General features: G+C 36.8%; 5 protein-coding genes and 1 long non-coding RNA gene across 8 annotated transcripts; 1 reads left to right on the forward strand and 5 right to left on the reverse strand.

Annotated features, from left to right (window-relative positions):
- Positions 1-7,025: 7,025 nt before the first annotated feature.
- Positions 7,026-21,714, reverse strand: LOC104095240 (vacuolar-sorting protein BRO1-like). The gene is made up of 9 exons (XM_070187645.1): positions 21,136-21,714; positions 19,703-20,010; positions 18,453-19,406; positions 13,118-13,207; positions 12,173-12,241; positions 11,202-11,342; positions 10,771-10,819; positions 9,664-9,767; positions 7,026-7,905 (listed from the first exon to the last, which is right to left on the reverse strand). Exons 1-9 carry the CDS (start codon positions 21,500-21,502, stop codon positions 7,318-7,320), a joined length of 2,670 nt encoding a protein of 889 aa, XP_070043746.1. The 5' UTR covers positions 21,503-21,714; the 3' UTR covers positions 7,026-7,317.
- A 1,967-nt stretch (positions 21,715-23,681) lies between these two features.
- On the forward strand, positions 23,682-26,936 carry LOC104106614 (uncharacterized). 2 transcript variants are annotated; one of them, XM_009615192.4, is made up of 3 exons: positions 23,682-23,816; positions 24,622-24,695; positions 25,685-26,936. In XM_009615192.4, the coding sequence occupies exon 3, from the start codon at positions 25,744-25,746 to the stop codon at positions 26,746-26,748; it is 1,005 nt and encodes a 334-aa protein (XP_009613487.1). In that variant the 5' UTR covers positions 23,682-23,816; positions 24,622-24,695; positions 25,685-25,743; the 3' UTR covers positions 26,749-26,936. The 2 variants fall into 2 exon arrangements, with proteins under 2 accessions (XP_009613487.1, XP_009613488.1); XM_009615193.4 differs by having other exon boundaries at positions 25,719-26,936.
- LOC138900554 (uncharacterized) lies at positions 25,352-25,554 on the reverse strand. The gene is made up of 2 exons (XR_011411648.1): positions 25,468-25,554; positions 25,352-25,421 (listed from the first exon to the last, which is right to left on the reverse strand). It is a non-coding gene; the product is annotated as an uncharacterized lncRNA (long non-coding RNA).
- Positions 26,937-27,269: 333 nt separating the features above from the next.
- LOC104106613 (fruit protein pKIWI502) lies at positions 27,270-33,664 on the reverse strand. Of its 2 annotated transcripts, none has more exons than XM_009615191.4 (5): positions 32,919-33,664; positions 31,988-32,087; positions 31,616-31,711; positions 31,432-31,512; positions 27,270-27,759 (listed from the first exon to the last, which is right to left on the reverse strand). In XM_009615191.4, exons 1-5 carry the CDS (start codon positions 33,497-33,499, stop codon positions 27,697-27,699), a joined length of 921 nt encoding a protein of 306 aa, XP_009613486.1. In that variant the 5' UTR covers positions 33,500-33,664; the 3' UTR covers positions 27,270-27,696. The 2 variants fall into 2 exon arrangements, with proteins under 2 accessions (XP_009613486.1, XP_070043691.1); XM_070187590.1 differs by lacking the exon at positions 27,270-27,759 and adding an exon at positions 28,495-28,647 and having other exon boundaries at positions 32,919-33,648.
- An 816-nt stretch (positions 33,665-34,480) lies between these two features.
- Positions 34,481-39,204, reverse strand: LOC104106612 (ATP synthase subunit beta, mitochondrial-like). The gene is made up of 9 exons (XM_009615190.4): positions 38,609-39,204; positions 36,779-36,854; positions 36,601-36,689; positions 36,401-36,518; positions 36,205-36,308; positions 35,947-36,105; positions 35,639-35,863; positions 35,230-35,541; positions 34,481-34,904 (listed from the first exon to the last, which is right to left on the reverse strand). Exons 1-9 carry the CDS (start codon positions 39,080-39,082, stop codon positions 34,791-34,793), a joined length of 1,671 nt encoding a protein of 556 aa, XP_009613485.1. The 5' UTR covers positions 39,083-39,204; the 3' UTR covers positions 34,481-34,790.
- A 4,488-nt stretch (positions 39,205-43,692) lies between these two features.
- Positions 43,693-44,673, reverse strand: LOC138900421 (uncharacterized). Its single transcript, XM_070187166.1, has 2 exons — positions 44,432-44,673; positions 43,693-43,990 (listed from the first exon to the last, which is right to left on the reverse strand). The coding sequence occupies exons 1-2, from the start codon at positions 44,671-44,673 to the stop codon at positions 43,693-43,695; spliced, it is 540 nt and encodes a 179-aa protein (XP_070043267.1).
- Between the last annotated feature and the right edge of the window lie 27,148 nt (positions 44,674-71,821).

The raw sequence follows: 71,821 nt of genomic DNA on the forward strand, positions 1-71,821 counted from the left end.
AAAAATCGTGTTAAATTCCTATTTTATGGTCCTAAAGCGCCAAAACATGAGGAACAGTCATGGAGATGCAATGATTATTATTCATTAGATCGTTTCTGATTGGCCTACAAAACTTTAGCTGATTCGGGGTCGGTCGCCTGAATTCATGAAGATGGCGTGAACCGCACACGAAAAATCAGAAATCGTGTTGAATTCCTATTTTATGGTCCTAAAACATCAAAAAGGAGGAATGGTCATGGAGAAGCAATGATTATTGTGCATTAGGTCATTTCTGATGGAACCATAAAATTTTAGGCGATTCGGGGCCGGTCGCCCTAATTCATGAAGATGGCATGGACTTTAGCACACGAAAAATCAAAAATCGTGCCAAATTCCTGTTATATGGCCCTAAAACGTCAAAAACGAGGAAAGTTCATCGAGAAGCAATGACTATGGTTCATTAGGTCATTTCTGATGAGCCCACAAAATTTTAGGAATTTAGTGGTGGTCGCCTGAATTCATGAAGATGACATGGACATTGCATACGAAAAATCGAAAAACGTGCTAAATTTCTGTTTTATGGTCCTAAAATGCAAAAAATGAGGAACTGTCATGGAGAAGTAATGAATATTGTTCGTTAAGTCATTTTTGATGGGCCTACAAAATTCTAGGCGATTTAGGGTCGGTCTCCTGAATTCATGAAGATGGCATGGACATTATCACACGAAAAATTAGAAATCGCGCTAAATTCCTGCTTTATGGCATTAAAACGCCAAAAAATGAAGAACAGTCATGGAGAAGCAATGAATATTGCTTATTAGGTAATTTTCGATGGACCCACAAAACTTTAGGCGATTTGGGGCCGATCACCCGAATTCATAAAGATAGCATGGACATTAGTATACGTAAAATCAAAAATCATGCTAAATTCCTATTTAATGGTTCGAAAAAGACAAAAAACGAGGAACAGTCACGGAGAAACAATGACTATTGCTCATTAGGTCGATTCTGATAGGCCCACAAAATTTTAGGCGATTCGGGACCGGTCGCTCAAATTCATGAAGATAGCATGGATATTAGCACAAAAAGAGGCCGGTCGCCTGAATTCATGAAGATGGCATGGACATTAGCACACAGAAAATCAGAAATCATGCTTAATTCCTGTTTTATGGTCCTAAAACGCCAAAAAATGAGGAACGGATATGGAGAAGCAATGGCTATTGTTCATTAGGTCATCTTCGATGGGCCTACAAAATTTTAGGCGATTCGGGATGAGTCGCCCGAATTCATTAAGATGGCATAAACATTATTAGCACACGGAAAACCGAAAATCGTGTTGTATTCCTATTTTATGACCCTAAAATGTTAAAAAATGAGGAACAGTCATAGAGAAGCAATAGCATTTATTCATTAGGTCTAGGGGTAGCAAGTGGGTCGGGTCGGTCCTAAACGGGCCTAACGGGCCGATCTCGTGGGCTGGTTCCGGTCCTTAAATAAATGGGCTAAACGGTCCCGGGATAAACGTGCTTTTTGTAGGAATCAGTTCGGGACCGGACCCATGAACTCATGGTCCCGGGCTAAACGGGCCAGGTCTGCGGTCCCAATGGGCTAAACGGGCCCAACGGCTAAGCAGTAATTTTTTTTTAAAATTAAATATAAATTAGAGACAAAAAGATGTTAAAAAAATATCGAAGGCAATGCCTTGTAATTTTATTATAGCAATAAAAAATATGATAATATCTTTCTTAGTCTTTCTCCCCCCAATGGAATGAGCACAACAAAGTGCCAATACCACCATTGAGAAGAAAAAGGAACTAATCAAGATGTGCCAAAATACAAGTTACATAATACATACTAATTTTTGTTCATACAAGTTACATGTTATCTCTTACAAACTTCATAAATCCTTCAAGGTTCGGAGGAAGTTCCGTTGGTGGTGGCGTAAAAGTAGCTTAGTCATCGCCGCTTCCGTTGTCGGGCAAAGCAGCATCCTCAACAAGTTCAGCTAGCATTTCTTTGTAAGCTTTGTCTACCTCTGATTGTGATTTATCAAGTCCAAAATTTCTTCTTTCCAAACGGATCCAATCTCTGAAAAGTACTGATTTTTCCAAGCTCTCCCTCATAGACGCTCTATAATCACCGATTTGAAGTTTTGCATGAATGAAAGTGCTCTCTGATGCCACAGTTGAAGCTTAAATAGTTAAAATGTCTCGGGTCATCCTTGAAAGAACCGGAAAGTATTTTTCTTTGTCTTTCCACCATTGCAAAATATTAAAGGTGTCGTCGGGATTCACTTCCTCAAGTTGTTGCGACAAATAAACTTTAAGCTCATTTAGTTGTGAAAAATCATTACTACTAGAATCAAAAGAACCCCTAAACCCCGCCCAAACACTAAGTCCTCTTACTCCCGAAGAAGAAGAAGAAGAAGAAGAAGAAGAAGTTGGAACATTTGATCTAGCATGATTCAATGCAACTTGATAAGCATTATAAATAGTTTCAGCATTTGTTTTAATTGAGGCTATTGCTTCCGGAAGTTTAGGCAACTCATCATGTTTAAGTGTTAAACCATTATAAACAGTTTCATACCAAAATTGAGGATCTCCTAATTTCATACAAGGATTTAACAAAGCAGCAACACCATAAATATGGGGAATAGGGAAAAAATATTTTTTAAACTTTTTTCTCATGGAATCAATAGCAAGTTGATAAATTTTCCTACCCTGTGAAAAATGAGCAAACAAATTTACAAATTCTGCAATATAAACTAAACAGTTAGAAATAGCAGGATAATATTTCCCAGAAAATTCTTTTGTAGAAATATGAAAGTTTTCTCAAATATCAACAAGCATTTTAACATTAGCCCAATCCCCATTCGTAAGGTAATCTTCATCATCACTTACATATGCATTAAACGTTGAGTTTCTGGGGTTTCTATATTCATATGCAACAACCAAACTTTCATACATGTAATTCCATCTAGTTGGACAAGGTTTAGGAACTTTTCTTTCTCTTAGGCCACAATCATCACATCTTTTAAAATATTTCTCTAAGTCTACTTCTACAGTTTGAATGAAAAAGCTAGATAAGAGCCATTTTAACCTTTTCAATTTGAATATTTAAAATTCTCATACCATCACCCATAATTAAATAGTAAATATGACAAATATATCTAACATGAAAAATGTTACTAAATGCAAGATTTAGCGTAGTGCTAAGCAAGTCTATAGCATTTGTGTTATTAGTAGCATTATCCATTGAAACCGACATTATTTTATCACTAATACAAAAATACCTGCAAATATCTGTAATTGTGCTAGCAATAAACTGCCCTGTGTGACGTGAAGCAATTATTCTATAAGCAATTATGCACTTTTGCATTATTCAATCTTCATCAATCCAATGACATATAACAGTAAGGTAATAACAGTCGTTGTTACATCTACCAATATCAGTTGTAATAGCAACACGACAATTTATATGAGTAAATAAATAGTGCAAATATTATTCATATTCATGCTTATATTTATAAATATCGCTCTTTACAGTTGTGCGAAGAAAATCTTTATAAGTAGGATTAAAAAAAAATTCTAATATAATGCACAAACGCAGGGTCAGAAGGAAAACTATAGAGTAAGTACATAACAATTACCATTTTTTCCAATTCTTCCCGATTTTTTTTTGGATCATAATATAAGTGTTAATTCCCGATTGAAATTGATTTGAACCGGTACTAGGGTCAGCCTGACTAGTACTAGGTACAATTTTCCCCTCGGCTAGAGCTTTCAGATGTTGATATCTGACGTTATCTTTAGGGTATTTTTTTATGTGTCTAGCCAATGATCTTGTCCCCGATCGCGATCCAGTATATTTAAAAGCTAACTCCATACTACAAGTTTTACACTTAGCCTTATTTTTTGGAACGAGTTGAGTAAATAATGGCCAAAATAGGAGATCTTTCATGCCGTTTGGTAGGTTCTCTAGAAAAGGTAAGGACAGTAACGGGAGTATTAAATGGATCATCATTTGGATTCGCAGGGTTATCACTAGTTGGGCCAACATCAAGAGCAGGACTAGTGGGTGTATCATCGTCCGGTTGAGTTTCATCAAGATCAATTTCCTCATCATCATTTTCATCAATAGTATTATAATTATTAGAATAAATAGCATTCATTAATTCATTGTCTAAATATTCACCGGGTGTAATATTATGGTAAAATTCAGTGTCGCTAAATTGTAATAAACCATTATCGGTATCAAGAATAGCAGGTGTAGGACGGGTATGGGGTTTGGTTCGGGGAGCCGGGGGCAGGGGAGGAGGAACAACAGTACCATTAGATTCGCCAGTCTTGGATTTTCCTTTATTCTTATTTTTACTAAATATATTTCTTCAGGAAGACATCTTAATTAATCAAGTAATAGCAAATAAATAAAATAAATAAAACTATATTATTAAGACTTAAGAGTTGGAAGGAGTTTACCGAATTGACGAAGTTGAAAATTGATTATCGTTGAAGACTTGAAGACTTCAATTCACCAACTTCACAATTTTTTCATAAATTGTAACAACCTCAATATTTTTTGACTATTTTTTGGAATAAAGTAAGTAATAGTAGCAACCTCATTTTTTCACAGTTTTTTTGACAAAGTAAACAATTGTAGCAAGTATAGAAGAAAATTAGAGAGAGATTTTGATAGATTTATGTTGATTTTGTAAGAAAATAAAAGAATGGGAGGGGGGTATTTATAGTAGAAAATAGAGAAAAAGTATAATAATAAAAAGTTTGGGGTTAAAACTAAGTTGGGCGGGTTAAATGGCTATTTTTTAAATAGCCAACGGTTATTTTTTAAACCCCTAACAGCTCTTTTTTTCAAAAGCCAAACGGCTCTTTTTTTTAAAAAAAAAAATCGTTGGGCCTGCTAAGGGACCAGTCCGGCCTCGGTCTCTTGGTGGACCAAACGGGCCCGGTCCTAACGGTTCCTAGCTAAGAACCGGCCCACGAGACCGGCACGAGCCTACCTCTAGCGGGCCTAACGGTCCAGCCCGTTTAGCCCACTTAGCCCGTGGGCCAGGCCCGACCTACTTGCCACCCTTAATTAGGTCATTTCTGATGAGCCCACAAGAATTTAGGCGATTCGAGGTGGTCGCCCAAATTAATGAAAATGACGTGGATATTAGCATGTGAAAAATCGGAAATCATGCTAAATTCCTATTTTGTGGTCCTAAAACACCAAAAACGAGGAACGGTCATGGACAAGCTATTACTATTATTCATTAGATCGTTTCTTATAGGCCCACAAAAATTTAGGCTATTTAGGGCTGATCGTCCAAATTCATGAAGATAGCGTGGACATTAGCACGCGATAAATTGGAAATCATGCTAAATTCCTATTTTATGGTCTTAAAAAGACCAAAAAAAAATGAGGAACGGTCGTGCAGAAGCAATGACTATTGCCCATTAGGTGATTCGGGGCCGGTCGCTCAAATTCATGAAGATGGCATGAACATTAGCATACGAAATCGAAAATCATGCTAAATTTCTATGTTATGACCCTAAAATGCCAAAAATGAGGAACGGTCATGGGAAGCAATGACTATAGCTCAATAGGTCGTTTCTGATAGGCTCATAATATTTTAGGCGATTCGGGACCGATCGCCCGAATTCATGAAAATGGCATGAACATTAGCACACGAAAATTGAAAATCGTGCTGAATTTCTATTTTATGACCCTAAAATGCCAAAAAAACGAGGAACAGTCATGAAGAAACAATGAATATTGCCCATTAGATCATTTCTGATGGGCCCACAAAATTTGATGCAATTTGGAGCTAATCGCCCGAATTCATAGAGATAGCGTAAACATTAGCACACAAAAAATCGAAAATCGTGTTGAATTCTTGTTTTATGGTCCTAAAAAGAGAAAAACGAGGATTGGTCATGGAAAACAATGACTATTGCTCATTAGGTCAATTCTGATGGACCCACAAAATTTTAGGTGACTCGAAGCCGGTCGCTCGAATTCATGAAGATGGCATGGACATTAGCACAAGAAAAATAAAAAATCGTGCTGAATTCCTATTTTATGGCCCTAAAATGACAAAAATGAGGAACGGTCATGGAGAAGCAATGGCTATTTTTTATTAGGTCATTTCTGATGGACCCATAAATGTTAAGCGATTTGGGTCGGTCGCCCGAATTCATGAAGATGACGTGGACATTAGTACACGAAAAATCGAAAATCATGCTAAATTCCTATTTTATGGCCTTAAAGCGCAAAAAAATGAGGAATTGTCATGGAGAAACAATGACTATTATTCATTAAGCCGTTTATGATGGACCCACAAAATTTTAGGCGATTCGGGGCCGGTCACACAAATTCATGAAGATGGCGTGAACATTAGCACGCGAAAAAATGAAAATCGTGCTGAATTCCTATTTTATGGCCCCTAAAACGCCAAAAAACGAGGGAACGATCATGAAGAAGCAATGACTATTGAGTCATTAGGTCGTTTCTGATGGGTCCGCAAAATTTTAGATGATTCAAGGCCGGTCACTCGAATTCATGAAGATAGGTATGGACATTAACACACGGAAAATCAAAACTCGTGCTGAATTCCTGTTTTATGATCCTAAAACGCCAAAAAAAGAGGAACGACTATGAAGAAGCAATGACTATTGTTCATCATGTTTCTTTGATAGGCCCACAAAATTTTAGGCGATTCACTGTGAGTTGCCCGAATTCATGAAGGGGTTTACGGGCCTAATTAAACTTGACTTGTCACATCTGAGTGTAACATCTCATTTTAAAAAACTATAGTAGAGAGCACCACTACACTGAAAACGAGCAAGGAATTAAAGACAGACATGCAGTACAGCATTCTGAAACTTATACAGTTAAACTATGGTGCCACAAAAATACTGAAATCAGAAAGAATTGTTGAAAATCCATATAGGTGGAGTAAATTTATAGTAGGTTTTCACCAGTATAGTGTTCTATCTAGTTAAGTTGTATATGCTCATGTCCTTAAACAATGGAAGGGAGGTCAATAAACACCTAAACATCACGCTTTATTGTTTACTAAGCACTAGAATTTTAAATTATTGATCCAAAATACATTTGAGTAGAGTCGCGCCGAATAAAGCATGATCATACAAAGAGACCAAACCTATACAAACAGGTAAATGTAGATGTATTAACTTGCATAAGTTGTAATGTGAGCCAATGGAGAGCTAGCATCAATGGAGAAGACTGCCTGATCGAATCCCCTTTAGAGAATGACTCAAAAACTTACTGAGACAAAATTGTCAAGGCTGCACATGAAGACAAATAGGAAAACTATCATTGCCGGTAATAGCCACTCTGATGGGGAGGAGGATGATATGGAGAAGGGACGGTATAAGGAGGTCGAGGCATAGAACCCAGTTGCTGAGGAGGTGCAGGTTGCTGTGGAGGTGCATTATAGTAGGGACCCCGCCACCCAGGATACGCAGGTTGGCCATACTCGTGGCTCGGTGGTGGTTGTTGTTGATGTTGAGGCGGTGGATATGGGGGACCGGAAGCTTGCAAATGATAAGGCGGTGTAGGCTGCTGAGGAGGACCATAAGGTAGCGGATTTTGAGTATAACCAGGCATCGTGGGCTGCTGCGGGTTACCAGCCATTGCGGGCTGCTGAGAGGGGTGGTAAGTAGGAGTCGGGGGTCGAACAGCGTTGGGCATATTCGCAGGGTCTGTTGGCGGTTGGGGATTGGATCTTGGCACCTGATGGGACTGAGGAACAGAAGGATAATTATAGCCATTTGAACCTTTATTGTCCTGGAAACTGAGACCTGAAATTTGTCTCTGAACCTCATCCATCATTTCTCGACACTGTATGTTTCTTGTCATCACAAAATCACTGCACTGTTGCTTTACATTTGTGATCGCATCCTGTTTAACCCATGAAAAATAGAATGTCAGTTCCTCATCCTCCGTTGAAGGAGCAAATAGATATCATATGTGAAATGAGATCAGCTCGGGGACAATAGAGAAATAAGATATTGAGCAAGACCTGCCTAAGCCGACAGTCACAGAGAGTATTCAAACCAACTAAAACGAAAATCAATTATGTAAAAGAAATTCTAAGCTAAACGCACATTCCCTTTCCATCCTGATTCCAGACCAACTTACTGCTTTCGTTCGGTTTTTGTGCTTTAGCTTTCTAATCCCAGTATAATCCTTATCCTTCTTCATTTGTTTCTAGCATATAATACTCCTATATATTTGGAAAGTAGTATTATATTCCTTACAAGTTCGATTGCTACCTATGTTCCTTACACACGTACTAGGGTAAGAATTAGTTTCTATAAATTGAGTGATGAAATTAGTTAGGAAGCACAAAAGACCAGGACTCTGTATAATAAAAATTCAATAACAAAAACTTGTACAATCAAATGACATTCATAAATAAATCAAGGCACATGTGTAAATTATTATTTAGTTGTTAAATTTGAGTTCTTGAAACTTTAAGAATCGGCTAAGCTGTTAACCGAAAGATAAGATAATGTAGAAAACAACTAGAGTATCATATCTTCTTTTTGGATCTTATTGTAGTAGTTTCTCTTTACCTTAGATGATTAAGCAGGTATATTTAGGAGTACAAAGAAAAGTTACAAGCAAATAAAACATGAACCAAAGTGAAAAAAAGTACATTAGGCTTGGTGGTTATAATTAGCTCTCATGATGTAACTATACTTTAAAGTGGAAATAATACTTACAAAAAGAAAAAACATAAATTCATTGAAAATAGTTTGAATAGGTGCTACCAATAATATTTAAAAGATAGAGAGGAACATTAAATATCGCGAAAAGAAGGCCCATTTGTTTAAAAGAAGAGAGTGTTACGAATTCCTCTCTAGCATTTTAAAAGTGAAGAATAATATCTTTGTTTTTTCTGATAGATTTAAAAAGTCAAGAATAACTTTACGGAGTGATTGTATTACCATGTGGAAAGCCACTTCAACATAAACTGAGATGAAAAGAAGTGACACAACTAAGAAGTGAAACAAAAAGTAAGATAGCTTAAATATAGTTGGTAGCACGCAAAAAATGAGGTCTCAATGAAATGAAACCACAGAGAATTCACTCAATAAGTTCCTTTTTCGATCTCTTACAACTTCCAAATAATTATCATATGCAGATATACACACTGAAGAATTATCAATTCTCATGTCATATTTGATAAATTAGATCAGAACTTTCTATTAAAAATTAACATGTAATAGAAAATGAAACTTTACACTAAAAAGAGAGAAAACAACTCAATGACAGGTTATTTCAGAAAATATGTTTTCTCAATAATAGAATACGATAAAATAAACACTTCTATTTTCATTTAGAAATAATATGCAAATGGTAGATTTTTTTTTGTTTTTTAATACAAGCAAGTAAACCAATAATTAGGTGTAACTGAACTTCATGCCCTATCCTACTTCAGATAACATTTAGAAGAGGTTACCCATTGAATGGTCTTTAGCAGTATTGGAATACCATCAAAGATAGAGCACATCCATTAGGCTCACAAGCTTAAGATTTAATTGGAAGAGGAATTTAACCATGAATAAAATCCATCGAAGTAGGCTAGCCAACCCCTCCTCCCCTCCCCCCTCCCCTTTCTCAAAGTTCTCTAACAGATGCGAAACCTCATACCTGAAGTGTAACATAGAACTTCAATCCCTCGTTGATATTCTCCTTTATTTCTCGGTATTTTGAAATGGCAGCTTCAATTTGCTTATAGATTCGCTCACGGGATGCTGTAACATTGAGACATATACATTAAGCTGATAAAAATTAACTAATACTGCGTGAATTAGAAATCAACATTGGGACACTAATAGCAAAAACATTTCAGAGTAAAACAAATCAGATATCTAAAATCATATTTCGGTTGAACATGGACATTGTTCCTTTGTTGGTGGTGGCTGCACATGGAAGCAGAAAGCTTCTACAATTCCTGACTCATTGACAATATTATACATGCCTTTTGGCTTAATTTCATAGCTCCTTAGGGTGTCCCTGGTTTCTAATATGTGTAGGGTGCACAAGGAATTCCACGCTCATTACTTTTGGTTCATTATGTTTCTAGGCATCTCATATTGGCTATTGCTAAATAAGAATACTAAATTGGTCTTTGCTAATTGACATTTTATTTGCGTTAGTGAAAAAGTCTCTCTTGTTAGTATCTTTCAATGTTGTATCACCACATGACATGTCAAGCAAAAACCTCAAAATTCCCAGCAGAAACCCTTAATAAATAAATAAATAACTATTTTTTCCTTTGTAATCCCTTTCCACAAACTTTTTCTATAAATTGAAGTCACCTCCTTTGAAAACCATCCACATTGATCAGTCATGCTCATGTTGAGTACCCTCTTTTTTTTCCTTCATCTTGTAATGACCAACATATTTCCTGAGCTGAATTTTTAAAGTGGTAAAGGTTCACTCATAACTGAAAAACAGAGACCCTGGTGCAACAACCGAGAGCCTTGCGCATCCCGTCCAGCAAATGCAGATCATAAAAGTGGAAACATATCTTAATATGGGTGAGCCAGCAGCTCACCATGTTCCTGAGGAAGAAACTTGCAAAAACAAGAGACAGCAACTACATCTGCAACCTACTAATTATCTTTTCCAGTTAGTAAAGTGAACAAGTACACATACAAAACTTGTTTCCCAGTGCCACAAGGAACAATAAAAGTCAAAGCTTCACCATGCTTCAGACAATAACCCTGAAAGATAGAGCAGATTAAAACGTACCTTTATAATCCTCAAGATTGAAAATGGAAGCAAAATCCTCATTTTGAGCCTGCAAATGAAAAATATTGTTAGAGAGGATTCAAAGAGATACATTGAAATAATAAAGTCATTGTAGGTTGTTCTTTTCAGAAAGTGGGATTTTTTTGTCATTCGGCTTTAGTTTTCCACAAAGATCCTCAAATGTTAAGCATTTTTATTGTTCCCATACTACTCCAAATATCAAGCCAGATAAATAAAACATTTAAACACGGAAAAGGAAGAAAATGCAAAAGGTGACATTGGACTAGAATGTGCAATACATGCATCATCAATTTACCAGATCAATATCCCTAGAATAGTTATGATATTTAAAGCTTAATGCAGATGCTTCAGCATCAGAAAGAAAAGAGTAGTAAAAGAAATTTCCCAGATATAGAAACTTTATATCGGACCTGAATTTGCAGCAACAGTTGTTCTTGCGCCTCAAGGTTCTGTGCAATTTCTTCACAAATATGATCATATTTTGCAATCTCCTTTCTGAAAAGATCCTCGTGGGAACCAGTGGATGTCATCAGCTTAGGAAGTATATCATCCTGTGCAATACCCCACAATATAAATGGTAAAGCTGGATCTCGCAGATCCTGGATCAGTGAGCAAGGAAGCAGAACAAATACCAAGAAACAAGCACCTTTCCGATGGAAACAGAAATGTTTGACTAAGACAAGTGCAATTCATTTTCAGTGACCTGTTGCCGATGGATGACGATTGAAGAGCAACCACTGAACCGAGTGATGAAGTAGTGTTAACCTTAGCTTCTTTAAGACTAATGCTATTTTAAATGTACTAAGGAGGAATCTGTTTTGACTTCCTAAGCTCCAAAAGGAAATGGAAGCTCTGAGAATCTGGTAGACTTAACAAGAAGTAGCTAATACATAACCAAAACTAGGGTCACTATACACTATAATGCCCCCAGAAGGACCAAGCACATAAAATTAGATGCACCAAGAGAATTCACTAACATACAATGAACAGGCCATCACTGCCAGGACAACCAAATGCAACGTTCCTTTTTATTTTTTGGGTTATTAAGCAAATGCAAGGATTTATTTACCAGTCCACAATACTTTAAGCAAACATATTATTTTGCTCACTTTGGTGCAAGCTTATGTGCTTGTACCATGATAAGTACTGTCAAGTAGCAGACAAAGTAAGACCTCTTACATGTGAACTAGCAAAAACCTTTGTTTCCCTTCTTTCGAGGAATTCAAAAGATCATACTTGTTCAGCAATCCTATGAGCAAAAACAGAACATACATAACAACTATATATATTAGCTAAAAATTTCGGACTTAAATATATGCCCACCTCTTTAAAATAAGAAGTCAAAAGTTACACTAAGGTACAAGTGGCTATGTTATCATACCTTCCTCTTCATCTCTTTCAGCATATCTTCGAGCCCTGCCCGCTGAGCACCAAGACCTTCTAATTGTCTCTGCAAATATAAGCACCAATAACTTGAATGAGTCTGTGGAGGTAGTTATTGACTTTATTTCTTTATTTTTTACTTTTTGAGAAATAATCTATGGAAACTATTATTGTAGCTGCAACTTAAAGATTGTTCATCCAATAAACAAAATATCCCACAAAATGGATCCAACAAAAGTCACGAACTTTTTATACAACAGTAATATCTAGGCCATCTTGTGTGCACCTCAACTATTCCACCGTATACTTGCTACCTCCCACCAGCACAAGTACCGGGTAACACTGTCTATCAGGGGCTTAGGCAGACAGGAAGAAATTCAACTATTTTGCATCTGTCATTAGTTTCCAAATTACTTTTGCAACATTCAAGGCTTACATGCTTCACAACACCCCAAACTTGCCCATTGATTTGTTCGACACGAGAGGACTTTAAACAAGATTATCAGGCTACAATTGCTCAAATTTATTGAACTTCATTAATCAGGCTTGTTGTTAAGCTTTCTTTTCTACTGTTGTTACGTACGATGAATTCATGTTTCCCATTTGTATTCACTAATAGAGTATTCTTTTAATACACCAAAACTTGCAGCAAAAATTTTCACATGTTGTCTCTGAAGAAAAAAAGTACTTCATTCTGTATTATAAGTAATTAGACAATTTTCAAACTGAAAGTAGCTATACCTTTATAAGAAAACAAACAGGTGCTGTATACTTTCTTTTAATAAATAGGTTACATTAACCCGTAACGTTCTTTAGTAAGCATCACTAGGTGTTTTCAAGAGAATATTCTATAGCGACTCTAGAAACACGGTTGCAACATAACCCCTAATAAAGGATACAGCAAGAACGGCAACACACATGTAGCCTGGTTAACTAGTCTTACCAAGCTCTGCTTCAGAGCTCCCGCAATGGCGTCTTCATTGGCATCCAACGACATGATTGGTCTTGCCAAGGTTGGAAGAGCTGATTCAATCTATCATAGAGAAAAATACACAGGTTAGCCTATGCTTCTGCTAGCTACTCCAGGAGATATATAAGTATGTAAGTAATGACTTTAACTATTACATGGAATATACATACAACAAACTAAAGAGCAAGCACTTCAAAGTTGTGTAGTCAAAATCAAATACCAACGAATCCAAATCTAGTCATTTTAACCGGTTAAAATAAGAATGGCAGCATATATTAAATACATATTAAGAAAATCACCAAGCTCTCCCAATGGCACAAGCTGTCGACAGATTTTATCTTTGAAAGCTCATGAACTCAATTTCCACAATTTGACAAATATCCTAAGAACACCCACTAATAATATGTCTATGTATAGAACCAACAGTGTACCGACCCGACTTGTCGTTTTAAGAATTTACGTTCCGTTCAGTGACTTAAGGTCCCGATCAATTTCGTAATATGTATTATGACCCGCGTGTGGGGTCAAGTTTGTTTTTCGGAAGATATCGGAATTTAATTGAAAGAACAATTCTCATTTATAAAGCTTGAATTTCTAAAGTTTGACAGGAGATTTGACTTTTGAGTAAATGACTCCGGAATGGAATTTTGATGATTCCAATAGCTTCGTATGGTGATTTCGAACTTAGGCGCATGTCCGGATTTGGATTTGGAAGTCCGTAGGACAATTCGACGCATTTTGGCAAAAGTTGAAAAATGGAAGATTTTTACAAGGTTTGACAGCGAGTTGACTTTATTGATATCGGGGTCGGAATTCAATTCTGGAAATTTGAACAGCTCCATTATGTCATTTGTGACTTACATGCAAAATTTGAAGTCATTCCGGATTGATTTGATACGTTTCGGCACAAGATATAGAATTTGAAAATTTTCATAAACTCACAAGTTCGATTCGAGATGCGATTCATTGTTTCGGTGTTGTTTGATGTGATTTGAGGCCTCGACTAAGTCCGTAATATGTTTTGTGACTTGTTGGTATGTTCGGACGGGGTCCCGAGGGGCTCGGGTGAGTTTCGGAGTGGTTTCGGACCATTTCTAGGCCATTTTTAACTGCTGGTTTTTGGCTACAGCAGTGTGCATCGCAGAAATTTCTGCTGCACAGAGCTGACTTTGGAAGCTTATATCTCGTAATCTGTAAGGAATTTGGAGATGATCCAAAAATGAAAGTTGTAGCCCTTTGAGTCTAGTTTCCAGAAATGTAAATCATTCATCATTTGGACATTTGTACAGAAAGTTATGATCGATTAACTGAAGCCTGGTACTGCAGTTGCTTTGCCTCGCAGTGAGCATCGCAGAAATTTCTGCTGCACAAGACTGACTTTGGAAGCTTATATCTCGTAATCTATAAGGTATTTGGCGATGATCCAAAAATAAAAGTTGTAGTCCTTTGTATATAGTTTTCAGAAATTTAAACCGTTTGGCAGTTGGAGTTGGGTACAAAACGTTATGGTTGATACACTACAGGTTGTTTGGGAAGAGTTTTGGAAGAGTTTGGTGTTTTGAGCATAAGCATGTAATGATCCAAAGGTCCATTTTTAGTTCTAGAGATTGAAATTCGATTTCGAGACTTCCGAGAGTTTGATAATGAATTATAGGAATGATCTGGAATGTTTGGTCCAATTTCATCAAGTCGCGATTGGGTTTTTAGCGCGAAACATGAGTTAATTGTTTAACGAGCGAAATTGGTATCGCATTGAGCAAATGAGCTCCGAATTGAATTTCGATTAAACGACTAGGTTCGTATTATTATTTGTGACTCATAGGAACAAGAATCGTCGAATTCCGATTTCGTATGATGGAGTTAAAGCCTTTTTAGTGAAATATTAAATTGTTAGTGCAAGCAGGTTCTGGTGCGGACCTTTAGTGACGGGAAATGGACTTCTAGTGACGGAAAATGGATTTTTAGTGACGGGAAATGAGTTTTTATTGAGCAGTTTTGTTTTTTTTAGCTCATTTCAATATTTTTGGAGCTAGGAAACTCGGATTTGGGCGATTTTTGAGAGGATTTTCACCAAATGGATTGGGGTAAGTGTTTCTTACTCGGTTTTCATTATATTTCATGATTCCATGATTATTTTCATCTTTTATTAGTGAATCAATTGGAAGAAAATGGGACTTTTGCAAAATCTTTCAAAAACGAAAATTTAAGATTTGGAGGTCGATTCGTTGTCGGAATTTGGTAAATTTGGTATGGTTGAACTCGTATCGGAATGGGTGTCCGGATTTCGTGAAAATTCTATCAGGTGCCGAGAGGCGAGCCCCGCGTTGACTTTTTAGAATAAAATTTTAAGTCGACGTTTTATTATCCAGAATTATTTCCGATGAATTTTAATGAAATTATACAATTAATTTGGATAGTTTTGAGCTGTCCGGAGGTCAATTCAAGTAAGAAGGCTATTTTGGAATATCGGTCGAACTTCAAAAAGGTAAGTATCTTGCCTAACCTTGAGTGGGGGAAATTACCCCTTAGGCATTGAGTCTTATGTGAAAATTGTGTAATTGAAAACCATGTACGCGAGGTGACGAGTACGTACTTGGTTTATATGTGCAAATTACGTTGGTTGAAATTCGTAGACGCCCTCATGTATTAAATTGAAAAATTGTTGGAACATAGTAAATCCTTGTTTGTTGAATTTGTTTTTATATGATAATTTGGTGTAATTACCACCTTGATTTTTATGTGAATCCCGTTTTTTTGTTGAGTTGATATTTTCTGGAGATAATTTCATTATGGATTATTCATTTGCAAATAATTTATTAAATAAATTTAAAAGGAGGCATTAATCTATTTGCCAAAAATTTGGATTCAAAAAGGCGTTGTTCCTTGATGCTTGGTTTATATGTGCAAATTACATTGGTTGAAATTCGTAGACGCCCTCATGTATTAAATTGAAAAATTGTTGGAACATAGTAAATCCTTGTTTGTTGAATTTGTTTTTATATGATAATTTGGTGTGATTACCACCTTGATTTTTATGTGAATCCCGTTTTTTTGTTGAGTTGATATTTTCTGGAGATAATTTCATTATGGATTATTCATTTGCAAATAATTTATTAAATAAATTTAAAAGGAGGCATTAATCTATTTGCCAAAAATTTGGATTAAAAAAGGTGTTGTTCCTTGATGAATTACTTTCCAGTTCATATTGTTGAAATTGGTATTGAGTTATAAAGGCCATAAATCATATTGAGGCAAGGTGTTAAATTGTGAAATATTATTTTGTTGAGTTGTTCACTCCCGGATATCTTGTTAAGATTTTGTGCACATTATGGTAGAGCCATGGGCTCCTTATTGTGAAAAATAATGTATTGTTTATTTTGTGTGGCAAGTTGTAATATTTGAGCACTTGAGGTGCAATTTGTGATATGTTTTGATATTTGAGCACTTGATGTGCAATTTGTGATATGTTGTAATATTTGAGCACTTGAGGTGCAATTTGTGATATGTGATATTTGAGCACTTGAGGTGCAATTAATAATATGTTATGATATTTGAGCACTTGAGGTGCAAGTTGTGTTATCCTGTGATAATCAGGCACTTGAGGTGCGAATTGTGACATTGATACATATGCGGTGCTATAAGGTCTGGGTGTTGAAACGCATGCGGTAAGATAAGGAGGGCTTGATACGCGTGGCTAGTAGGGGAACTACTAGAAGCCATGTGGTGTGATAAGGGTGGCTAAAACGCGGGATGCTATTTCGGAAAAAAAAATAATTTTTAAAAACTAAATGTGAAGGCTCCCGCGGTGATATAAGGAAAGACTGAAATTTATTTAAGATTTGGGACTACGAGGCGGTATCTCGGGAGTGCCCTTTGTTGATATTTCTCTATGGTTGTACTTGCCTTTGGTTATTTTGTTTTTCCGTGATGTGTAAATTCGTGTGTTCTTCCGTGATGTATTATGTGTTTTGTATTCTTTGTTGTATTGTGTTGGCTTTGGCTCTTCGTACGAGACTCTGAGAATTTGTGTTTCTGGTTTTTACTGGTTTTCGAGGTTTGAGTTGTTTTGAATAAAAGAAATTGCTATTATGTTTTAATTTAATAAATTTTACATCCAAATCAGTAGTTATCGGATGCTTCATTTTAATTGAAATGTCATTTTCTTCACCCAAACGAGTTCAAAAAAAATAAACTCATTTCTTTGTTGATTTCTTATTTGGTTTAAAAATTATAAACTTACTTTATTGAAAATAAATTGATCCTGCGGGTTTTATATACATTGATATTTTGGTACGTGAGTTGTCCGTGTGGTTGTAATAGAGATATGGGCACGAGGTGCCGTGAAAATATGAAACTGGGCTAAGACCCGTATTTTATGATTATGAAATGAGGTGTCACAGAGTCACTTTTATTTGAAAGAAATATTCGAAAGATTTTTATTTGTAACTTTTTTTTTTTTTGATAAGGTAAATTTTATTTGTAACTTATATGTGAAAGATTTATATTTGAAGGACTTACATTTGAAAAATGTATATTTTGAAGGACTTGATTAATTGGTTGTACTTGTGTTCATTATTCGCTTGAGCAATATTTATGGTATTCTTATTGCCTTGCTGTTTATATCACTAGTTGATTATTGTTGCTATCACTGTTATTTGTCTGTATATTATTTTTGTATGCTATATTACAAAGGTTATTTGACTAGTGAGTGTCTTGATTATACCTCGTCACTACTCCACCGAGGTTAGACTTGATACTTACTGGGTACCAACTGTGGTGTACTCATACTACACTTCTACACATTTTTGTGCAGAGCCAGGTATTGGGGATATCGGACTCGGGCAGAGTTAGTGTGTTGATCGCAAGGATTCAAGGTAGAGCTGCTTGGTCGTCGCAGTCCCTTGGAGTCTTTCCATTTTATCAGTCAACTCTTATTCGAACAGTATTGTATATTCGATCCTTGAGATCATTGCATGTATTCAGTTAGAGTTCGTGACTCAGTATTACTAGTCTTGGGAGGTTGTTATATTTGTTTCCGCTTTTGGTTTCGACACTTGTATTAAATTATATGTTTCAAAAAAAAATGGCTCGTAATGTAATTGTAATCGGCTTACTTAATCTTAGAGACTAAGTGCCATCACGACGCATGTGGTGAGATTTTGGGTCGTGACAAACAGCATACAATGTCAGATTTCTTTTCTACATGTCTTGATGAGTAAAGTTCATCGACAGAGCTAAATACGCATCACATGACTAGTTATCTAAAATAAGGTTTCACAAAGAATCTAAATGCTAAATAAATACATACTGGATGGCGATCAAGGATTGACATGAGTGCTGCATGATCCTTCACTGATCGTTCAATCCTGGCATCACTCTCTGCAGCTTGCTTCAAGTTAGCTGCAAACCTGTTCAATCTGTCCTGTAGGTTCTTTGTTAGAGTACTAGATTGAGGCCTTGTCCATCGTGTTCCAAATTGACTTCTAAATTGAGAATCTTCTGTTGCTTCTTTTTGCAAAAGCTCCTCAGTTTGGACCAGTAATTCCTGGTTCACCCTCTTCAGATCTTTGAGCTGCTGCAGCTCAGCTTCTAAACCAGCTGGACCACCACAAACTTGAACTGCCTCTACATCTTCTTTTAAGGCCATGGGCAGAGTTAAGTTTCCCTCCAAAGCAAGAATAGAATCAGGCAAGTCCATTTCCCTGAGCTTAACTCGAGCTAGCTCACTTCCCTGTTGCAATCTCTCAGCTTGAGACCTAATGACATCATCAACCATTTCGGTGTACCTGGAAAGAGCCTTAGCGCTGTTATCAGGAACAAGACTGGCAAACATCTTCTCCTTGCTTGCATCCAGGACATCATTCATTGGCATAGGCTTGACCAATGAAAACGCTGGAAGAGGAGCCAGAGAACTGGCTTGTGGAACTCTCATGAGGTATACTCTATCATTCTCCTTCACAGCTCTCGCCAAGTTTTGATTTAAATTAGCCTCGAGCTTATTAATTGCATCCAAGAGCTGCTGCGCTGCTCCCTTTGGTGATGTTTTTTTGGCCTCAGACAATGCACTAATCCCACTCTTCAACCTCGCAATTTCCTCTGCAATTTCTTCTTTCTCGTGGAGCTCCATACCGTACCTATAGCAGGCCTCAGCATAAAACAAGGCTGCCTTGAGCTGAACATGAGCCAGCCAACCCTTGTCAAAGTGGTAGTTCAGAGGTGCAACAGTTAATGCTGCCAAAGCTTCCTCGTAATAAATCCCTGCCTGTATTCATATGTGCAGTGCTCATTTTAAAATTAAATGTTGCATGTATTAGTGCAAAGAGAAAATTCACCATCTTACACCAAAATAGCAGACAAATCAGAAAATGTCATTGCCAACATAATATCCAGAATGGCTTTTTTTAATATATTATCAAATATCAAGGATGCATTCGCTGAATCGTATGCAAATCGAGTGTTTGTTATCTTCCATACAATCAAATAAAAGGTTGACTAAACTACAGAAAGTATGAAGTGGCAAAGGCTGAAATAAATAAGGTATTATAACCAATAGACAACCTGTCTTGAAATCTTTGCACAGACTCCAGGGGTGCTTCCCTTGGCAATAGTATTCTCAAAAACGCACTCCTGAGCCTGTGCTAGCATGAGTCTTTCCAACATCCCAGCACATTCCACTGACATGTCAACCGTGGTGGAGCTACCCATTGATGCCTTCATTGCCACATTGTCTCTCAGGAACGCAAAAGCCCCAGCTGCAGCAATAAAGGAATGTGATGCCTGCCTTCGCCCCTCCACAGCTGATCGATCCAGACTCAATCCCATCTGACTATGCACTGCTCCCAAATTGAACAAAACTGCAGCTTTCTCTGCGGCAAACCAAAAAATAAAAAGCTAGATTACTAATATAACAAGATGATACTAACTAAGCATAAATTTGACTTCTGTAAATTCATAAGATCGCCATATCATATTGAGAAGGTACATGTTTGAATTATAATGATCATTCAGATATTGAAATGAAACTAATTATTAGTAAATACCTTTGCCCTGTTTGGTTTTGGACTTTCTACTTATATAATCACTGTTTTCTATTAAACTAGACGTCCAAATAGAACGGTAAGTTACCAGTGTTGCTAAAGGCCCAAAGCCCTGAAACTCGGTAAGTCCAGGTTGTGCGCTTCACCTCACTTAATTGGCTCTTTAGAGTAGGCGTCAAGGTGCTAAGGCATGTGCACTTCCATTGATGGTGATTGGTTCTGTATTAAAGTGCACAACATCATATATATAGCTTAAGTTTCACTCTTTTGTCCAGATAATTATTGTTTGTGTTTGCAGTTACATAATTTTTTGCTATTTTTGTTTTTCTCCGTTGGCGCGCTTTTCTTCGCTAAAGCTCATGCTTTAATTGCACTTTGCGCTTAAAGTTCCAACAAACTTTGGCGCTTTTTCGCTTTTCACTTTTGACTACTCTGTAATAGTTACTCTTTGAAAATATCAACTTTAGAAACTAATCAAAATATTTCAATGAAACTGATAGAGTCCATTACCTAATAACAGCATTTCTAAATAATCAGATCCAGTTTCCAGAATCCAAACCAAACAGGACCAACCTCCAATAATCTCTTTACCACTGCGACAGGCGATTAAAATTTTAATCTTTTTAAAGTTTAAATCTTTTCAAGTTTTAATCTCTCTGGAGCAAATTCCAACGTTATCCCAAATCCAAATTCCAAGATCCTTATTTCATTTGGAAAGGAAAGTAAGACCAATATATGTAGCAGCTTAAAATCAAATATGACGCAATTTTAAGTTCTACTCTGCATTATAAGTTGTACAATAAACAAGAAGCAAAGGAGAAGGGAAGAAAAGGGAAAGTATGAACAATGTAGAAGCTCAAAGCAAGTGTGAAGCAATTCTAAATTGTAATTCACGCATCGCCTATTGTACGCATAATTTGAAGTCCAATCAAATCAAAATTTACTTCAATATACCTAGATGAATATTCTGCTGCACAGCTTTCTGCTTGTTCTTGAAAGTATCGTACCAAGTAAAAAACACGGAATTGATGTGATCTTTATCAGGTGAGATCGGAAAACGAGATTCAACAGAACAGAGCGCTTTATAGTAATTTTGCAGAATGTCACGACGAGCAGGGAGCGAATCGGCCGGAACACGCTCGATTTCGGAGCGGTATTGCTTGAGAGTTTGGAGATCATCTTCGAGGTTTTGAGCTTCCCGTTCGGAGTAATTGAAAGCGATGTAGTTTCGTAATGGACGGTAGAGATCGAGTGATACGGTTTTCTTCTCGAAGATTGCTAACATGACGTTTGTCGCCGCCGTTGACGACGGTGACGCCATGGTTTCCGGTGACCTTTTTGTAGCAGTGATGATTTCAATAGATACAGAGTTTGTGTTTAGAGCTTATGCGATGAATTCAAGCGCGTATTTTGGTGCTATTTTGTCCCAAATTTTCCTTTTGTTTCCTTATTGTAAATTTTGACAATTTCTATAAATGTTGTTTGTTTTCCATTCCCTCTTTTTTTCCACCTATAAATGTTGTTTGTTTGCTTAGCTTGAAAGGAAGATATTTTACCTTTTATATTTTAGGGGGCAAATGAAGAAATAAACACTAACGAAGACCAAAATTCCTTTTATATAATGATCTAAAAATATAATTTATGAAAGCACTTTAGAAACTTAAAATTTTGAGTTTAAGTTTCACATTTTAAAATTATAATTTACTGGGTGATTTTGACCAAAATTATTGGATAATATCGATTCCGTAAATCGAACTTTAATTATGTCAGAAAGTATTTTCTGTTTTGACTAAGAATAAAAGATCACATAAATACCACCATGTCTCTTGATGATAAGAAGAAGACCAATGAGTTAATAACAGATTAATGGATATAGACCTTAACTTCTAAATTCTAATTTATAAAAATATAAAAATGTATATAGTAATCATTTTTGCTAAATTTCTCTTAAGTTAATTACAGACCTTTTTTTATGTTGGAATAATTTCTTATTCAATCGCGCTACTTCCGAAAATAATAAACCAGCTCTCATGTAGCTATAGATTCCATATATGTATAAGATTATTTTCGTCTAAAATTAATTATTTTACTGCCTTAAATATGTTTACTTCTATAAGATTGGAATTATTCCAGAAATCAATGACAACAAAAATATATTTCCTATTTCACGATCAAAAGCTGCTATAGTAATTTTTTCGCTTGTTATTTATACGTAAGTTTATAGTAGACACTTAGCTATTAATTAAGTTACTAAACTGATAAACAAAGCTATTAATTAAGTTACTAAACTGATAAACAACGATTGTAACTACAAGAAATAAGCAGTATCGAGCTGCCAAGCATTTGCTCGTGATAAACAAGGATCGTAACAAAGAGTAAGCATTCCTCTCTTTTCTATTTATTTTGGTTTCCCACTCAATAATTGGTATATGTATTAAAACCTAATTATATTTGGATTTGCATCACGTAAGACCCATTTAAAGGGAAAACGTTCCCTAATAAAAAAAAATCATACCCACAACTCGAACCCGCAACCTGTGATTTCATATTATCCCTCTGCCGCAACAACCCATGTTGGTAGTAAACATTCTTCTCAATGTTGTCATCTCATCAATCAACATAGATTAATAACTAAACTCATCCTTTGTGCTTATCAATATGTATCTTATATAGCGGTTTAATCATGCTAATATTATAGTGTTACACATTATTGTGCAATATAGAGCCCGTTTGAATAAGCCGAAAAAAGTAGTTTTTATGCACAAACTTATTTTATAAATAGGCAGTTACATATTTGAATAAAAATGTTGAAGTTTAAAAAAAGATATTGAAGTTTGGTAAACAAAAGCTGGTAAACACTTTTTCTGTTAAAAAAATAGAAATATCAACCTTATAAAGGAGTTGATTACTACAATATATCCTTGCACTTCCTTGTGCAATATAGTTACATTATTTTAGCGGACAAGCACGCAAAACAAAAAAATAGAGTAAAAAATTTTGTTCAACCGATCTGAAATTTTTTATTTTGTACATCACACAACTTACATTAGTTGTATGGGGTCTCTTTTTTGTTTCACAATTTTGTGGACCCAGAATTTAGCGGACTCAAAAGTGTAAGATATGGATCCACAAATTTGCGAGACAAAAAAGAGACCTTGCGCGACTAATGTTGCGGCAAACTATAAAACTTTTCGACCGATCTAATTAAGTTGAAGCGCAGTTAGTTTAAGACCAAACCAAGCCCAATTAGCCTTTAGCTTAACTGAGCTAGTGTTTTGATCAATTAGGACCAATTGTCAAGTTCCTAATTCCTACTACTAATTTACTATTATTGAAAATTGAAAAAATGAAATAAAAAATAATAATTTCGAAAAAAAAAAAAAGGAAAAAGAGAAAGTTCGAACCCATTTCCTAGCAACCCGTTTTTACACCGCGTTGGAGTTCACATCACGCAAATAATTTCAAATTCATCCCTCTTAGCCCAATTTTTTGTTTTTCCTGTTTTCTATAAATAGCCCCAATTCCTCAAGCTTTCGAACTCTGTAGAAAATTGAGCACCTCCTTTCTCTCAACGAGTTCAAGCCCCATCTTCTTTTTTCAAATCTCCCAGATTCTTCTCTTTTCCCATTGCTCTGGTATGTCATCTATAAACTTTAGCTACTTAAAAATTCATGCTTTCTTGTTTACTTTTTGGTGGATTTTATTTGGTGCCTTTACTAGCATTCTAGGGTTTTAATCTGGTGCTTCAATTTATGTTGAAAACCTTGTGATTTAAAGTCTGAAGAGTTTGATTTAACGTAAATCGGATAATACTGAGGTGCGGCTGGATCTTTTTCTGTAAAATTTGGATTTTTGGTGAATTTTATTTGATGCCCTTACTAGCATTCCAGGGTTTTATTGTGTTGCTTCAATTTATGTTGAAAATCTTGTTTTTTTTATTTTTTTTATTTAGAGTCTGATAATCGAATAATACTGAGCTGGGTCTGGATCTTATTTTCTGCAAAATTTGGATCCTGTTATATGAGTTATTGAAGTGACTTTTGGGTTTTTCAAGAGAACAGGCTTTAAATTATGCACACAAAAAAAGAAGAAGGGAAAAAACACTTTTTTTGTGTTTGTTTTGGGTTGGAAAGAAAGTGGTTCGGGAAATGGGGTTTGTGTTTAAAATTGCTTGGTCTTTGTTCGGCCTAGTTGATGCCCTTTAAAAAATTGAATCTCTAGGGTTCTAAATTTTCGCATTCAGCCTATTACTCTTTCATTATTGAGTTTCTGTTTTTGTTATAAAAAATTCAACCTGAGAGCTGATTATTTTCTAGAGATTGTCTGGGTTGATATGTATTCTCTCTTGAATCTAGAAAGCCGGTGTTCAGTTTTAATTTAGAGATGACAATTGGCTAGCTGTGAAAATTGTATAACCTCTTTTTTTGGGGTTGAATGCAGATTCTTTGGGAAGTTGGTTGGAGGGGTAATTTGAGCTCGAGAATTGGATTTGGTCATCAATTTCATTGTATAAGGTAAGAAACCTGTTCCAGTTTGTAATTCTTTTCCTTTTTCAGTTTTGTGTTATTTCATCCATCAATTCTAGCTTCATTTGAACAGCTTGGAGAGGTTAGTTTAGTAAAATGGAATATTTGTCCAGTTGATAAAGGAAAAAATCTAAAAGTATTTGGAACCTGTTTATGATCAAAAGTATACTATGAGATCTTTGTTATTTTGGTCTAGATTTATGGTCCAATGCAGTGTATTTTGATCTTGTTTTGAAAGAGATCCAAAGCAGTGCCTATTTGTTTCATTTAAGGTCTGTGTGTTTTTCATTCAGTTAATCCACCATAGGTATTTGTTATGCTTGTTTCTCAAGTTTAACATCGGATTGACACGCTCTTATGCAAAGTAGTTTGATAGAGACGCGAATGGGTGTCAGCCAATGACAGTGATTAATATTGAATCATATGTTGTGTTACACTGTTATAGGGCTTCGCTTGGTGGTTGGCAGCTTTCGATGTTTGTAATTGTTTGCCATATCGATGATGCACAATACTGAATCTGGCTTATGCCAGTTTATTCTCAAATAATATGCTAATGAAAGGACATATCTAATTCTAAATATGAGATTTGAGCCTGTGATATATCCAGTCTGATATTGCTGTGACAAATTATTTTTTGCATATCATTAGTGAATGTGGAATTATGGTCTGATACTATATTGCAATTAAATTTTATTTGCAACCTGAAGTCTCTCTCTCTCTCTCTCTCTCTCTCTCTCTCTCTCTCTCTCTCTCTTTGTGCATCATTTTCCTAATTGTCCACATTCCTTATTATTCTCTTGGTAGGTTTTCTTTGGTTAATAGCATCATATATGCATGCTTTCACTATAGGCATTTGCCGTTAAATTGGTTATTTTTGTTAAGTTTGAATTACATTTTACTTCATGTGAAATATGCTCTCGTTCAAAGGTGGTAATAATGGTGGAAGAACTAACATTGTTTCCTTTCTCTTCTTTGAGATGCACTTCTGGTCATCATCATACCAAAATGCAGAATTTTGTTTGTCTTTTACCTCTGAATGGATGCCAAGAAGTTCATGCAATTGGTCGAGGAGAAAAAGAAGAGAGCTCTTGAGAAGAATGAAGCCCGCTTGAAATGGGAGCAAAAACTTGAAGCTGCAGCAAGAGCAATATCTGATGCTGAAGCTAGAGAGAAAGCCAAGGCAGCTAAGCATAAAAGGAAATCGGACTTGGAGTCTGATAGTGCCAGTGACACTGATAGTGGATATGAAGGGAAAAAATCCACCAAAAAGCACCACAAGAAACATAGGAAGCACCATAGCTCTGAGTCTGGTGATTCGGATAGGAAGGAGAAGAAATCCAAGCGAAAGCCTAAGAGAAGATCCTCCGATTCGAGTGATGATAGCAGTGAGGAATATGATGGTGATTCAGAAGAAGAGAGAAGAAGAAAGAAGCGGGGCCACAAGAAGCGCAGGCATCATGATAGACGCGCAGATTATAGTTCCTCAGACTCTTCAGATGATGAAGATGTGAGAAGAAGACGCCATTCAAAGCATCACAAACGCCATCGACGATCACACTCGGATGGTTTAGAGTCTTCAAGTGATGATGATCACGTTGCAGCCAGGAAACGAAGCCACACAAAGCATCATAAACGTCAGGGAAGGTTTGACTCAGATGCTTCTGTCTCTTCTAGTGATGAAGAAAAACTGAACTGCAGTAATCACGGAAAACATAGGAAATGTCATCGCAGGTCCCATAGTCATGATTCAAGGTCCTCAGATTCTGAAGCTTTTAGGCGTGATAGAAGTAGATCCCTAGGTAAATCTTCTGATGAGAATGAGGAACTAGATAAAAAAGAAAAGCACAGGAAGAATCATCATCGACATGGCCATCACCGTCATCACCGTTCCAACCATAAGCATCACCACTCAGATGAAGTGTCCAAGGACAAGCACCAATCCCACGGCGAGGAAGAGAAAAATGATGAGCCAGTGGAACGTGGTTCTGAGGTGCGCACGGAAAGTGATGGCAATGGTGCTCATGATATTCAGAATGCTTAGGATGTTATGACTGCTTGCACTCAATTCATGTTGTTTTCCATTTAACTGCATTCTGTGGAGACTGTAAACTGCCATTGCGAATTATAGTTGTGCTGTAGTTTGTTTCGTATTTCATTAATACTGTTGAATCTTTCTATAGACCAGCACATTTATGATACTAGTGATTCTGCTATTGATTAACAGAGTAACATCGTGTGGCGAAATATTCCCTTTTTTTTATTGGCACTTGCATGTAATTATCAGTTTTGCTGTGATTATATTGGGGTGCTTAGTGTTGTTTTGATCAGTACGCTAACCAAATCACAAATCAATATGATTGGTGGAATATGACATGTGGCTAGTGCCTCTCTTTAGTCAATCATAAGCAATCGAGCAGAAATAAATTATTCTCTTTTTATTTATTTGATATGCAAATTAGCTCTGAGCGGAGTCACTGTTGTGATTGTGTTAAGAGTGATAATCTATCAGGAATAACTCTCATCCAATCGAATCCATTGAATATCAACGACAGTTCTATGAAATTTGTGAATTCTCAAGATTTTATACCATATTGCACCAGAAATGGTAAAAAATATTCTTAGTCAATAATTCAATACAGCAACTTGATGCCTTGTGGCTTGTATATGACAAAAAGAAGGCGATTGGTTACAGGTCCAGAGGCGCTAATTACTAGCCTGCCTACTCAATAAAACAGAAACAAGAAAGGACAGTTGCATTTCAGCTTTCGCCCTCTTCGGTCCTGTTTATCCACCATTGATTGCATTAAAAGATGCTTCACCTCCTTAAAAGGAGCAGTCACTGAGAATTGGACTTTGTATAGGCTGACGAGAAGAGTCGTACATTATGCTGTTCCATGCTGGATTCCTTGTAGCCAGCAGGTGAAATTCAATGAATTGGGGTTTTATAATAGACAATAATACAACACGACGAACCAAAAATTATTTTTGTTTAGAAGTTCTTCAGAATCTTCTCAGTTGAGACTCCATCTGCTACAAGAAGAGCAGTCACCTCCTGCAAGAAGAGTCAAAGGATACAAATTGTAAATCTGGGCCCATGATCCAAAACATATTGATGCTTATGTTCTTGAAAGTGAAAATTTCTTCACACATGTCAGGTAATAGTACATGGCAATCGTAAACCAAGTTTGTTGAACTTTCAACAAGAACAAAGTAGAAAATACTCTTTCCTAAAAAATAAAGCAGTTCACTATAAGTAGGCTAGAAGTTATAACAATTTCCGGCTTATGGATTCTCTCACTCTGATTTTACTAAACAGTGAGTTGCAGAAATTCTACTTGAAAGTTGTCTAATATGTTGTTTGAATATTTTGGTCACAAACTTCATTAACTTTCAGTTAGAGGAACAAGTCGCTAAGTTTTACTCCTACTTTCTCATCAAACGTCTTCAGATATCAAATAACAGTTTTGAGTGTGAATAGGAATATCTATCACTAGGATATATTGATCTAATTCAAACAAAATTTACTTCCGTTCGGGAAGGAGAAGAATAACAAATTTCCCTAGTTTCCTGCTGCATATTTGGAAAAAAGCAAGTTATTCCCTGCATAAGATAAAAGGAGTACAATTCCGTAGACATCGCATCTATCTACCAGATCATGCCAATCCGAAGCTGTATACACACTTAGCGAAATGCACATGCTAATGCCAGTTACCAAGTAGACCTTTCTTAATGGCATCTAAAATCCTACGGGCTTAATCCCATACAAACAGCAAGAGTTCCAAACATACTCACCTTAATAAATGGACAAACAGAAAGAGATCTGCCTGTTGGAACCAGTACCCAATAATTTTTGATTAGGCAGCCCCTGGTTTCTGAGTGCCACCTTAATGGTGATCACCTGGCAGGCATACTCAGTTCGCTCCATTCAGCTCCCACTCAACTGCATCAGGGAACTTTTCAGTCCTTTAGTAGGCACTAAGTAATCATTTAACCCAGAAGTTTCTTTGCTTACATAAAATGCCCAAGTGAATATATTGACAACCGCACCCCAACCCTCAGCCACACTAAAGATAAAAAGGAAACAGATTCAAGCACCTAGTATCAGTACATAACCAAGTCTTGACGAAACAATTGCAGCTGCTCAAGCACCAATTGATCCATCTCATAATAGCAACGTGCAAAAGAGAGTGTAACCAGCACGAAGAAGCACTATAGGTAATTAATACAAACTATATGCTTCCACCTTCCTTGCCACCTTTTCTTGAGCCGAAGGTCTATCGAAAACAGCCTCTCTACCTCTTCATGTAGGGGTAAGGTCTGCGTACACACTACCCTCCCCAGACCCCACCCCACCTGTGAGATTATACTGGGTTTTTTGTTGTTGTTGTTGTTGTTGTATATGCTTCCAAAAGCATTCAAGGGTTAAATAATTCATCAACATGGAGAAGAGGGATAATTGAGTGCTTCAGTCTCATGAGTACAAATCTCCAAAATGGAATTCAAGGAAATATGGTTATACCATTCCAACAGATCTAAGACTAAAATAACCTAAAGTTTTCTAATGACCTTCTGTTGAATTATGGTACTACTAGAATTTTAAACTATTCGAGGTGGGACACTTTTATTTATCAAATAATTTGTTTAATATGCTCCACAAGTACGGTTGAATCCTTTTTTTCTTTTTTGCTGGACAAACATGTTGTAATGCTTTGATGATGGGCGAAGGTGAGACTTAAGACTACGGCCAGTAGGTTCGATATGTACCTTGTTGAATTACAGATACCACACATCAATATAGCCGCATGCACTATAAATTAAGATTTGTAGCACCTATTCAAGAGCTGGGGAATTGACTTCAACAAGCCCTTTCTCGCTCTTTCTAATGTCTCGGGCAAAGGCAGTGCAAGTGAGCCTAATAGAACCCTATTCTCTTTATCACTCAACATAGCTCATGACCTGGCACGAAAAAATATCTTAGATGGGCTGATGCGAATTTTGATCTATCAACAGAAGTTTCATTCCAATCACAGTATCAAAATCCCTTTTTCAATGAAAGTTGTAGTCGTGTCCTTCAATCTTTCTTTCTAGAGTGAGTCAGGCGTAAACTTTCCAAGAGGCAATACTAGTATTTAAGGACATCCTTCAAATGGATTCCCAAGCTACGTGATTCGCAGAGGGCTAATTATAAGTTCCCTAGGTAAAATCTAGTGCTTTCAAAGGGAAAATGGGTTGTTAGAGAGCAAGAAAGAGTTCCTATTTCTTCTCAAAGCCTGGGGATAACTCAATAATCTTACATTGCAAGTATACCAACCGCATGAGTTCATTTGGTCGTACTAGTCTAGACGTAACCTACTATATGAAAGGTTATCCGATAAACCTTACCGTCATGAATTCTGGTGCTATCCGCCAAATCAATTGCTAAACGTGAAAACAACTCTAGCTTAATTGAAGCTAAATCTCTAAAATAGTACACTCACTGGATTGCTTGATAAGAAAAAATGTCATGGAATGTATTTCATGATAACATGATGTAACTCACAGGCTAATACTACACAACCGTCTACCAAAGTTCCACATCAACAATGTTTGACTTCAGTGTTGATCATACCGTTTTTCCCCCTTCTCTAGGCGTCATAGCACCAACTTTCCTAAGATATTAGTCTCATTTCAATTTTCAAACTGACCAAACTCATGTCTAAAACAAAATATATCCAAAGAAGTCTGTCATTAAGTGAGTCCTAAACCACTAAGTTCTACAATCCTATTTCACAGAAATATATCCAAGCAAGCCTCTTGTCTCATGAAAAAAGATTTTCTATTCAAATTTTATTTTAAGACTCACAATTTAGCATTCATTCATATTATAGTTCTTATTCAATCAAAATTCAACTTATTTTTTCCTACTTTAGTTTTTAAGTTATTGACTACTAGTTTCATTAATCGTCCGAGTATGAGGTAAAATACAATGAGAATCACAAAAAATGAGGAACACTAAATTAATGAAGGCAATAGGATACGAGAAAAGCAGTAGCATTTTGCAGAAACTACCAAAAAGCATCTCATGGATTGTGTAAAGCCACAAAGTATTTTTGGGAGTTCACCACTTAACAGTTAAATGAAGGGTAGATCCCCGTGCACTGTTTTCCTTGCAAAAGACAACATTGGCAGTACACCAAAATCCAAATAGGCTTTACAACCAGCCAATGTTATAAGTCAAGAATGCATATCTGGCAAAGCCATCGTAAAATATCAAGTACATCAACCACACAAAATTATCACACTAACTGATGAGAATCACTTCTTTTGCTTGCCTTCTTAATCATCTTCTAATAATATATTCTACAACATAAAATTTTCCCATCCATTGGATGTAAGTTAAAAGACTAATTTCTTTACAGTTGTGGATCCCTAGCTCAGAGTTACTGTTGAGCACAGCTTTGTAGCAATAGTGGTCTACATTAATGCTGGTCAATGTCAAAATTATCAGTTTTCTTAATGCTAATCTACAGTTAACAAAGCAAATATTTGTTTTTGCTCTAGAATTCTTGGGATCAAATCTCAACTCTCTTGATTCTAAGATGAATAGAAACGTGGAGGTCAAGTAGCTGTTAAACAAAAACAAGTGCAAAACAAGAAAGACTATTGGCCTCTCCAAAATGGATAAAGAGCAAGGAAGAGCACAAAATATGATGAACAAATACTTTAAAGTAAACTAACTACAAACCTCAGCCATTTGCTTTTGACCACAGAGTACTGCTCCAGTGGATTGAGGACTAAAAATGTTTTTAGCTCGGGCAAATGAGGCCTGCAAAAGCAGATGGTGAAACAAATTTTATTGTTGAGTAACAGATAAAATCAAAATAAGATTATTAGAAGATACAAATGCAAACATATCATTACGACATTACCTGAACAAAGCCACGTTCGCCTGTCCAAGCATCATCAGGCTGAGACAACACCGGCACAACCTTTACCCCAGAGGATGCCCAGTTCTCAAACCTATCCTATAAAAGTAAAAAGACGAAGAAATCAAACGACAGATACAACAACAACAACAACAACAACCCACTAAAATCCCACTAATGAGTCTGGGGAGGGTAGTGTGTACGTAAAACTTACCCCTACCCCGAAGGGTAGAGAGACTGTTTTCGAAAGACCCTCGGCTCTCAAACGACAGATACACTTTATCAAAATATCAAACAACAGATATAAAGTTTTATCTTGTATTTCTGCCACAAGGAAGACAGAAATTGTCTACATCTTGCGAGCACACAACAAACCTGGTATGCCATTCTCTTCAAATTCCTTGCACCATAATATAGCCGAACATCAGATCTCTTGTCTGCGCTAAATCCTGCCTCAATCAGCGATCGAATTGGGCTGCCATAAAAACAGATTAAGGATAAAGGAGTGAGATGCAGGAGAAAGAAAAACAAAATTAGAAAATAGAACAAAGACAAATATACAAACTAAACATATTTGCCAACATCCACTACACAAATATCGGATGGTAGTCAGGTGTTAAGAGTGAGATACATAACTGCATGATAAAGACTTAGACCATGTTATACTACAAAAAGTAGGCTTGCAGCTGTTGAGCTCATCACCTCTAGTCCACTACCAGATTCAAGATTGCAGCATTCAGTCTAGGCGAACTTCATCTTTATGATAATCATTAGTAACATCAAAAAAGACATCTAACCAGCTTACTGAAATGTAAAAACGAACACCCAAAGCTAATCTAAAGTTTACATGGCATCTCACACCTCTAACCCCAAGCATAGTGAGAAAGCATCTAGCAACTATGGTACAAGTTGAGTTGCATAATAATAGGCTTATCTAGTAGATGATTTGCAGATTCTCTTTTTTCTTTTTCTTCCTTTTTTTTTTTTGATAATGGTAGATTTTTTTACAGGTTCTCCTTCCAAAAACAGGTTCTTGCATAAATGAACTATTGGTAAATCATCCATCTCAATTTAAACTCACTCTGAATGTATAACTTATCCTGAACCAAATCTTTCAAACAATCTCATAGACTGAACAACACAACTAAAACAAGAAATCCTCTTCTACATTGTAGCACAAACAGAACTACAAAATAGCACATTATATAGAAAAATAAGTACAAATATAAAGCTAAAATATTAGGCTTTTATTAGGAATAAGAAAGAGCAAGTAATTATCAAAAAATTCAAAGCATTAGGAGTTTACCTAATTCCGGATCCAGTAGCGAAGATTAAAACCGTTTGATACTTCTCTGGCGGAGATATTTGATCCAAATCAAAGCCTTTCCCCATGACCTGACTCAACTCCACAACATCGCCTTTCTGAAGTCCACAGAGGAGCTCCGCGGTGGATCCAGAGATACTTTTTATGAGGAATTCAAATACGCCTTTGGAGATGGCAAGCGATGGCGGCGATGCGATTGCTAAAAACGACGGCTTCTCGACGTCGGGAATGCGGAGCTGGAGGTACTGACCAGCTTTAGTGTGTGAGGCGGCGAGGTCAGGAGAGTCAGATACGTCGACAGTGACGTGGAAGAGAGATTCGTCGGCGGCGGGTGAAACGGTGACGAGAGGTGCGTTTGTCCAGAGGTTCGTGTCCTGACGAACGGCGGCGGCGGAAATGGAAAGACGGCGGCGAAACTGGTGGCGGAGTTGGTGGTGGAGAGGTCTAAGGAGGGTCATGGATGGAGAGTGGAGTGATTGGATGTGTGAGGGAGCATGGGAACTAAGGTGGGATAGAGTGGGATAATTAGGAAATGGAGAAAGGGAGAGTGAAAGGATTGACATTTTCAATTATATGTTGTGGAGATGTGCTGTGGAGAAAGTTAGCGCCGCCGAGAAGAGTGGGCGGGTAATAGAAATTCAGAATACGCCGGCGTGCGTAGATTTTTAGCCAATAAATTGTTGGTTTCCACGTGTTCTCTTCATGATAAGTTTTTGAGACCCTAGTGTATGTTCCATGCTTCTCCATCATTTCCATTTTAATAATATTTTTGGGAACTATTTCAAAAATTATTCAAACAAGTCCTTAATTTTTATTTTCTGCCTTAGATTCCTCCCGGCATGGGATAATATTAGGTATGTTATTGTTGTTATTGTCTATCTTAGATTAACGCTAAAGTTATCGTTGTGTGATCTACAGGTCATGTGTTTAAATCGTAAAAATAACTACTAAATCTTGTAATATGTCTACATCACACCCTAGGTACGATTTTTTCTAAAGTGCCTGGCACTGCCCTTTCTTCTCTTGATGCAATTCTTACATCCGAAAATTACAAACTCTACTAATTTGAGTTCGTACAGTATAAAAAACATACCCAGACGAGAAGAAATGGCTAAGAATGAGGAAATTCGTTCATCCCACAATCCCACCATACTCCTTATATAACATAGCTCACAATCCGACTAGATATTCTAGGTTCCGGTCCAACTATGTAGTCCTTAGATAACTGACTACCGTCAAGATTAAGAAACTAGAAAAATAAATTAACCTAGAGAGGGACAGCAAGTAGTTATGCTATTTTGCTTCCACGAAATATACATGTGGAACCTCTAGCCGAGAGTAGATTTCCATTTTGGAAAACTAAGCATGTGATCAGAGTTCTACTCCAAATCAATTCGAGTACGCATGTCTACCAGACAATCTTCATTGGCTCTCAAGAATTGTCAACATTACTGCAATTTCAAGACTCTTTTGTTTAAGACCAAAATGCTGACTGATCGACATGAATGTTATGCTACTTTCAAAAGGTATTCACAGAATGAGGATGACGTAAAGAAAACCCTCATAATTTGGGCAACCAACATTCTCAAGATGAATTCAAAGTAAAATATACAAGTTCGCCGCTTTACCCCCTTTATTTTGCGACATAACAGAGCGTCAAGGGTGGGTGTTTGGCAAGTAGGCCTTAGCTCCATGTCTTTCCTATCACAATTCCGGATTGCATATAAAAACAAAAACCAGAAAATCTTGGACCCCTTGGTCCTCCCAAAAAGAATCCAAAGTGTCACAGAAATTTAAATTATTTCTGTAGTTATCGATGAAAGATAATGAAAGAAAGTCACTGGAGTCCATAATCTAAGCTGCAGATTCCTTGGCAATCTTCTCTGCCTTGGCAATGACCTCATCGATTCCACCAACCATATAGAATGACTGTTCTGAAAGGTCATCGTATTTTCCATCCAAGACTCCCTGGAAAAATCAATCACAGAAATAATCAGTATCAGATGCCAGTAAGTTATATCAAACTCGAATATGCACATAACAAGAATTTCTCATCTCGAATAAACTCCACCAAACACTTCAATTAATTTAGAATTTAATTGGAAATAGCTTCACCTCTCAACTTGCTGAAGAGGTAGACAAGGCAATCAGGAGAAATAACATGTAACAAAAGGGTATGTATTGATTCAAAGTAGACAACCCAAGTGTTTTAAGATCCAAGTGACATTCTTTTTTATGAGTTTTAAACAACCATAATAACCAACGACAAGATTTCAAATTTGAGATTCATTACCTGGAAACTGTTAATGCTCTCCTTCAAGTCAACATACTTTCCAGGGGCACCCGTGAAAACTTCAGCAACATGGAAAGGCTGACTAAGGAATCTTTGGATTTTACGTGCACGGGCAACAGTCATCTTATCATCTTCACTAAGCTCATCCATACCCAAAATGGCAATGATATCTTGAAGATTCTTGTAGTTCTGAAGAACTTTCTGTACCCCACGAGCAGTATTGTAGTGGTCCTCTCCCAAAATGTGAGGTGAGAGCATACGAGATGTAGAATCAAGAGGATCGACAGCAGGGTAAATACCAAGCTCAGAAATCTGGAATCCAATATATATGAAGTTAGAAAACTTAAAACAAACTCTGCAACGGGTGAAATATAGAAGTTACAGAGCAAGTGAAGATATGACGTTATACTTGACGGGACAAGACAGTTGTGGCATCCAAGTGAGCAAAGGTAGTTGCAGGGGCAGGATCTGTCAAGTCATCAGCAGGCACATAAATAGCCTGGACTGATGTAATAGAACCTTTCTTGGTTGTGGTGATACGCTCTTGAAGACCTCCAAGATCTGTAGCCAAAGTTGGTTGATAACCGACAGCAGATGGGATACGACCAAGCAAAGCAGACACCTCTGAGTTAGCCTGTTTCAATGCAGAAGCAACAAGTTTAGCAAGGGTGAAGTTTGCATAAATAAGAAAACTTCAGCCATCATAGGCAAGCCAACCTGGGTAAATCTGAAAATGTTGTCAATGAAGAGAAGCACATCCTGCCCCTCAGCATCTCTGAAGTGCTCAGCCACAGTCAAGCCTGTAAGACCAACACGGGCACGAGCACCAGGGGGCTCATTCATTTGACCGTACACAAGAGCGCACTTGCTTTCACTCTGATAAAACCAATAAGACAAAATGTCAACAACAATCTGGAATAACACTGTGGGCTAAAGGGGTATAGCAAATAACTTCTGATTAAATAAGACGCGTACTTGCTTGTCACCAAGCTTAATGACACCACTTTCAATCATTTCCCTGTACAGATCATTGCCCTCACGAGTGCGTTCACCAACACCAGCAAAGACAGAGAAACCACCTGAAGAAAAAAGTCAATCCTCTGGCAGATAAGCTTCACACACTAATTTATATTTGAGCAAACGAAGAAGAAAACTCGGAAGCAGCACTAACCGTGTGCTTTTGCAACGTTGTTAATCAGTTCCATAATAAGCACAGTCTTCCCAACACCAGCACCACCAAAAAGCCCAATCTTTCCTCCCCTTTGGTAAGGGGCAAGAAGATCAACAACCTGGTCAGAAGTCAAGAGGCCAATATATGGTCAGAAAAGGTGATGGAAATAAGAGCACTGACTAAAATTCTAATTAGCATACCTTGATACCAGTAACGAGGATTTGTTGTTCAGTTGCCTGCTCAACAAAGGCAGGAGCTTCACGATGAATTGGCAAAAAGTGATCGGTGTCTGCAGCAATTTTTAGAGAGAAAAATGCAATGTTTAGAACCATTCACGTGGACAATTTAGAGAAGGGATAAACAGCATTTAAAACTTACTAATGTCGCCTCTCTCATCAATAGGCTCTCCAATGACGTTAATAATACGGCCAAGGGTGGCCCTACCGACAGGGACCTGGAATCACAATGGAAGTCATTAATTTCCGCACAAAATACGCGGCAAGTGAATGCCAGATCAATCTATTTATCTGCACTCCCACTGAAAGCAGGATATCAACTGAGATGAAACAACAATTACTATGCCTCAACTCCAAACTCTCCAAACTAGTTGCGGTAGGCTATAAGTTCTCAGTATCAATTCTGCTCCATTTGAACACAGTTTCATTCCATTACTCAACAAGTTTTCTTTTAGGAGAAAACAGAAGAAAGACAACAAAATTTTAGAACTGAACTCATGCGTAAAAGGAAATGACAAGTAAGAAAAGACTATATTCTCCCGCCCAGTGTTGTGAAGAGCGTGAAGCGAGGAAAAGCGACAACCCCCATTTCGCTTAAAGCGAGAAGAGAAGCGCTCGCTTTTTTGAAGTGAAGCGGAAGGGCAGTATACCATTCTGTTAAAAACTGGGCAGCATAAAAACAGTGAAAGAAGAACTGGGCAGCTTTTCAACGAAGAGGAGAAGACTGAGAAAGAAGAACGAAGGGAAAAAAAATTCGCCAGCATTTCACTGCTATTTGGAAGTTGAAACAGTGAAAGAAAAAGAAAAAGACGAAGAAGAAGAAGAAGAAAGAGGAAGAAGAAATCACATATCTGTTGCTGCTGGTCGTATGTTGAAGTTGAAAAGTGTACAAGACTTGGAACCCTAGCGCCTCTTTCTCTCTGTTGCTGCTGGTCGTATGTTTTAATAAAAGAATACCTTTCTTTTTTAATTAAATAGGTTGGCAGGTGTTTAAAACAGAGAAGGTGTTTAAAACAGAGAAGCGCTCGCTTCGGTCGCCTCGCTTCTGCGCTTCTCGCTTTTTAGTGGGAAGCGCACGCTTTTGCCTACCTGAGTCGCTTCATATAGCAGAAGCGGTCATAGGGTCGCCTCGCTTCGCTTCTCGCTTTAGACCGCTTTTCACAACCCTGCTCCCGCCGGAGGAGGAGGAGGAGGAGGAGGAGAAACAAAACAATTTTGAAGAACAGACATGTTAGAAGAACAAAAGAGTTGCACAGCAGGAGTTTCTTTCTCATTCAAGTAGGAGAAAATAAGTGAAATGGTAAATTTTTCACAACATTTTACAAGCAAAATGATCTTTCAGAAACGAAAGGATGTGTAATACAATGGCAAATTCGCTCATCGGTTGAAGCAAAGAACTGTATCTCATCTTGTTGTGAATAAACATGAGTAATTCCACAAACCAGTAGATGCCCATTCAGAATTTCAACATACTCCATTCAATGGAAAATACAGCTCTTACGAGAAAAAGAAATACCTTTGCACGCATTTGAATCCATACTAGGATAACCAGACACATGCACTATATTTGGGAGCAAAGAAGCCCTTTACTATATCATAAGCAAACCTATATACCATACACTCAGCTCTAGTTACACATTTGCAGCTTCAAAAAGCTCCTAGGTTTTTTACTTTTTGGTATATTCTGCCCGAACTTTCAATATAGTTTTATTACTTTATCAAAAATACTTCAAAAGATTCCAATCAGTATGAAAATAATCGCCCTTCGATTAGTCGACCAAACCAGAAATCTATATCAATAAAATATTTCAATCAATTTCAGCATAAATCAGCGAATTAAACCATAGATCTTGTAGAATTATTAAATAAAATCGCTTCCTAGCAACAACACAGAAATATATCACTAACACATTGCCGAATTCCTTAAGAAATGTAAGTTCTAAACCAGTAAAGCAAAGATCAGATCACTCACAGTGATAGGAGAGCCAGTATTGAGGACGCGTTGACCACGAACAAGACCTTCAGTACCATCCATAGCAATAGTCCTAACCATATTCTCACCCAAATGCTGAGCAACCTCAAGCACAAGCCGGATCTGGTTATCCAAAACCTCAAGCGCTGTAAGGATCGGAGGCAAACCTTCGTCGAATCTCACATCTACGACGGCACCAATAACCTGACACACTTTCCCGATCGAACCAGCGCCGGTGAACTCATCGGTGATTTTTCCGGTAGGTTCATTACCGGAAGGTTTAGGAGGAGTCGCCTTCGGCTTCTCAGCAGCAGCTGACGTAGCGTACTTAACGGCACGGTTTAAGAGGAATCCTTTCGGTGAGGCACGTGAAGTAGTTCTGGGAATGGAATTTGCTAATGGAGATCTGGAAATAGCGCCGCCGCGTTGGGCGGTTGATCGGAGGAGAGAGGCTAGAAGCCTCCGAGAAGACATGGTGAGGTTAGGGTTTGGTCTATAGAGAGAGAAAGGTGAGGTGTAGAGAGAGAAAGACAGAGTGCTAGGGTTAGTGAGAATGAGTAGAGAGACGACTTTTTATCTGTAGAGGTGATGGCAGCAGTCAGTGTGTGTGTGAGAGAGAACTGTAAACCTCTTCACTGCTTTTACTTTTTTACTGTGTTGGGAAAAACGAGGAGCATTTGAATTTGCCTATTTTCAGTTTTCTAAACAAATTATTACTTGGAGTTGAAAATGAAAATTCCCAACTTTTGGGCAAATAATTCGGATGGTATAGTATTGTTCACTTGCTTGGTTAATTTATACACAATATTCGTTACAATTTTATTTTTCTCATAGAATATGAGTAAAACATTACCTGCACTCTTCGTTGATATTAAATTGATAATATAATTTTAATGTTTAAAATTAAAGTAAAAATATACAATATCATTTAATCTTTTATACTATGAACTTGTAATGTATCAAACTAAAAGCTCAACGAGAAATAATCTTTACATTATAATTTTTGCAGGATTAATTATTGTATAATCGTTACATTATTATTATGTTCATAAGTTATCACTGAACCAAATGATCCCTTAAAATAATTATTGGCTCATGTACCAGTTATATTGTATAAAGGGAAAGGAGTCAAATATACTCATGTACTTTCGAAAAATATTTAAATATACCTTTCGTTATACTATGATTCCAAATATACCTTTGTCGCAATACTTTGGGTACAAATATACTCATCATTTAAACAGAGGGACACGTGATATCGTCATATTGGTCAATCCTAAATATCTACTAATTAATTAAAAAACTCATTACCCATACCCGAAAAGCAATTTTCTAAGGCTTTTTTGTAAAAATTGGAAAAAACTGGAATTTTTTTACTAAAAACTGAAAAAACGAAAATATTTTTTTTCCAGATTTTACAAAAAAAAGCTGTTTTAAAAAAACTAAAAAATATTTTCTAAAGCAATATTTTTGTAAAAACAGGAAAACAAAAACTGAAAAGTAATTTTCTAAAGTAATATTTTTGTAAAAACTGAAAAAACTGATTTCTTTTTTTTACTAAAAATTGAAAAGATCGAAAATATTTTTTTCCAACTATTAGAAAAAAATTGCTTTAAAAAATTGAAAAATATTCTAAAGCAATTGTTTTTGTAAAAACTGGAGAGAAAAAACTGAAAAGCAATTTTTTAAAATAATATTTTTGTAAAAAATGAAAAAAACAAATATTTTAGTTTTTTTTCAGTTTTTAGTTAAAAAAAAATCAGTTTTTCAAGTTTTTACACGCTTTAGAATATTTTTCAATTTTTTTAAAGCAGTTTTTTTGTAAAACTGGAAAAAAAATATTTTCGTTTTTTTCAGTTTTTAGTAAAATAACATTTCAGTTTTTTTCATTTTCTAAAAAAAAAAATTGCTTTAGAAAATTGCTCTTCGGGTATGGGTAATTGGTCTTTTTAATTAATTAGAAGATATTTAGAATTGACCAATAGAATAATGACACATGTCCCTCCGTTTAAATGAGGGGTGGTATATTTGAACCCAAAGTATAGTGGCAGGGTATATTTGGACTCATAGTATAACGAATGGTATATTTAAATATTTTTCAAAGTACAGGGGTATATTTGGCCATTTTTCCTTGTATGAATAGCAATGTGAAAATTTTGTTTTTACGGGGGGTAATAATGTAAAAAAATTGTATAGTAAATAATAATAATAAATAAATAAATATTATTATACATTGGTGAAATAATTGATAAAATTTTATGTTGAAATAACATACTTTAAAGAAAGTTTTTCTTCTGTTTATGCATTTATACACACACATATATATTTATGCATTTATACACACACATATATATTGTGTGTGTTATTATTTCACATTTCTTTACCACACAAGATAATGTACTTCTTATAGGTCATGATCGATTTAGTGGGCTTTTGGACTATGGCCGTTCAAAACCGATCTGTAATCGTTAATCGAACCGAAAAAATAGCTTTATTGACTTATTGGTATCGGGTTATCGGGGTAACGGTTGGTGAACGGATTGAGATTTTATAATTAACGGCTTAACAGTTTGTGGGCGGATTACTCAATTTTGTTATCGGATAAATCCTTAACCCGTTAAGAATTTTTATATTTATACTTTTACCCTTACGTATATAAAGTAATTTTTGAAACCCTAAAGTACTCTTTCTTGAATTCCCAACTATTGTTTTCCCTTTCTTTTGCAGTCAAAACATGTTATGTTTACAGTATATTAAAAATCATGTACTCAAAATGATGTATGTTAAAAAGTGACGTGCATCTCTTCTTTCTTCTTCCATTGTTGGTATACATATTCCTTGATTGTACGGTTGTCCTAAAGAGTAAGGGATAAAAGGCTCTTCCTTTTATGCCTTTTAATATATTAGTGGTAATTAAAATATGACAACTTACAGAAAAATATTCTTAGTTATGCAACCAAAAGAATTAGGGTACAAAATAATTCTATTTGATTTAGCTGATAAACCGCCCGATAATCGTTAATCTGATACCAATCCGCCTGCTATTTTATTGAATGGCTAGCGGATTACTATATTTATAATCCGATAACCGATAAGTCGAACCATTAAGCCTAATAACCCACCCAATCTGTCTGATAAGCACCCCTAGTTTGAAATTTTGTGGATAATCTGAGTGAAACTTTTGAAAAACAACATTTTAGAATTTTTTCAATTTTTGAAAAATTTCAAAATTCATTTTTCAGGCAAAAATTGGAATTTTTATCATTGATTTAAAAAAAAATAAAAAAATTTAAAAAAAAAGTGAAAAAAAATCGTATATCCAAACGGGCTCTTAGTTTAATGATGGGAGCCAACTAATGCTTGGTATGGTGCGATTATTGTTTTTTAGTATGTGATCAATCAAATGATGCAATAGTTATGAAAAATTATTTGCTTTTATGTAGTCAATAAAAACTCCATAAATTATGAAAATTTATATTTTTTTACACCCAAGAGAATGTTATATTATCTATGGAGTTAATTTCACGTAAAGTCACTCAACTTACGGTATAATTGCGCTAAAATCGTTAAGCTTATTTTTCTAACTAGAAATTCACTCAATTTCTACTTTATTTCATACAATATCATTCTTGTATTATCTTGCCAACTTCACCAAAAAAATACAACCATTTTAAAAGTAAACATTCTTTTAAAGTAAAACAGCTCCAAGATAAGCTCTCGTTTGGCCATAGATTTTGACTTCAACTTTTTTTTAAAAAAAAATAAAAATATTGTTTGTTTATGAAATATGATCATGTTTTGAAAAAAAAATCAAAAAATTTCAAATTCCCCAAAACTAGTTTAGGACAGTTTTTTGGTGACATTTTTTCTTTCACTCACAAAACTTCAACTTCTCTTCAAATAAAATGCAAGTCCAAACACAACTTTAGCTTTCAAAAATTATTTTTCAACAAAACTTCAAAAACTCCTTTTCAAGTTTCAATCAAATATACGTCCAAACGCTAGCTTACCCATTACTAGTGGTGGCAAAATGGTTAAAAGAATATAGGTTAACCACCCATATTATTCACTATAAAATGGGTTGGATAATGAACTTTTTAAAAACGAGTCAAATATGGATTAGAACCATATTATCCATTAAGAAAATGGATAACCAATGGGTTTAACTTTTACATTTGTAAAACTTCAAATTGGGGGTTCCTCGAGTTTGGGAGACTAAAAAATTTCCCAAAAGTGATCATATTGAAGAAGTCATGGATAATATGGTTACTCGTATTATCCGTCGGTTAACCCATTTTTACCCGTATTAAATATGGGTCGGATCAGATGATTTATCTGTTTTCGACTCGAACCATATCTCACCCGACTCGTCCGTTTGTCGCTCCTACCTAATACCCAAAACCCGATTTTGGGTTTGAAGTTTCGGCCCTCGAATATTAGTTTTGCAATGTTTATGATGCAATCAGTGAAGATTGCAATGGAAATTCGTTAATCTAGGAGCTATTGCTCGAAGAAGATGGCAGCTAGATCAGGGTAAAACCAAGAAATTAGCTAGAAGAGAAATTAGAAGAGAGAAGAGTAGAATGATCTTATTTCATGAATGAATTCAATCACAATGTATCAGTGTATTTATATCACCGTCTAACAAACAACTCTACTAATTATAGCCTCTCTACAGTGCTCCTTCCCTCTAACTGTTTTAACTAACTTTCAACTAACTCGGAACCATTATAACTAACTGTTCTAACATCTGTAACTGACGCGATGCTAACTAACATGATACTAGCTGTAATGCTCATTTCTCCAACAATCGTATACTTGTATCAATACTCCCCGCTTAAAAATGATCCTTGTCCTCAATGATGGAATGCTAGGAAACGACGTTGTAATTCTGATAGATATTCCCAAGTTGCTTGTGTGGCATCAATACTTGCCCATCTAATTAAGACTTGGCATACAACTTTGTTACCCTTCTTAACCATTTGCCTCTCTAAAATAGATTCAGGAGTAGGGCAATGTGGACTGGAAAGATGGAAAACTTGAAGGTGGTTAATGGTAGTAGGAACCTCAAGGCACTTCTTAAGTTATGAGACATGAAAGGTAGGGTGAATTAGCACATCAACAGGAAGTAATAGTCTATAGGCAACTGCACCAATCTTCTCAACAATAAGATAGGGCCCAAAATATTTAGCTGCCAACTTATTGAAAGGTCGAGTAGCAACTGACACTTGTATGTAAGGTTGGAGCTTTAGGTAGATCCAATCACCCACACTAAAAGACCTGTCAGTCTTGTGTTTATCAGTAATGTCCTTCATTCTTTGTTGAGCTTGTGTGATATGGAATTTCAGCAACTGAATCACTACCTCTCTGGCTTCTAGGGACCTGTCAACCATCTAAGAAACAGCTTCACCAGGCAGGTAAGGAAGGTGAATGGGAGGTTTCTACCCATACAAAACCTCATAAGGGGTGCATCTGATGGCAGTGTGATAAGAGGTGTTATACCATCATTATGCTAATGACAAGTAGGAAGACCAACCATGTGGCTTATCAGAGTATAAACACCTTAAGTAAGTCTCCAATGTTCTATTCAAAACCTATGTTTGACCATCAGTCTGAGAGTAGTAAGTTGTTGATCTCTGCAATTGGACACCTTGGAGTGTGAAAAGTTCTTGCCAAAAACTACTGAGAAACGCAGGATCTCTACCGCTTGTTAATATAACATGCATGCCATAGAGTTTAAAAATGTTGTCTAAGAATCATTGAGCTACAGATTGAGTAGTATATGGATGGGACAAGGCCATGAAATGACCATACATACTCAACCTGTCTACCACAACCAAGATCACCTCCTTGCCATTGGACTTAGGTAGACTCACAATAAAATCCAAGCAAATATCAGTCCAAACTCCTTCAGGGATTGGTAGAGGCTGCAACAATCCAGGAGATGCAGCATCATCATATTTGTGCCTTTGACATATATCACATTTGCTGATGTATACCCTGGTATCCTGGCTAAGAGTCTTCCAAAAGAACATAGACTGCAATCTCTTAATGGTGGCATCCATACCATAGTGACCTCCTTGAGGAGTGGCATGTCATAGTTCAATGATAGTTGTTATTAATTGTATATCATCACCAACCACAAGCATGTCCTTCCACCTTAGTTGGCTGTTACACTAGGTATATGATTTATAAGGTTGATGTTGTAGCATAGTGATCACCAACTGCAGTGCTGGATCAATGAACCATGCATTTTGAATCTGAAGGACACAAGGAATCATTTGGAGTTAGCAAAGAGAGAGCTAAAAACTCAGCATATGGTTTCCTTAATAGGGCATCGACAACCCTGTTTTCCACTCCCTTTTTATACTCAATAGAGAAATCAAAAGCCATGAGCTTTGAGATACCAACTACCTGAAAATCACTATGAAGTTATGAACTTGCTGTTCCAAGAGATATTTTAGGGCCTTCTGATATGTCCTCATAATGAATGGTCTTCCCAACAGATAGTGAGACCATGTGGTAACAGTAAAGATGAGTGCCAACGGTTCTCTGTCATAGACTAACATTGCATGGTGTCTTGGAGCTAGAGGCTTACATCGATGTAAGCTATATGATGCCCTTGCTGCATTAGCACTGTTCCAATACCCTTCCCATTAGCATCAGTTTCCACAACAAAATATTTAGCATAATCTTGCATTGCTAAAACATGTGCAGAAACTAGTGCTTGTTTCAGCTGGTTAAAAGCTGCAGTGCATTCTTCAGTCCAAGAGAAACCTTCCTTCTTAAGTTGATCATGCAATGGTCTGCATATAGCACCAAACCCTTTGATGAACCTCATGTAGTATCCAACAAGTCCAAGAAATCCCCTCAATTATTTAATATTGCTAGGAATAAGCCAACTCTGTACATCCAGTATTTTCTTTGGATCAGTTGAAGCCCCCTCAGCACTAATAAAGTGACCTAAGTACTCCACCTTCGACACCCCAAATGCACACTTAACCATCTTAGCATACAATTGATAGTGTTGCATCAATTCAAAGACAACCTTCACATGCTCAACATGAGCATACATGCTTTTACTATAAATCAAAATGTTATCAAAAAATGCTAAGACTGACTTCCTCAATAATGGTTTAAAACCAGAATTCATAAGGCTTTGGAATGATGAAGGAGCACTAGTTAGCCCAAAAGGCATAACTAAGAACTCATAGTGACCTTCATGAGTTTTGAAAGTTGTTTTGTAAGTGTCTTCTTTTACCATTCTCAGTTGGTGGTACCCTGCTCTAAGTTCTATCTTAAAAAACACAACTGCACCACCTAATTTATCAAGCAAATCTTCAATAATGGGTATAGGAAATTTATCCTTAACTGTCACATGGTTCAACTCTCTATAGTCAATACACAACCTCCAACTACCATCCTTTTTCCCTACCAACACAACAAGTGATGCATAAGGACTAGTACTGTGTTGAATTACCCATTGGTCCATTATTTCTTGAACTAACTTCTCAATGATATCTTTTTTTATCCCAGAATATCAATATGTCTTTTGTTCATAGGACTTGCAGACTCTAATAAAGGTATTTTGTGGTCAAAAGAGCCTTTATGAGGGGGTAAGGTTGTAGGTATGTGATGACCCAAAATGTCATCTTTAAATTTAATAAGTAATTCTGTATTCTAAGACCTCGAAAAGTATCATTTATCATTCCTTTACTTGTGTGCGCTATCCGTACAATTCTCCGAAAATTTTTTATGTGAAAAATGGATTAAATGTGAAATAGAGCTTTAAAACTCAACTAAGTTGACTTTGGTCAACATTTTGAGCAAACGGACCCGGATTAATATTTTGACAATTCTAGTAGGTCTGTATCGTGATTTGAGACTTGGGCGTATGTCCAGAATCGAATTCCGAGGTCCCTAGCCCGAGATATGGAATTTTGATGAAAAATTAAAGGCTTGAAAGCTTAATAATTTTTAAGAAATTACTGATGTTGGATTTATTGACCTCGGGTCCGTATTTTAGTTTTGGAACCCGGTATATGTCCACTATAATATTTATGACTTTCTCTGCCGAATTTGGTGAGAATCGGAGTTGATTTGACGTGATTTGGACGTCCGGTTGTAAAAATATAAGTTTTAAAATTTTCTTGGAAATTTCCTTTGATTTGGTGTCCGATTCATAGTTCTTGATGTTATTTTGGCGATTTGATCACGCGATCAAGTTCGTATGATGTTTTAGGACTTGGGTGCATGTTTGGTTTGCAGCCCCGAGGCTCGGGTTGTTTTCGGGTAGTTAACAGATCATTTTCGGAGTTAGGAAATCTGGTTTTTTGTAGACTTCGGGCTTCTGGTGTGTTCTTCTTCGCGTTTGCGAAGGTACTCTCGCGAACGCGAAGAGAAAATTGGGGCTGTCACGCTTAGTACTTCGCGTTCGCGACAGAGAGACCGCATTCGCGACTGAAGGCTCGCGTTCGCGAAGGGAAAGAGGCTGGCCAGGATTATTGCCTTCGCGTTCGCGAAGGGCATCTCGCGTTCGCGAAGGCCAAGATAGGCAAGCTTCGCGTTCGCGAAGTAGCCCTCACGTTCGCGAAGTGTAAAATGGTACAGCATAAATTTATGCTTCGCGAACGCGAGGCACTGACCGCGTTCGCGAAGGGTAAAAGTCTCAAAAACAGAACTTAAGTTCTGGAAAATGGGATTCGTCCCATTTTCAACCCTTTTCTATTTTTGAGCTCGGGTAAAGCGACTTTTGGGCGATATTTATCGGAAAATATTGGGATAAGTGTTACTTATCCTATATTGATTATATTTCATGATTTCATACTCATTTATATCATGAATCCGTGAATTTATGGAAGAAAAATCAGATTTTTATAAAATCTTCCAAAAACAAAAATTTAAGATTTGAAGGTCCATTTGACATCGGAATTGGATAATTTTTATATGGTTGGACTCGTCTCGGAATGAGTGTTCGGATTTCATAAGTTTTTTCGAGATTTGAGACGTGGGTCTCACTGTCGAATATTTTAATGAATTTTAGATTTTTATCCGGAAAATTAGTAAATTTATATGGAATTAATTCATATGATTCGTATTGAGTATATTGAATTGTTTATGAATAGAGTTGAAGCTTTAGGAGACAAATTTAAAAAGAAAAAGTTGTGGTTGAATAATTGATTGGAATTTGCAAAGCGATGTAAGTGTCGTGATTAAACTTGACTTGAGGGAATGGAACCCTTAAATTATTTATTATGTAAATTGCATGTGAACGATGTATAGGCGAGGTGACGAGTGTCTATACGTCGTCAAATTAATTATTTGTCTGCTTACTTGAAAAATCATAAATTATTTTAAATCATGAATTAATTATTATAATAATTTTATCTCTCCTATTCTTTGTCAAATATTAATTCTTGAATTTCTGCCTTAATTGTTACATGCTATTTGAATTATGTGCCTTAATTGTTATTTGATATTTAGCATATTAAATATTAAACTTCATATTTTCTCTCTGATTTCCATAATAATTTGCTATTTGCCTTTGTTTGTTTCATAATTAAATTATAATTATTGTATGCTTGTTGTCTTATAATTTTATATTAATTATTGCATTTACTGGGAAAATTTCTTCTATAAGAATTGGTAAATGAATATGTTGGAGGATCGGGTTGCACGCCGCAACATAATTGAATATAATGAATATATTGGAGGATCGGATTGCACGCCAGAATTAATTATAATAAATATATTGGAGGATCAGGTTGCACGCCGCAACAGACTTATTAAAAAGTCCATATTGGAGGATCGGGTTGCACGCCGCAACAGATTTATTAAAAGTCCATATTGAAAGATCGGGTTGCACGCCACAACAGACTTATTTAAAAGTCGACATACACACACACACACACACACACATATATATATATATATATATATATATATATATATATATATATATATATATATTAGTGAGAGCGGGTTGCACGCTGCAACAGAATTGAATGTGAATATATTGTGAGAGCGGGTTGCACACTACAACAAAATTGATGGAAATGGTAATTGGTTATGACTGTTGAGTTGGTTTCAATTATTATAAACGAGTTACCTGATTTATTTCTATTATTGTTGTTGTTACTAATATTGCGTACATGTAATGTAAGTGACCTACCTTAGCCTCGTCACTACTTCGTCGAGGTTAGGCTCAGCACTTACCAATACATGGAATCGTTTGTACTGATACTACACTCTGCACTTCTTGTACAGATTTTGGCGTTGGTCTCAGCGGCGTACCATATACTTGCTCGGATTTCAGCTACTCAGAGGAGACTTGAGTTTTAACTGCACGACGTTCGCAGTTCTGAAATTTCCGTCTACTTTACTTTAGTTGTGTGTTTATTTTCAGACAGTTTTATTTTATTCAGACCTTTATTTATGTTTATTCTAGAAACTCGTGCACTTGTGATACCAATTTTGGGATGGTATTTAGACACCGTTATTTTTATGGATTATTCACTATATTTTAGACTTACTTCCGCAATTGTTCTTTGTTATTAATAATTTTAAAAATTATTTAAAAATGGATAATATTATTCTAACGTTGGCTTGCCTAGCAAGTGAAATATTAGGCGCCATCATGGTTCGAAGGTAAAAATTTCGGGTCGTGACAAGGTACTTCAAAACTACCTGAGTATTGCTTGATAAGAGCAGATAAGGCAAGTGTAAGTGTAGACTCATGTGTTGCTTGTATGTTGTGGCACTGCATTCCATTTGCATATCTGTCCATCAATGACATCATGAAGAACTGGGCCTCTAAGTCATTTAGTTTGGGTAGCGAAGTAGCTTTAGTTGACTTCAATTGGTTATTAATACCCCTCAGCACATGTTTCTTGCCTTGGTGCACAAACTCAATAGTCTTGTTCCTAGAATCAAACATGATTCTTCCTAAGGCGTTGAGCCATTGCACTCCCAGCACTATATCCATATTTTCTAATGGCAACAATAAGAAATTTGATGAGAAAGTTGTTCCTTGCAGTAGCCACCGTAGGTTCTTGCACACAGCAGTGGTCTGCACTTTTCTACCATCGGCTGCACTGATAGATTGCTCCACTATAGAGCTAAATTGGCACCCTAGTTTCTTGGCTACTTCCTGAGCTACTTCCTGATTAATAAAGTTGTGTGTACTCTTAGTATCAATCAAAATTTGTAATGGCCTTTTTTCATGATAACCCGTGACTCTAATTGTTTGGTAACCAGGCACACCAGTAAAAGCTTGCAATGATATAGTCATAAATTCATTCCTAGGCTCTAAAATTTCTTGGATCAATACCACCTCTTTCACCTCAATTGTTGTGGTCATTTCTTCTTCACACACCTTCACCATAAATAGTTGCTTCCTCGACTTGCATTTGTGCCCTGTCTCATATTTTTCATCACAAAAGAAGCACAGATCCTTAGCCCTTTTATCATCCATTTCAGCGGCAGTCAGCCTCCTTCCCAGCCTATTTGGTTTGTTTGAGCTTATATCATTATTTCTTTGGTGAGTAAGGTTTGGTGCAAAAGTTTTTTGGTTGTTTTGTGATCTGTATACAATTGGAGTGGGTAGAATAGGATTGGAGTTAGAATGAAAGGATCTAGAAACAGGTTTCAATCCCCAAGTTTTGGCTTGAGCATCAAAAACTTCCTCTTGTAATATGGCAATCTTATATGCTTGCATTAAGGTTCGCGGTGCTTGAATTTTGACGGCTTTATTCAACTATGGTTTAAGTCCCCCTAAGAAACAACTAATGGCATTCCCAGTAGTCATATTTACAGTAGTTAACAATCTGTCAAACTCTGCTTGGTATTCCTTAACCCCAACAGTTTGGCTTACATTCTTTAAAGCCTCCATACAATCCTCAAAATTATCCCCAAACCTTTCATTCAAGGCTAGCACATACTCAGTCCACGATAAGTCTAGGGTAGAAGACTTAGACTTCACATAAGATCTATGCCAAGCAATGACATCCTCATCCATATGAATAAAGGCTACCTTCACCCTTTGTTCAAATGGAACCTCATCCATTGTGAAGTATTGATCGACCTTATACAGCCATGTACACAAATCTACACCAAAGAATCGAGGAAAATCTAGTTTTGAGAATCGAGTAAAGGAGTTACCATTTCCTTGACGAGCAGAACCTCTGTACGCTTCTTTGTTTCTGACATCCATTGGATCTCCTCTGTTAGTCGAAGACTCGGCCACAATTTGTTCCTTTCCTCTTATAGTGATGATTCCAATGGCTTCCTTAAGGCCCAGCAGTTCCTTATCAGCTTGTGAATTCCTCTCACTCATGCCATCCATCACCTTATGCAACTGCTTTTGAATCTGAGACAACTTGTCCTCCATTTCATCGACTGATTTGTCTTGATTTTTGCTTAGAGTCATGTTGATTAATCCTAGAATCGAAAGCTCTGATACCAATTGATGCAATCAGTGAAGATCGCAATGGAATTTCGTTAATCTAGGAGCTAATGCTCGAAAAAGATGGCAGCTACATCAAGGTAAAACTGAGAAACTAGCTAGAAGAGAAACAAGAAGAGAGAAGAGTAGAATGATCTTATTTCATGAATGAATTCAATTACAATGTATCAATGTATTTATATCACCATCTAACAAACAACTCTATTGATTATAGCCTCTCTACAATGCTCCTTCCCTCTAACTGTTTTAACTAACTTTCAACTAACTCGCAATCACTATAACTAACTCTTCTGACAACTGTAACTGACGCGATGCTAACTAACACGATACTAGCTGCAATGCTCATTTCTCCAACAATCTTATACTTGCATCAGTTTACCATGTGATTTCAGATTGAAAGCAAAACGATTTGATTACAACATGGTCAACCATTTTTTTCTTCTTCTATAATTATCATTTGAATGTGATATTTTTAGTCACAACAACAAACAGTTATATGGCATGAAACTTCTCTGAGTTATATTGTTGGATGAAGTTACAAATTATCTACACTGAAAATTGAAATTGGCAGAACTTTCTATGTCAAGTTGGGTCCTAGTACCAAAATAATATACTTCACATATTTCAAATTAGTAGAATTTTCTACGCGTTTATTATTCAACTTGGAGAGTTAAAAGATGAAGTGAAAAATACTTCTATCTGACGGTCAAATTTTGGGCATGGGTAAATTATTCGTGGAGCTCTTTACTTTAAAATAATTTTTTTTAATGAAATGAATGTGATTTCCGGTGAAGTTGGCTCGGATAATAGCAAAAATGATATTGTATGAATAAAATGAAAATTAAGTGATTTTCTGGTTAGTCTATAGTGGCAAGGGCGAAGCTACATATCTTTTGATCACCCTTCATCAAAAAATAGAAAAAATATTAAGTTTTAGAGGTATATAACATATATTTAACGCCATTTGTCGAGAAATTTTTTCACTTCTTTCAAATTTGAATACTTTTGAAAAATATTCTGACTTCGCCACTGTATAATAATGGGGATCCACTAGACTTAAGTTCATTTAGTTTAGACAGTTGGACTGACCTAAATGAACTTATCAAGATTACATGCTAAAGACCCGAAGTTAGCAAAAGGTATAAAGTTGTATATAAAGTTATATACATATCCTTTATTTGGTTTGACTTCCGATATTTTGTTGGTTTAACTCCAAAGTAAACAATATAGTAACATCTTCTTTCTTTAATGCCAGATACCAAATTAAATAATATATATAGTATATCACTTGACTATGTATCAAGTTATAAAGTGTAATTTGAAGAAAAATTTAAAAATATCCGAAGAATATATAGCATATGTATAATACGTGTATAAGCTAAACATGGACTAAGAAAAGTAAATTGAGAATCCAATTGGCTATTTATGTAAAATTTCCTTATATGATTTGTTCTCGCCTATTCTGATTGATGAGATGTGAGACAGCGTTAATGAGAGACTGGAGGTTTGGAGGCAGGCCTTGGAGTACAAAGATTTCAAGTTGAGTAGGACTAAGACGGAATATCTAGAGTGTAAGTCCAACGGCGTGACGGGGGAAGCAAACGTGAAAGTGAGGCTCGACTCTCAAGTCATCCTCAAGAGAGAAAGTTTCAAGTACCTAGGGTCAGTTATCTAGGAAGATGGGAAGATCGGCGAGGATGTCACGCACCGTACTGGGGTAAGGTGGATGAAATGACGGTTAGCATATGGAGTCATATTTGACAAGAATGTGCCACCGAAACTTCAAGGTAAATTCTACAGAGCGGTGGTTAGACCGGCCATGTTGTATGGGGATGAGTGTTGGCCAGTCAAGAATTCACATATCTAGAAAATGAAAGTAGCAGAAATGAGGATGTTGAGATAGATGTGCGGGCATACTAGACTGGATAAGATTAGGAATGAAGATATTCAGGAGAGGGTGGGCGTTGCTTCCATGGACGACAAGATGCGGAAAGCGGGACTTAGATGGTTCAGGCACGTGCGGAGAAGAAGCCTAGATGCCCGGCTAGGAGGTGTGAACGGTTAGCTTTAGCATGTACGAGAAGAGGTAGAGGGCGGTCGAAGAAGTATTTGGGGCGAGGTGACCAGGCAGGACATGGCGCGACTTCAGATTTTCGAGGACATGGCTCTTGATAGGAACGTGTGGAGGTCGAGCATTAGGGTTGTAGGCTAGGGGGCAGTCAAGCGTTTTTCCCTCTTTGTACTGGATAGTCTGATAGAATTTTGTCTAGGACTGCTAGCAGTTTATGTTGTGTTCACACTTTTTTTTTTGCATAGTAATATGTTGTTGCCCTTCCACTTATTTGCTGTCTCTTACGACGATGTTATTATTTTTTCCGGTTTCTTTTGTTGTTACAGATCTATTCTTTTGTTCTTTTATGATATTATTATATTTTCTGTTGAGCCGAGGGTCTCTCGGAAACAACCTCTCTATCCTTCTGGGGTAAGGATAAGATCTGCATACACTCTACCCTTCCCAAACCCCACTAGTGAGATTTTACTGGGTTGTGTTGTGTTGTTTTATTTGTTCCGGCCCTTATAGGTCTTATAAGCAGGTCCATATGCTAGCACCAATCGGATAGCACACATTTATATTTTCTCGTTTGTTGTTCCCAATTGTATGCATAAATTAAATTAATATTACTTGAAGTTTTCCTTTAATGTTATGTTAGCTCTTAAAGAAAATAAGCAGGGAGACTTTTTATTGACCTCTTCATATCACTACTTTTACTTTTTACTATGTTGGAGAGAAAAAAGACGAGGAGCATTTGCCTCTTTTCACTTTCTTAAAACAATTATTACTTGGAGTTTAAAAGAGAAAAACGAGGAGCATTTGCATTTGCCTCTTTTCACTTTCTTAAAAAGATTATTACTTAGAGTTGAAAAGAAAATTTCCCAACTTTTGGGTGAATAGTTCGGATGGTATATAGTCCAATTGTTTGGTTAATTTATACAATACAGTATCTCGTCACAATTTTTTTCCTCACAATAGTACACGATGTGTTATTAGTTATTCACACTCCGTGATTATATTAAATTAAATAATTTAATTTTAATATTTAAAAATTAAAGTAAGAATATATATTACTTAACATTGTATACGAATTTATAATATATCAAACTAAAAACTTACTGAAAAATAATCTTTACTCCACATTCCTTGCAATATTAATTAGTGTATTACTAATCTGTTTATAGTTGTCTTTAAACTAAACGATCCTTTAAAAAAATTATTCGTTCGTAATAATGTTATATAGGAATAACAATGTCGAGATTTGTTTCTTCGGTGGATAATAATGTAAAAAGTATGGTATAGAGAATAATATTATGCATGAATTATTATGCAATGCTTAAATAATGTAAGAAAATTTATACTGTGATTGCGTATAGGACATTTTTATCTTACCTTTATCCACGTATTGTGTCACGACCCAAAATCTCACCCCACATATCGTGATGACATTTAGTCTCTAAGACTAAATAAGCCAATTATAATAACTATTCAAGCCATTTTTTTAAAAAAAAAATAGATAATCGAAACCAACAACGGAAATATTCAAACAACCTCCCAAGACTGGTAATATAGAGTCACAAACTCTAGCTGAATACATGAAATGACTTCGAGGATCGAATACACAATATTGTTCGAATAAGAATTGACAGTACAATAAAATATAAAGATTCCAAGGGACTGCGACGACCAAGCAATTCTACCTTGAATCCTTGCGACCACACTCTAACTCTGTTCGAGTCCGATATCTCCAATACCAGGCTCTGCACAAAAATATACAGAAGTATAGTATGAGTACACCACAGTCGGTACCCAGTAAGTATCAAGACTAACCTCGGTGGAGTAGTGATGAGGTACAGTCAAGACACTCACTAGTCTAATAACCAGTACAATATAACATATAAAAATAATAGGAAGCTAATAGCAATGATAACAACAATAATCAATCAGTAATATAAATATCAAGGCAGCAAGAGCACCATAAATATTGCTCAAATAATAACGAACACAAGTACAACCAAATAATCAAGTCCTACAAAATATACACCTTTCATCTATAAATTTTTCAAATACAAATCTTTAGAATATAATCCTATCCAATAAATATATCTCGAATGTACTTCCTTCAAATAAATATCTTTCAAATATAATTCTTTCAAGTAAATATCTTTCGAATATAATCCTTTCAAGCAATATGTTGAATATAATTCTCTCAAATAAAAGTCATCGTGTGACACCTCATTTATAATCATAAATAATACGGGTTTCAGCCCACTTTTATATTTCCACGGCACCTCGTGCCCATATTTCTATCATAACCGCAAGGACAACTCACGTGCCAAAAATATCAATATATAAAATCCGTAAGATCAATTTATTTTCAATAAAGTAAGGTTACGATTTTTAAATCAAGTATGAAATTAACAAAGAAATGAATTTATTTTTGAAATAGTTTGAGTGAAGAAAATGACATTTCAATTTAAATAAAGCATATGATAAGCTACTGATTTTGATGTAAAACTTATTAAATTAAAACATAATAGTAATTTCTTTTATTTAAAATAACTCATTCATCGAAAACAAGTACAAAACCAAAAATACAAATCCTCAGGGTGTCGTACGAAAAGCCAACACAATACAACATGAGTAAACAACATGGGCGCTCCCGAGGTACCGCCTCGTAGTTTCAATAGTAAATGCACGATAGGGCACCCGAGGTACCGTCTCGTAGTCTCAAAAGTAAATATGCAAGACAGGGGAGCTCCCGAGGTACCGCCTCGTAGTCCTAAAAGTAAATATGCAAGACAAGGGGAGCTCCCGAGGTACCGCCTCGTACTCCCAAAAGTAAATATGCAAGACATGTGGAGCTCCCGAGGTACCGCCTCGTAGTCCCAAAAGTAAATATGCAAGACATGTGGAGCTCCCGAGGTACCGCCTCATAGTCCCAAAAGTAAATATGCAAGACAGGGGGAGCTCCCGAGGTACCGCCTCGTAGTCCCAAAAGTAAATATCACAGTATAATACAACTTGCACCTCAAGGACTCAAATATCACAACACATCACAAATTGCACATCAAGTGCTCAAATATTATAACATGTCACAAATTGCCCATATGCCACAACCAACTCCCAAGATACGACAAAATTAATTAATTCCACATCAATTAGCCCAAGGCTCCACACAACATATATAAGACCTCAAAAAAACAACCACAAGGATGGAAAAGTAACTCAGCATAGGACAACCCCTTCTTAAATCCAAATTTTCGATAAATATATAATGCCTCTTTTTAAACTTATTTACTTAATTATTTGCAGATAGTAAAATCCATAATATAATTATTTTGGGGGAATATCGAATCAACAAACATAAAGAATTCATATAAAAATTCAAGTAGCAATTACACAAATTTATCATATAAAAACAAATTCGACAAATAAGGATTTGAGGCATGGCAAATAGAAGATTAAATAAATGTCCACAATTATTCAGTTTAATGCGTAAAAATACGTAAGACTTTAAACCAATAAGTTTTGCACATACAAGCCCGAGTACATGCTCGTTATCTCGCGTACGCGGCTTTTCACATTTCACAAATTGCACATAATACTCAATTCATAAGGGGTAATTCCCCCACTCAAGGTTATGCAAGATACTTACCCTTTTGAAGTTATGCCGATATTCTAAAATCGCCTTCTTACTTGAATTGACCTTCGGACAGTTCAAATCTATCCAAATTAATTGCACAACCTCATTTAAATTCATCGGAAACAATTCCGGATAATAATACGTCGACTTAAAAATTTATTCCAAAAGGTCAACAAAAGTCCTCGCCTCTCGAAAACCGACATAATTTTCATGAAATCCGAACACCCATTCCGATACGAGTTCAACCATATCAAATTTCGATAATAACTCGACCTCCAAATCTTAAATTTTCGTTTTTGTTACAAATTTCTCCAATTTCTTCCATTTGATTCATTAATAATTGATGAAAACAACAATGGAATCATGAATTATAATAACTTTTGGATATAGAACACTTACCCCAATCCATATGGTGAAAATCACCTCAAAAATCGCTTCAATCCGAGCTCCATAGCTCTAAATATGTTTAAAATGGCTGAAACCTCGAAATATAGCTACTGCCCATGTATTTACTCTTCGCGATCGCGAAGCACAACTTTTCTCAGCCCAAAATGTGCCTTTCGCGATCGCGAAAAATGCTTCGGGATCGCGAAAAACAAGTGCCCAGCTGTTCTAGACAATCTCTAGTATAATGGTCATAACGTTTTGTACAAAACTCCAAATTGCAAATGGTTTAACTTTATGAAAACTAGACACCAATTTCTTCTTAGCGATTTCCAAACTCTTCTTAGACAGCCTGCAGTATATCAACATTACTTATTGTACACAACTCAAAATGCCAAATGTTTTATTTACTGAAAACTAGACACAAAGGGCTACAACTTTCATCATCTCCAAATTCCTTATAGATTGCGAGATATAAGCTTCCAAAGTCGGGTCAGTGCAGCAAGATTTTTCTCTACGCGATCGCGAAAGGCCTTCCGCGATCACGATTCACTGGCCATTTCCCCCCATTTTGTAATTCGCAATCGCGTCCAATTCCACGTGATCGCATAGCACACTGTTGTAGCCAAAAACAAGCATCTAAAATGGCCTAGATATGGTCCGAAACTACCCCGAAACTCACCTGAGCCCCTCGGGACTCTGTCCGAATATACCAACAAGTATCAAAATATATAACGAACTTAGTGGAGGCTTCAAACCACGTCAAACAATGCCAAAATTATGAATCGCGCATCGAATCGAATTATGAGTTTTTAAATCTTCCAACTTCTATATTTTGCGCCGAAATGTATCAAATCAATCCGGAATGACTTCAAATTTTGCACACAAGTTATAAGTGACGTAATGGAGCTATTTCAATTTCCGGAATCAAAATCCGTCCTCGTTATAAAAAATTCAACCTTCGGTCGAACTTTTCAAAAAAACTTCTATTTTCCAACTTTCGCCAAATGTATCGAATTGTCCTACGGACTTCCAAATCCAAATTCAGACACACGCCTAAGTCCAAAATCACCATACGAAGCTATTGACATTATCAAAATTCTATTCCGGGGTCGTTTGCTCAAAAGTCAACTCTCCGATCAACTATTTCCATTTAATCTTATAACTAAGAATTATTCTTTTAATTAAATTTTGAATCTTCCGAAAATCAAACTTGACCACATCCGCGGGTCATAATGCATATTACGAAATTGCTCGAGACTTTAAGTTACTAAACGGGGTATTAATTCTTAAAACGATAAGTCGGGTCGTTACATATTGTTAGTCCAACTATATAAGTCTTATATTCCAATTAATCTCCGCCAGAAATAAAACATTGGGGGTTTTGGCACTTTCTAGATACGTATAACTTTTATTAGTACTTCACCTCTCTTCTTTATTTATAAGTGTTTTACCTTTGACTTTGTGGATAGGAACTACCGAATTTTAAGACCATAAAATGAGAACTCGGTCTGATTCCCATATTTTCGTGTGCTATAGACGTTATAGACCACGCCTTCCGTGTGGAATCTCCTAGCATTTCATTTGTAAGTAAGCTTTTGAATTAGAGAACTTTATTAGATAAATAAAATGTGCATCGTTCGGCAATTGTGTTGTGGATACTGCAAAACCAGACTAAAAGGTGTGAATATTTTAATTTTTAACAAAAAAGAAAGAAAGAAATTATACATTCGCAATACTTAAAGCGTGATTTGCAACTTAAATCCCCCTCCCCGCTCCCCAAGGCCCCAAGTACACAACCGCCTCTTCATTGTAACTCAACTTCCTCCTTTGAAGAAGAGCATAACAGAGGAGGAAGAGTAGAGATGAGCTCTAACAGTGAAGAATGAGAGGAAGAAATTTATGAACCAGACTGGATAAATACGGGAATTCGAATGGCGGATTCATTTAATAGCTGGTCGAAGAACCAAAGGTGATTAAGATGGCAGATTTACTTCAAAAGTACAGTTGGCAATAACATGGGCGCCCATTAGCTAAAAGAGTTTCTACTATGAACATTCGAATCAAGATATGTGTCGAACTTCTAGATGACTATGCAAAAACGAGGCATTTGTATCAAATGGCGGACTACACACTGCAACCATATATATAAGTCTTACTATCAGAGGCGGATGTAGACTATGATCTATGTGTGCAATTGAACACATAACTTTCGATACAAATTATAAATATATACGTAAAAATCTATTAAAATTTTAATAAATGTTAAGGATGAACCCATAGTTTTAACAGTATAACTAGTTTAGTGCAAGTTTGAACCCACTAAATTTAAATTCTAGATCCGCCCTTACTTACTATATGTTTCTAGAGTAAAGTTTTACTTTTAGTTCGGTCTTAGTGTGGATTATCTTAAGTGTTTGCAATATATTACCTTCGATCTTGTAGTAAAAAAATATATTTATTAATATGAAGATTTGAGTAGTTTAATTTAAAATTCTAAAATATTTCTACTATTAAAAAGTAGGTAGTCTTTCTTTCTTTCTTTCCTTTTATAAAAAATATTTTTTTTCTACAATTTTCAATATTGTCTAATTGAAAATAATTATAAAATTCGTGTAACGACCGAGCCAGCCATTTTGAGAATTTAAGTATTATTCGGCGGCATAAGGCCCTGAGCAGCTTCGTATTATGTGTCTTGACTTGTGTGCGTGGTTGATTTCAATTACCGGATGATTCAGAGTGATCTAGAATAGAGTTTCGTCGATTTCGTTAGCTCCGTTGGGTGATTTTGACTTGTGTGCAAAAATTTGAGATCAATTGGACGTGATTTGATAGGTTTCGGCATCGGTTGTAAAAATTTAAACTTTCAAGTTCATTAAGTTGGAATTGGAGGGTGATTCGTATTTTTAGCGTTGTTTGATGTGATTTGAGGGCTCGACTAAGTTTGTATGGTATTTTAGGACTGGTTGGTATGTTTGGTTGAGGTCACGGGGTACTCGAGTGAGTTTTGGATGCTTAACGGATCAAAATTTGGACTTGTGTAGTTGCTGAAGCTTTCAAGCTTCTGGTGTAATTGCACCTGCGGTGGGGTGGCCGCACGTGCGGACTCGCACGTGCTGAAGGGAGCTCGCAGATGCGGCCCTAGTCTAGGTAACTAGTGGTCGCAGATGCGACAAATGGGGCGCATAAGTGGAGCCACTCATGCGGAGAAGGGCTCACAGAAACGGAAGGTGAGCTAAGTGAGGATTTTCGTAGAAGCGGACAAGAATCCGCATACGCGCGCTCGCTGGTGCGGCCTTGTGCTCGCAGAAGCGGACCAGAGGACTTAAGTCATTTCCGTACCTGCGATGGATATTCCACATGTGCTACTATGGTCCGCAAGTGCGGTCATACCTGGGCAGAATCATATAAGTCGAGGGTTTGGCCATTTTCTTCATATTTTGAGTTTTGGACCTCGGTTTTGGGAGCTTCTTTGAGGGTTTTTCAAGAAAATCGATTGGGTAAGTGTTATTTACCTAGAATTTATTATATTCCATGATTTTATCTTTATCTTTATCATTTAATTTGTATTTTAGTTGAGGAAAATGGAGGTTTTTGAAGAATCATTTCAAAATGAAAAATCATGATTTGAGGGACGAAATGGTATGAAATTTGATAATTTTAGTATGGCTGAACTCGCATCGAAATGAGTGTTCGGGTTTTATGAAATTTGTCGGGTTTTGAGGTGCGGACCCGGGGGTCGACTTTTGGGTCGATTTTTAGATTTTGATAAAGATTGAGGCTTTATGATCCAAAATAGTTTCTTATGAGTTTTATTTGTGCTTTGAAATTATTTTGGTTAGATTTGAGCCGTCCGGAGGTCATTTCACCCGAGAGGTTCATTTTAGAGTATCAACTTGTCTTCTTTGAGGTAAGTATCTTGCCTAACTTCGTGTAGGGAAGTTACCCCTTAGGATTTGAGTCTTTTATGCGAATTGTAATCTGTGTACGCGTGGTGACGAGCACGTACCCGAACTTATTTGTGGAAAATTGGCCTTTTAGGGGTTCTTAGGTCCTTGTATTCACTGAATATGCAGTTGTTTTCATTATGATTACGTTTCTTAAATTTTTAGTTTCACTTCTACCTGCTTTAATTAGAATTAATTGCTTCATGATCCACTCTTTTTGTTCATTTGATCCATATGCGCCTTAACTGAAATTGTTATCTCTTTTATTTCCATGCTGTCTTTTCCTTAATTGCTTATCTTTATTTGAAGTTATAATTATCTCTTCTGTAATTTTTCATCCTTAATTGAGGCAAAGATTACCCTTATACTGCTTATCCTTAATTGAAGTTGTTGTACCTCTTTCTTAATTGCCCAACCTTAAAAGAAGTTAGATATCCTATATTTTAGTTGACTTGTCCTTATCTGGAATTATTCGTCTTGTGTTAGCTCCCTCGTTGTCGAACTGTATATTGTGGACCGTTGTTACATAGTATTTCCTTTCTTGTTGAGATGTTCTTATTATGACTAACATTCTCTATTATGGCTACTCCTTGTGAATTAGTTCCTCCATTTTTTTGAGTTCTGAAATTTCTGAGTTAACTTATTTGTCATACCTTTGTATTATTATCATTGTTGTTGTTGTACTTATTGTGGTGATGCACTCCGTGCGATTGTTATTATGGGGATGTACGAGGTTTCTGTCGTGCTATGGTTACTATTGATATTTGCACATGCGACGTGACAAGGCGGGATATATATGGGCTGCGCATGTGGCGAGACAAGGTGGGAACATTGTTATGCACGTGTGGCGAGACAAGGCGGCCACCTACTTTATTATTACACACGTGGCGAGATAAGGTGGGTTGTGTTAGGGATTGATTTGTGATGACTTGTGATAGCCTGAGGGAATTTTTGTTGTTGATGTTTATGTAGTGGTACACTTACCTGTGTAAGCTTTATCTCGTGGAAAGTTGTGTGAAAACATTCTACGTGCTGTCCATTTCTTTTCCTATATTTACTAGCGGGTATGAACTATGTTAGGACACTTGCACAAGCATATACGTAGTTGAGCACTCTTATCGGTTAAGAAGTTTTCTTGATATTGTTGAGTATAGATGAACACCCTTGTTTACTTGCCTTCTATGAGAGGATGGCTCTATTTGGCACGTGAGTCATCAGTGCGGTTATGAAGTGAAATGAGGGCACATGATGCCAAGTGTTAGGGTCCAGGTATTGAGACCCGTGAGTTGTGATTAGCCGAGGTTCGGTACATCGTAGAGTTCATTGACTAAAATCTATTGTGAAAGTTGTCGTCTTATTGAGTTGTTACTTGTCCGTTCTTTATTTGTGATTATCGGATTAAGGCTGTGTTTCCGTTCATTCTTCTATGTCATTATTATGGTGTTCCGCTGATAGTTGTTGTTTTCCTTCCTTATTGCAATTACCGTATTATTTGCCATTTCGCGTAGTCTTTATGTAGATATCATACTTTGTTGCTCCTATACTTATACTTGTTCAGGTTATTTAGTTCAGTAGGTGTCCCGACTGTTCCTCGTCACTACTCCACAAAGGCTAGTCTTGATACTTGCTGGGTACCGCCGTGGTGTACTCATAATACACTTCTGTACATTGTTTTATGCAGATCCAGGTATTTCGAAGTCAGTTGATCATTAGCTAGTTGTGCGGATTATAGATGTGAAGACTAAAGGTAAACCTGCTGCTGCGTTCGCAGGCTTCAGAGTCACCTTCTGATTTGTATTCATACTGTTTACTTTATCTCAAAAGTTGTATTTAGAAAATTATAGCAAACTCTGTAGAGCTTATGACTTGTACTACTGATTTTGGGTATTGTAAATTTTATAGAGGTTTTCCATTTCAAAGATTGTTAGATGTTATTTAGTTATTGTTGTTATTTAATAAATGTTATGCTTACCTAGTCCCTAAGACTAGGTGCCATGACGATACCCAAAGAAGGGAAAATTGGGTCGTGACAAGTTGGTATCGGAGCTCTAGGTTCATAGGTGCTACGAGTCATAAGCGAGTTTAGTAGAGTCTTGTGGATCGGTACGGAGACGTCTATACTTATATTCGAGAGGCTACATAACTATTAGGGCAGTTTCACTGCCTTCATTCCTATCGTGCGAGTGTATTGATCTTGAAGTTTGAAGCTTTTAACATTCCATTCTCTCACAGATGGTGAGGACACGAGCTACAGTTACTGATGATGCTGCCCCCGGAGCAGGTGTCGCTAGGGGCAGCGGTAGAGGTTGAAGAGGAACACGTGCCGCAGCTAGAGCATCTACCCGAGCAATACTTGAGGAGCCGCCAGTAGCTCCGGTTGGGGGGCAGGTAACGGAGGCGCCTGATGTTACCCTCGGACTTCAGGAGACCTTAGCACAGATCCTGAGCATGTTTGGTACATTGGCTCAGGCGAGGTTGATTCCGGTTGCACCAAATACTTCACATACCGGGGGAGGGACCCAGACTCCCGCCGCCCATACTCCAGAGCAGTGAATTCATATTGGTCAGGTTCCAGGTGTCATGGCGACACAACATGTGGTCCCAGTTCATCACGTGGTTAGGGCAGTAGCATCTGAGGAAGAACAACTTATACTTGAGAGGTATAAGAAGTATCACCCTCCTACCTTCAATGGATTTGCGAAAGACGATGCCCAGGGTTTCCTGGAGGAGTATCACCGCATTCTTTGTACTATGGGTATTGTGGAGACGAGCGAGGTTGATTTTGTTACATTCCAGCTCATGGGAGTGGCTTATCAGTGGTGGCGGGCGTATGAGTTGGGCAGCCCGGCTAAGTCACCTCTACTTACATGGGTTCAGTTTTCAGAGATGTTTCTGAGAGTGTTTATACCTTAGTCCCTTCGAGAGGCATGGCACGTGGATATTGAGCAGCTGTGCTAGGGCACTATGTCAGTGTTAGAGTATGTTGTTAGATTCACTGATTTGGCCAGACATGTACCTGCTTTGGTCGCTACAGTTAGAGAGCATGTTCGTAGATTCATTGAGAGGCTCAGGCATGATATTCGGTTCAGCATGGCTCGGGAGTTAGAGTCGAATGTTTCATTTCAGTAGGTATTAGGGATCACTCGCCGAGTGAAGGGCATGCGGGATCAAGAGAGAGAGGACAGACATATCCATGAGAGAGAGGACATACGAGGTCAAGAAAGAGGGGACAGGGAGGCGAGGAGGCCTCGTAGACCAGAGAGATCCACTAGTCCTTATTTTGGAGGCAGGTTACGACATGGTAGAGGTTTTGTGGGTCATCCAGTTCAGTTTGCACTTCAAGCTTCGCACAGTATTTCAGGTGCTCATGGGTCTCAGAGTACCCGTACCATACAATTCCCACAACCACGTCAGCAGAGAGGTTGCTTTGAGTGTGGAGATACTAGCCACATGGTGAGAGATTGTCTTAGACTCCGGACAGGTGTGTCACAACGGAGTATTCAGGCGAGTAGAGGGCGCCCAATAGAGGAAGGCCCGACCCGTTGACGTGTTTCATATAGTAGGCTTGAGGCTGCTGCGCCAAATGATGTCATACATGTATACTTTTGATTTGTTACAGAGGGACACCATTCATATTTTGATTTGGTTATGCTTATCGTGGCATCCCCTATTTGTTGTCCCACCTATGTGTGAGTCCATGACTTAGTATTATGTTTATGTGTTTGCCCCTGGTAGGATATTCTATGAGTGATAGTCGTGTCTATTGTTGTTTTAATTCATTATTGAAAGTTACGAGACTAGAAGTGAATTCCTGTTGTCTGTTATGGCAGGTTTGATATGATTCCTTAGTAATTTGATTACGATTTGTGATTTGATACTCTACCGGGGTGAGAGTTCAGTAAGTGTTATGATTTTTAGTGGCATAATTGAGTTAGTGGAAGATTTCAATTGGTATGATGTGTATTCGTCTTGTGATTCAGAGTTGAGGGTGAGACCCTCGCGATTCCATGTGATTCGATATATTTGAGTCGGGTTACGTGCCGCGGCGCAGAGTTATACCATGATGACATCCTTATGAGTTGTTCATGTACTTTGATTTTCCTATTTAAATTGATTCGTAGTATAGTACTGATAAAGAGTTTTGCATGTCGGGCTTGTTTGATATTTCTCTTATGTGTTTCTCTTTACATACTCAGTCATTTTCGTTCTATGTTTCTTGCGTTTTAGCTTGAGGGGTGTGTGCCCGGTGGTGTCAGTTGTGACTTGTTGATTCGGGCATATGGTTATGAAGTCTTTGTGTTTCTTGCATCATTGTCATCGTTATGTAGGTTTGAAATAGGGTGCTAACGGATATGAGGCTAATTGTCGGTGCTGGTTTTGATTACGGGCAGCTATTGTGATCAGAAATGTATTTTGGGCCTATGTGTGGTGTGTCATGTTGGGTGGTTGTACCTTGTGGGTGTAGGCATGATTTGTTACAGCTGGTTGAGACTGATACCTGTCATAACCCAATTTCACCTAAAGGTCGTGATGGCGCCCAACACTACTGCTAGGCAAGCCAACCAATAAATTAAACATATATCGATTAGATTTAAATCCAAGAAAATAATAAAAACATCAAATTCTACCAATGTGTGTGCCAAGACCTGGTGTCACAAGTGTATGAGCATCTAGTAGATTATACAAAACTCCAAATACTGTCTGAAATGAAATAGACATAATGTAAATATAAGAAGAGACACTGGTAGCTGTAGAACGGCTCAGAAAGACAGCTCACCACTATGCCTCGGGATGACGTGGATATGTGATGATAGGTCCTCCACTAGTACCTGTCTCAGATCCTACACAAAAAGTGCAGCAAGTGTAGTATGAGTACGTAAACGTGTACCCAGTAAGTATCAAGCCTAATCTCGAAGTGGTAGAGATGAGATGGCCGACTTTGACACTCACTATGGGTCAGTAATAATAATTAAAATAAAACTAGAATATTTAAATTAGCATGATTCACACAATATAACAATAATTTATTTAACCAACAGAAATAATTAAATTCCTTCAAAATGCAACAATTCTCAATATATATATTAAATCCTTCAATTTCAATAAAAATTCCAATTTATCCAATATCTTTACAAGCTACAATTCAATTTCAATGAATTTCCAATTTATCAAATAGCTTTACAAACTGCGATAAACTGTTCAAGTATCGTGCAATTATTTTTATTATTAAGCACGATTTCTGCCGAGGTTGTACAACCTAATCCAGAATGTCGTGTACACTGTCGAGGGACGTGCGGCACGATCCATAGATGCATCTATCCTGACGAGGCATTTAGCTCGATACACAAGAAAGGATGACATATTCTTATGTACCTCCGGAAAAAGAGTGTTTATTGTAAAAATTTATTCGAGAGGATAATAATTTATTTCAACAATTAATTAACCTAACCAAAATTTAAGCATATGAAAATTTCATATTTTACTATCTTTCATAACAATTCACAATATATACATCAAATAATTTAATTAATAAAGAATACAATTTACATAAGTAATTCATACTTTGAGTCCTAAACTACCCGGACTTTAGCATTAATAGTAGCTACGCACTGACTCTCGTCACCTCGTGCGTACGTAGCCCCCACAATTAGCAATAATTATTTAATTTAATGACCTATGGGGTAAATTTCCCCCTCACAAGATTAGACAAGAGACTTACCTCGTCTTGCTCCAATTTAATCCACTAGTAGGCCTTTTCCTCGATTATCCAACTTCGATTGGCTCGAATCTAACCAAAAATAATTCAATACAATCACTAAAATTTATTGGAATCAATTCTATAAAGAAATACTACATTTTCAATAAAAATCCCGAAATTAATAAAATATTCGTCAATGGGGCCCACATCTCGGAATCCAGTGAAAGTTACGAAATCCGACAACCCATTCAATTACGAGTCCACCCATACTAGTTTAACTCAAATCCGACTCCGAATCGATACCGAAATCTCAAAAATTCATTTCTAAAAATTTTCCAAATTTAAATCTCAAAACACTAATTAAACGGTGAAAACAATGATATATTTGTGTATATAGACCAAATCCGAGTTAGAATCACTTACCCCAATGTCTTTCCTTGAAAATCTATCCAAAAATTGCCTCTACTCAAGCTTCAATTTGTTAAAAATGGCGAATGAGACGAATGCCCTCTTTTTATAAAACTGCTGAGACATGCTTCGGAACTGGTCCTCGAACTGGGCCTCGATCGTGGCTTCGATCACAGGCTCCAGCCATGGCATCGAGCATGTGCCTTCGATCAGGGCATCGAGCATGGGTCTCGATCCTAGCCCTCAAGCCTTACCTTCGATCATGTCCTCGAGCCTGAGCCTCGTCAACCCTGGGCTCGATACCTAGGCTCGATAGCTGGGCTCGATCACAGCTTAGAATATCCAATAGACGAGGAAATATTGCAGTAGCTTTTAAGTCTAACGTTTTGATCCTTTGACCATGTGAAACTCACCCGAGGCCCTCAGGAACTCAACCAAATATACCAACAAGTCCTAAAATATCATACGAACTTATTTGAAACCTCAAATCATCTAAAACGACGCTAAAACCAAGAATTACCCTCAAATTCAAGCTTAATAAAATTTAAAATTTCCAACTTCTACATTCGATGTCAAAGCCTATTAAATCAATTCCGATTGATCTCAAATTTTGCACAAAAGTCTTAAATGACATAACGGAGCTATGAAAATCTTCGGAACTGGATTCCCACTTCGATATCAAAAAGTCAACTCCCCGGTCAAACTTCCAAATTAAAATTCTTGTTTTTAGCCGTTTCAAGCCTAATTTTACTATGGACTTCCAAGTAAAATTCCAATCACGCTCCTAAGTCCAAAATCACCATACAGAGCTGTTGGAATCATCAAAATTCTATTCCTGGGTCGTTTGCCCATAATTCGACATTCAGTCACTATTTGAACTTAAACTTTTAATTTTTCATCAAAATTCCATATCTCGGACTAGGGACCTCGGAATTTGATTCCGGGCCTACGCCCAAGTCCCAAATCACGATACGGATATACTGAAACTGTCAAAACACTTATCCGAGTCCGTTTACTTAAAATGTTGATCAAAGTCAACTCAGTTGAGTTTTAAAGCTCTAATTCACATTTTAATCCGTTTTTCACATAAAAACTTTTCAGAATTTTTTACGAACTGGGCACGCAAGTCAAGGAATGATAAATAGTGCTTTTTGAGGTCTTAAAACACAAAATTAATTATTAAATTTAAAGATGATATTTTGGGTCATCACATTCTCCACCTCTTAAACAAACTTTCCTCCTCGAACGGGTTTAGAATTATACCTGAAGTGCTGAATAAGTGTGGATATCTATTTCGCTTGTTTTACTCGGCCTCCCAAGTCGCTTCCTCGATTGGTGGACCCCTTCACTGGACTTTTACTGTAAAAATCCTCTTGGACCTCAACTGGCGAACCTGTTTATCAACAATGGCAATTGGCTCCTCTTCATAACCCAAGCTATTATCTAGCTGAACTTTGCTGAAGTCTAACATATGTGATAGGTCGGCATGATACTTCCGAAGCATAGATACGTGGAAAATCGGATGATCTCCCGATAGGCTGGGAGGCAATGCAATCTCAAAATAAACCTCCTCAACTCGTCTCAACACCTCAAATGGGCCTATAAACCTTGGCCTCAACTTGCCCTTTTTCCCGAATCTCATGATTCCCTTCATCGGTGAACCTTCAAGAGAACTTTTTCATCCATCATAAATGATAATTCTCGCGCTTTCTGATCAGCGTAACTCTTTTGTCTGGACTGTGCTGCACGATGTTGCTCCTGAATCAACTTTACATTTTCCAAGGCATCTTTCACCAAATCAATACCATATAATTTAGCCTCACTGAGCTCAAACCATCTGATGGGCGAACGACATCGCCGACCATATAAAGCCTCAAATGGTGCCATCTCAATGCTGGATTGGTAACTGTTATTATAAGCAAACTCGGCCAAAGGCAAGAAACGATCCCACTGACCTCCAAAGTCAATCACACATGCCCTAAGCATATCTTCCAAAATATGAATTGTACGTTCTGACTTCCCGTCGGGCTGCGGATGAAAGGCTGTGCTGACCTCTACACAGGTCCCCAACTCACTTTGTACTTCTCTCCAGAAATGTGAAGTAAACTGAGGGCCTCTACATGATATGATAAAAATTGGCACACCGTGCAACTGAACTATCTCTTGTAAATAATTCTGGGCCAACCTTTCTGAAGTATACGTAGTTACAACAAGAATAAAATGTGCCGACTTGGTTAACCTGTCAACAATGACCCAAACTGTATCAAACTTCCGCAAGGTCCGTGGTAACAAAACTATAAAGTCCATAGTGATGCGTTCCCATTTCCACTCTGGTATAGTCATCTGCTGAAATAGGCCACCTGACCTCTAATGTTCGTATTTAACTTGCTGGCAATTCAAACACCTAGCTACATACTCAACTATGTCCTTTTTCATTCGTCGCCACCAATAATGCTGCCTCAGGTCACGATACATCTTCGTAGCTGTCATGACCCAAATTCCACCACTGGTGTCATGATGGCACCTAGTCTCTTAGACTAGGTAAGCCGATTTCAATTACATTTTGAAGCTATTTTTTTTTGAAACTAACAGCGGAAATAATTACAATATACAACCTCCCAAGACTGGTAGTACTGAGTCATGAACTCTGGCTGAATACATGGAATGATCACGAGGACCGAATATACAATACTGTTTGATTACAAATTAACAGTACACTGAAATAAAAAGACTCCAAGGGATTGCGACGACTAAGCAGCTCTACCTTGAATTCTTACGATCCCGCTTTAACTCTGCTCAAGTCCGATGTCTCCAATATCTGGCTCTGCACAAAAATGTGCAAAAATGTAGTATGAGTACACCACGGTCGGTGCCCAGTAAGTATCAAGACTAACCTCAGTGGAGTAGAGACGAGGTACAATCAAGACACTCACTAGTCTAATAACATGTGCAATATAATATACAAAATAATAGGAAACAAATAATAATAAGGGCAACATAAAACAACCAGTGATGTGCACAGTAAGACAATAAAATCACCATTAATATCGCTCAACAATTGATAAATACATTTTCACCCAGTTAAATCAAGTTCTTCAATTAAATATCTTTCACACATAATTCTTACGAATAAAACTCTTTTTCAAGTATAATTTCCTCAAATAAACATCTTTCGAATATAAAATCCTTTCAATAAATATCTTTAAATATAATTTCCTTAAATAAATATCTTTCAAATACAATTCTTTCATATAATTCTTTTTGAATAAAAATCCTTCCAAATAAATATTTTGAATATAATTCTTTCAATTAAAAGTCACCATGTGACACCTTATTTCAAAATCATAAAAATACGGGTCTCAACCCATTTTCATAATTTTCGTAAACACGGGTCTCAACCCATTTTTCATGTTTCCACGGCACCTCGTGCCCATAATTAGATCATCATATTTCCCCGGCACCTCGTGCCCTCATTTCATATCACAACTGCACGGACAACTCACGTGTCAAATATCATTATCATTTCATCACAGCACCTCGTGCCCACATTTCATATCTCAACTGCGCGGACAATTCACGTGCCAAATATCCTCATTATTTACTCATGGCACCCCGTGCCCACATTTTATTTTATAATCCGCCTTGCCATAGCCACAAGCTCTCAATTTCAACATAAATCATATTGTTATCAATTTACCAACAACAAGAAAAATCGCACAAGGTATAAAAATAAACACAAGAAAATCACAACATCACATGAAAATCATGAACACCACAATCCCACATCATCACATATCGTCCCTGACAATAGCCACCATTATCGCTCCGCCCAGACAATATCAATAGCCACCCTTATCGCTCATATTGCCACCCTTATCGCTCTGCCCATACAATATTCCAACAACACAACAACAATGAAATGCCACCCTTATACCCACATACTATCAATGGTGAAATGCCACCCTTATCTCCTCAAAATAATAATTCACACAACACAACAATTTACACGGCAAGTTATCACGGCAACATAACAAAATCAATTTACATTACAGTTTGCTCAATGGCCACAACAAATTCCAAGGATATAACAAAATCAATTAATTTCGCAACAAATAGCCAAAAGCTCCACACTATGTGTACAACACTCAAAAACAACCAATAGGGATAGAAACTACTCAACATAAAGCAAAATCTTCGTTAAATTCAAATTTTTAATAATTATATAAACACCTCTTCTTAAGCTCATTTAATTAATTATTTACAGAGAAAAAATCCATAATGAAATTCAATTCCAATAATTATCAAACCAACAAATTCACGGAATTACATAAATAATCAAGTAACAATCACATCAAATTGTCATATAACAACAGATTCAACAACAACAAGGATTTAGGCACGACAAATAGATGATTAAATATATACCAACAATTACCCAATTTACCACACAATATGCTCAAGACTTTAACTCAATAAAAATTTACATATATAAGTCGAGTACGTACTCGTCACCTCGCGTACACGGCTTTTCACATTTCACAAATGGCACATAAGACTCAATGCCTAAAGGTAATTCTCTCACTCGAGGTTAAGCAAGACACTTACCTCTTTGAA

This window comes from Nicotiana tomentosiformis, chromosome 10, assembly GCF_000390325.3.
Source record: "Nicotiana tomentosiformis chromosome 10, ASM39032v3, whole genome shotgun sequence".
Taxonomy (NCBI): Eukaryota; Viridiplantae; Streptophyta; class Magnoliopsida; order Solanales; family Solanaceae; genus Nicotiana; species Nicotiana tomentosiformis.

What these genes read in the sequence shown, in the direction of transcription:
- LOC138900421 (XM_070187166.1), bottom strand. Translation starts at nt 44,673, where the DNA reads ATGGATGCCACCATTAAGAGATTGCAGTCTATGTTCTTTTGGAAGACT. An exon ending in ATCTTGGTTGTGGTAGACAG is followed by an intron (nt 43,991 to 44,431) that starts GTTGAGTATGTA and finishes GATGGTTGACAG; the next exon opens with GTCCCTAGAAGCCAGAGAGG.
- LOC104106614 (XM_009615192.4), top strand. Translation starts at nt 25,744, where the DNA reads ATGGATGCCAAGAAGTTCATGCAATTGGTCGAGGAGAAAAAGAAGAGA.
- LOC104106613 (XM_009615191.4), bottom strand. Translation starts at nt 33,499, where the DNA reads ATGTCAATCCTTTCACTCTCCCTTTCTCCATTTCCTAATTATCCCACT. An exon ending in GCTACTGGATCCGGAATTAG is followed by an intron (nt 32,088 to 32,918) that starts GTAAACTCCTAA and finishes TTTTTATGGCAG; the next exon opens with CCCAATTCGATCGCTGATTG. An exon ending in GTCAAAAGCAAATGGCTGAG is followed by an intron (nt 27,760 to 31,431) that starts GTTTGTAGTTAG and finishes CTCTTCTTGCAG; the next exon opens with GAGGTGACTGCTCTTCTTGT.
- LOC104095240 (XM_070187645.1), bottom strand. Translation starts at nt 21,502, where the DNA reads ATGGCGTCACCGTCGTCAACGGCGGCGACAAACGTCATGTTAGCAATC. An exon ending in TGAAAGAGATGAAGAGGAAG is followed by an intron (nt 11,343 to 12,172) that starts GTATGATAACAT and finishes GGTATTGCACAG; the next exon opens with GATGATATACTTCCTAAGCT. An exon ending in AGTTCTATGTTACACTTCAG is followed by an intron (nt 7,906 to 9,663) that starts GTATGAGGTTTC and finishes TGGGTTAAACAG; the next exon opens with GATGCGATCACAAATGTAAA.
- LOC104106612 (XM_009615190.4), bottom strand. Translation starts at nt 39,082, where the DNA reads ATGTCTTCTCGGAGGCTTCTAGCCTCTCTCCTCCGATCAACCGCCCAA. An exon ending in TTAAGCTTGGTGACAAGCAA is followed by an intron (nt 36,106 to 36,204) that starts GTACGCGTCTTA and finishes TGGTTTTATCAG; the next exon opens with AGTGAAAGCAAGTGCGCTCT. An exon ending in AGAGCATTAACAGTTTCCAG is followed by an intron (nt 34,905 to 35,229) that starts GTAATGAATCTC and finishes TGATTTTTCCAG; the next exon opens with GGAGTCTTGGATGGAAAATA.